At 45.1% G+C, this 72,089-nt stretch overlaps 2 protein-coding genes, 1 long non-coding RNA gene and 1 pseudogene across 3 annotated transcripts; all 4 read right to left on the bottom strand.

The window, feature by feature from the left end:
• Positions 1-32,548: 32,548 nt before the first annotated feature.
• Positions 32,549-33,573, bottom strand: LOC123086769 (uncharacterized). Its single transcript, XR_006441120.1, has 3 exons — positions 33,323-33,573; positions 33,167-33,201; positions 32,549-32,945 (listed from the first exon to the last, which is right to left on the bottom strand). It is a non-coding gene; the product is annotated as an uncharacterized lncRNA (long non-coding RNA).
• A 5,526-nt stretch (positions 33,574-39,099) lies between these two features.
• LOC123077178 (heavy metal-associated isoprenylated plant protein 47) lies at positions 39,100-39,814 on the bottom strand. Its single transcript, XM_044499395.1, has one exon. It carries the CDS (start codon positions 39,529-39,531, stop codon positions 39,100-39,102), a length of 432 nt encoding a protein of 143 aa, XP_044355330.1. The 5' UTR covers positions 39,532-39,814.
• Positions 39,815-58,318: 18,504 nt separating this feature from the next.
• Positions 58,319-58,716, bottom strand: LOC123077166 (disease resistance protein Pik-1-like; annotated as a pseudogene).
• A 3,049-nt stretch (positions 58,717-61,765) lies between these two features.
• On the bottom strand, positions 61,766-62,555 carry LOC123107129 (disease resistance protein Pik-1). The gene has a single exon (XM_044529140.1). The coding sequence runs from the start codon at positions 62,493-62,495 to the stop codon at positions 62,085-62,087; it is 411 nt and encodes a 136-aa protein (XP_044385075.1). The 5' UTR covers positions 62,496-62,555; the 3' UTR covers positions 61,766-62,084.
• Positions 62,556-72,089: the final 9,534 nt, after the last annotated feature.

The raw sequence follows: 72,089 nt of genomic DNA, 5'->3' as shown, positions 1-72,089 counted from the left end.
AGGAGCAAGGGGGAGGAGGCCGACCAAGGGGAGGAGGCGCGCCCAAGGGGGAGAATCCTACTCCAAGTAGGATTCCCCCTCTTTCCTAGTCTCTACTCCTAATGTATCAGTTGGTAGGTCGCGTTCCGGGTTTTATTTTCGTCCCACCTCACCCGGTCTTTTTTGGTACTTCTTTGGTACTTGCTCCCACCTCCCGCTCAGCCGCGACGGTTTATTTTCGTACTCCCTCCCACCTCCCAGGTAGTTCCCTCCATGCAAAAAAAATCGAACCAACCAATCTCTACTCCTAATGGAGCAGTTGGTAGTCTTCGCCGGTCAATTTTCGTCCCACCACTTTCGTCCGGGTCTTTTCGTAGGTTAACTGTCGTAGATTTTTTTCGTCGCCTCCCCCAGTTCATCGGTTTATTTTCACTTCACCCTCTCACACAACGAAAAAAACTGAACGGATCAGAACTTTCCATACTGACGCGAATTATTTAGTAATGTCTTTATGTAAAAGAATCAATCACAATCAATCTCTAAAGATCAAATCTAAATTAATTAATCTTCATAACGTTTGTTTCCTTTCGAATCACGTCCATAACTTTCCTTCCTTTTTTGGGCAGAAACGGTTTGGTAGCAGAGATTAGGAAGCTTCCTATGAGTGTAGTAATAGGAAGTATTCTTTTTCTTGATGATTCCTTTCCATGCATGATGATAGTAAATTATGCCAACATTCACCACTATTTATCAATGTCATCAATCATATCAAATCTAAATTAATTAACCTTACCTTAAATTGCTCAATCACATTAATTAGGAAACAAAATAACCGATTTTAAGAAAATATCTACTCTTAATGGAGGGTATTACATACCAAACATAGGTACGTCATTAGCTCGCTTCCTTCCCTTCTCTTCCCTTCGTCCCTCAGTCCCATGCTCGTGGTGCTGAAGTGGCATCGACAGGCGATGGCGGCGAGGACAGCACGTGGCAGCCCCTGAAGCACGAACACAACTGCACCTCGGGTCTGACGTCTCCCAAGATATGGGTGAGTTCTTGTGATGCCCACCCTAAACCCTCACGTCCTACAAATTCCTCAACCTCTACCATCTCGATTTCGTCCATGCTCTGATCCAAATGACGATGCAGCTCCGGCCGATTGACAATGGAGGTTTGCCATCCTTCCTCTCAGCACCCACTCCTGGAGGAACGACACGCCATGCCGATCGAACCCGGTCGAGATCACTAACCAAGATTGCTATTCGGAAGTTTTTTGTCAAAAAGTGAAGAGTGGGATGGGATCTGCACTTTTGTTAATATCTCTACTCCTAATGTCTCAGTTGGTAGGTCGCGTTCCGGGTTTTATTTTCGTCCCACCTCACCCGGTCTTTTTTGGTACTTCTTTGGTACTTGCTCCCACCTCCCGCTCAACCGAGACGGTTTATTTTCGTACTCCCTCCCACCTCCCAGGTAGTTCCCTCCACGCAAAAAAAAAATCGAACCAACCAATCTCTACTCCTAATGGAGCAGTTGGTAGTCTTCGCCGGTCAATTTTCGTCCCACCACTTTCATCCGGTTTTTTTTCGTAGGTTAACTGTCGTAGAGTTTTTCGTCGCCTCCCCCACTTCATCGATTTATTTTCACTTCACCCTCTAACACAACGAAAAAACCTAAACGGATCAGAACTTTCCATACTGACGCAAATTATTTAGTAATGTCTTTATGTAAAAAAATCAATCACAATCAATCTCTAAAGATCAAATCTAAATTAATTAATCTTCATAACGTTTGTTTCCTTTCGAATCACGTCCATAACTTTCCTTCCTTGTTTGGGCAGAAACTGTTTGGTAGCAGAGATTAGGAAGCTTCCTATGAGTGTAGTAATAGGAAGTATTCTTTTTCTTGATGATTCGTTTCAATGCATGATGATAGTAAATTATGCCAACATTCACCACTATTTATCAATGTCATCAATCGTATCCATTTCTACCAGTTTTAAGGGAATCTGCTCGCTATGTCTTTTTTAAGGGGATTCGCTCGCTAAGTCGTCGTCGCATGTTATTTTCACAAACAATCTCTACTCCTAATGGAGCAGTTGGTAGCCTCGTACGGTTTATTTTTGTCCTCCTCCCACCTCCCCGGGTTTTTTTTCATCCTCTCTCCCACCTCCCAATTTCGTTGGTTTTTTCGTCGGTTTTTACTCGCCCCCTCCCACCTCCCAATTTCGTCCGGTTTTTATTCGTCCCACCTCCCACCACCCCCTCGTACTGATTCTTTTTCTCTCTACTCTTTCCTTGCAAATCAATAATTTCCTAACATACAAAAGATCACGAATCTATCTTTCCTTACCCGAACCAATCGCGCCCTACATCAGTGCATTTCTTTATTAAGAAAACTAACACGTAAATCTTAACGCATTGCAAACAAATCCTGTTATGGACCTAATTAATTTATTATGGAATCTATACGTGGTCGCATTGGTTCTTTTTCTCTCCACTCTTTCTTTGCAAACCACTAATTTCCTAACATACAAAAGATCACAAATCTATCTTTCCTTATCCGAATCAATCGATCCCTACATCAGTGCATTTATTTATTAAGAAAACTAACACGTAAATCTTAACGCATTGTAAAGAAATCCTGTTATAGACCTAATTAATTTATTATGGAATCTGTATGTGGTCGCATCTCTCCCCTCGTGAAAAAATCGCATCCATCTCCCGTTAAAAAGGAAAAGAGAACATGAACGATCAATCCCACACCCTGCATCTCAGTAGCAAAAAATCGCCCCCGCCTCTGCTACTGCGCCTTGCCGTGTGCCCGGCTCGGCCCATGCCTCGCCTGCATGGCTGGACGCCGCCGTCTCCACCGCCACGTACAAGAAAACGGTGGGCAGAACCATCCATTCAAATCGCACACCCCCACCCTCCTCCGCAGTCCCTAGCCCCGCATCACCCTATCGCTTTCTCGCCTCTCTTTCCCCTCGATGTAGATGGTGCCGAGCGGCGGCCTCGAGCACCGGCAGTGCCGCCCTCTCTATCTTCGCTGCGTCGAGAGATGGGCCGAGGCTATCGTCGGTTCGCCGCCCATGATTGGGCCGCCTCCGGTTGTCGCGCACCACCGTCTCCACCTAACGTGCCCGACCCTCTCCGCTTTCGACCTTCCGGTGACCACATCCCTCCGCGCCTCCATCCATCATCCACAAGGCCACTCCCTGCACCCACCCTCCTAAATTCTCCATACCGGCGGACAATCACCGAAGATCCAAGTTGGCCCGATATCAATTTTCTTACATGCTTTCTTTATCAGTTGGTGATGGGAATGGGTTCCAATTTCTCTCTCTGACTGTGGATTCGCAGGCAAGAAGCGCTTCTACATGCATCCTCCTGTCGGTCCCTAAAGTACCAAGGTAAATGGTTGATGTTGCGTTTGTCTAGGATGATATATGTTGGCTCTGTTCCGGTTCATCCGAGCAGTTTGGTGACTAATTTACTGATAATTTAATTATATTAATTAAATGAGTCGGGTGTATCGTCGTGCATTTATCTTGCCAGTAATGTTCTGTGATGCTCTGATGCACTTTGGGAATTGGTTATCTTGTCTTCAGTGCAGAACATTTGTTTATTAATGCATGAGAAGAATCCTTGTTACTACCTTGAACCTGTTTTATAATCCATATTGTTATGCACTAGCGCGTGTCCGTGTGAAATAGATGGATTATGGTCCCGTACCCAATAAGATGGATATGTGTGTGTGTTAGAGAGAGAGAGAGAGAGGGAGAGGGGAAGAGAGAGTGAGGAGGAGGGAGGGAGAGAGTGTGTGTGAGAATTTGATGGTAAAAAGGTCGTCAATGTCACTTGATATGTATGAGAATATTAAATGTAATATTAACATAATTGATATTGAACTCTTAAAGTTAATGTGGCTCCGTTGCAACGCACGGGTGTTCTTCTAGTCCAAGTAGGAGAGGGGAAGGAAGGGAAGGAGAAGGAGAAGGAAGGAGAGGGAGGAAAAGGAGGAAAAGGGGGCTGGCCCCCTAGTCCAATTCGGTTTGGGCTAGGGGGGCCGCGCGCCCTGCCTCCTCTCTTCCACCACTTGGCCCATGAGGCCCATTGCTTCTTCCTCGTATTCCCGTAACTCCCCGGTACCCCCGAAAATACCCGAATCACCCGGAACCTTTACGAACTCCGAATATAGTTGTTCAATATATCAATCTTTACGTCTCGACCATTTCGAGACTCCTCGTCATGTCCCCGATCTCATCCGGGACTCCGAACTCCTTCGGTACATCAAAACTCATAAACTCATAATAAAACTGTCATCGAAACCTTAAGCGTGCGGACCCTACGGGTTCGAGAACTATGTAGACATGACCTAGAACTATTCTCGGTCATTAACCAATAGCGGAACCTGGATGCCCATATCGGCTCCTACATATTCTACGAAGATCTTTATCGGTCAAACCGCATAACAACATACATTGTTCCCTTTGTCATTGGTATGTTACTTGCCCGAGATTCGATCGTCGGTATCTAATACCTAGTTCAATCTCGTTACCGGGAAGTCTCTTTACTCGTTACGTAATGCATCATTCCATAACTAGCTCATTAGCTACATTGCTTGCAAGGCTTATTGTGATGTGCATTACCGAGAGGGCCCAGAGATACCTCCCCGACAATCGGAGTGACAAAACCTAATCTCGAAATACGCCAACCCAACATGTACCTTTGGAGACACCTGTAGTACTCCTTTATAATCACCCAATTATGTTGTGACGTTTGGTAGCACCCAAAGTGTTCCTCCGGTAAACGGGAGTTGCATAATCTCATAGTTACAGGAACATGTATAAGTCATAAAGAAAGCAATAGCAACATACTAAACGATCAAGTGCTAAGCTAACGGAATGGGTCAAGTCAATCACATCATTCTTCTAATGACGTGATCCCATTAATCAAATGACAACACATGTCTATGGTTAGGAAACATAATCATCTTTGATTAATGAGCTAGTCAAGTAGAGGCATACTAGTGACACTATGTTTGTCTATGTATTCACACATGTATTATGTTTCCGGTTAATACAATTCTAGCATGAATAATAAACATTTATCATGAAATAAGGAAATAAATAATAACTTTATTATTGCCTCTAGGGCATATTTCCTTCACACTGATGTTAATTCCCACATATACATGAAGACCTTTATCGACTGAACCTTTTCTTTCCGCATACATTTTCCTTTGCTTCAAGATATGTTACAAAACCCGAGGCAAGACTTATCGGTATCAAATACCAAATTATCCTCGTTACTTATTTTTTTATCTTTTCTTGTTTCCGTATAGTAGTATCCCAATCTTCTTATATTTACTAATTGGATGCACCATCCAAGCCTCCGCGTTAATCCTTAGAATTAAGCAAAATTGTCTATTGGATCTCCTTACTTTTTTTCCATAGCCATCTAATGATTTCTCTTAAGGAGTCCTCACGTTTTATCCCACCTCCTACGCCAAGACTTCTCTATAGGTTGCAAAAGGAAAAAAAACGCGTGATCCCACGTCCCACGTGAAAACTTGCATAAATCTAGAGTGATGGTAACAACAAGTGGATGGATCCAAAAATAATGATAGCAGGCTGATGATAGCTTTAATTTAATAAAAAGATAGATGATGATTGCTTTACTATTTGTTTCCCACCCAAGATGAACAACATAGGCATATCATAGGTGAACCAGATAATAGACAGAGATACTATTCATAGCTGCCTCCATATGTGCCTCACAAGTAATTTTAAAACTCAGGTTTGAACATTAACTTGGACCTAACTTGGAGTCTAAGAGGTGAACACGACGATAAAGTAGCAGGTAATATTAAGCAACACATAACATAAGTAGAAACAAAAGTGTGTGCAACCTCTCTCGTGGACCCGTGTACTCCTCAGGTTCATCTGCTTAGTCGATGATGGTGATACAGTTGCAGTGGGTGCCGGCGGCAGGGAAGGAGATCTGAGGCGGCAAAAGACAGTCAGGAGTCATGATGTCTGGGTTGGTGGATGCTTCTGTCGATGCGCGAGCAGGACAAACCACACAAAGTTTTCTTAGACACCTACCTGTAACTGAAGTAATTCTGTAAGGGCTCCTTTGGCTTGCAGGATTCTAAAAACGCGGCGATAGGAAAAACACCGGAATAGGATAGGAATGCACGTGGGAAACAGAGCATTTGTAAACACAGAATTTCTGTCAACTTGGGTGTTTGGTTCACAGGAATTGGAAGAGCAGAGGAATGGAAAGGAACATGGCCAAATTAAAGTGAAGCCATATGAAAGCGTGTACAGTTAGAATGTTATTCTGCCACTAATGCACTTGGTCTTGTTTTCATGCATAGAATTTTGAAAAGTAGGTCCAAGTGGATGTTTTGCTCCATTCCTTTCAACAAAATGCATGAATAATTGAATAATAGAGTGCCATAGGAAAATTTCCTATTGCTATGTTTTTTCTTTGAACCAAAATAGCCCTAATGGATCAACATGAATGCAGAGTAATAAGTGATGCGACAAGTGTACGACCTCTTTGTTGTCGCCGTGTTGACCTCAACATCATTGGGTTGGTCGCTGAAGAAGTTAAGGCAGAGGTGGCTGTCAGAGGTGTGGAGTAGATCTAAGGAATCTGTAGACGGCGTCCAGGGCACTACTTTGTTGTGATGAATGATTCCGACGTTGGAACAGCTCCGGCGAGCTGTAAGATGTCGAGGCTGAAGTAGTACAAGACATACATCGTTAATCTCAAGTGGGATTCTAATAGCATCTCCAATAGATGATGTAAAATACATTACCAAAAATTCATAGATGTAAAATTTACATCACCAAAAAACACCTGACTACAACAGATGAGGTAAAAACTGTTGACTCTGAAATTAACTATCGAAACTGAAATTTACTGTGGAATCTGAATGTTATTGTCGAAACGGAACGCACTGGTAGCAGAGAGGCACTTCACATGTAGTTTAGGCCGCTCGAGCACTAGTAGTAGAGAAACAGTGGTCTAAATTAGCAGGCGATCGACGGGGAACACAGTAGCAGATAGCAGCCAGAGAAGCAGCGCCTGGAGGAGCAGCAACTCGTGTAGCTGCATCAGTCTGTGTACTAGCATCAGAAGTGCGAGCGAGAGAAAGAGTAGAGCAGCAGCACAAGCGAGGGGGAGTGCAGAGAAGCAACGTGAGCGAGTGAGATCCGGAGCAGCAGCAGCAGCGCGAGCGAGCGAGCGAGAGCCGAAGCAGTAGCAGCACCGCGAGCGAGAGAGCAAGAGCCGGAGTAGTAGCTGCGTGAGCGAGCGAGCAAGAGACGGAGCAGCAGCAGCAGTGCGAGTGAACGAGCGAGAGCCGAAGCAGCAGCAGCAGATCCGGCTGGTATGTATGTCGCCGAAGGGGCCTCACACTGGGTGAGAGCCATCGTGGAGATGTCGCCCGTGGCGCCAACTTTGAGGCTGCGCCATGGGGGTGTGGGATGGAGCACCGTCGGCACCGAGAGGTCGAGTTAAGGAGAAGGTGTGATGCGATGAGTGTACAACCTCTTTGGTGGCACCGAGTAGGCCTCACTTTCGTCCACGGAGTCAGTGAGGATGTTGCGGTTCCGGTGGAGCAGGTTAAGGCGACGCTGTGAGGATGGAGCAGCCGCCATAGACGAGGCGATCATCGGAGCAGCTCCTTTGAGGTGGAGGACGGGGCGGCTGAACTGGCGGTATGACGAGATCGACGATGGATCCTCATCCGGGGAGGTGCATGAGGGATGTTTAGTTGTTGCGGTGGACGACATCGTCGGGGAAGAGGCTCCGGCTGGGCAGTGGTGAGGTGGCGGACGGAGGAGGGTGGGGTTTCGCAACTGGAGCAGAGAGGTTATGGCGGCCTGGGATTTCGAATGGCAAAAAGGAGGTGATGGGAGGGGGAACCATGACTTAGGGACGCGCTTGTCCAAAATGTAGGGTGTGTTACAAAAGTACTCCACCGATTTGAACAAGCGACCCTTTCGGCTAAGGGTTAGAAGGGGGATTTCGCATGTCGGGATTTGGCAACTGGAAGGAGGTTTCGCGTGCGTTGTAATTTCGGGATAGCAAGGCGCGGGTTGTGAAGGCGCGAGTTTTGGGAGCACGACATCTGAATTTAAGGGATATAACAAGGTGCGGGTTGAATTTTAGGGACAAGCCTAACGTGTAATATTGTACTTGTACGTACCAAATCAATTCACACTTCCCTCAATGAAAAAAATCAAAAAAAATAAAAACTATTCACACCACACAAAGAAAGAGTCTTGTCTCGTTTTACACAAATGCTATTCAAAGGTATGAATCCATGTTATGTCCAATTAATTTTTTTCGCTAGCTGTATAATGCATATAACCTACTTATACCAACATTTTAGCGTATTCCAAATGTCTATACTACCACTGCAATTCGAACTAAATTTGAATTCGTTTCTCTATTTGAATAAGAATCTACAATCATGATTGTTGCCAACTTAAACCATCATTCGTGTATTACCTTAACAACACACCACATGATTACAATAGAGATAGATATGAACTATGTGTACAATATGAACTCGAATTCAATTTTTTGAATACACTTGATGTTGATTCCAAATAATAGTACATTTTATGTACTAACTAGATATTCATAATCTAGACTATGTTCCATACGTACACCGTGTTTATCACACAAAGTATACTGCCCCGCGCCTACATTATGACAAATATTTGGCCCTGAGATGCCAAAGCCACACATTATCCCAAATTATAATCAATGTTCTACATTATGATATCTTCTTCAAATATCCTAATCCACTTTTTTATAATGAATTATGATCTCTGTCAATCTTTTACACCTTCATGATCCTCTTCTCTTTGTAGCTAGCTAGCGCTAACTTTCTATCATGCATGCACGCGCCCGCCCCCCTCTCACCCTCCCTCAGTGTCCCCTCCATCGCGCACATTCTTTATTTCTCTTTAGGTTGTTCATCCATGGTGTGTGTAGGCCCTCCGGCTCCTTCTTTCCGGCACACACCGGTCGATATACCTCTCTAGCCAAGTGTGCCTACCACAAACACACACTTCCCCTCTTCTCTTCTCATCGTCCATGCCCCCCATGTCCAATACGGTTCCATGCAGGTGCACACTCCCGCCCCTCTTTTCATCGATCTCATACTCGCACACTCCATCCCCCTTGACAAATTAGGTCTCTCGCACCACCTCCTAGCCGCACCCCTCTCCCCCTGTCCGTCTCTCTGGACCTTATTTGCTTCTAACACATGCATGCATGTATACGTACCGATCTCCCTACATATACCTAGGTCGACTATAATTCTTTTTCCCCACACATCGATAGACTTACCTCACTAATTATGTCTCTCCCTTTCTCAAACACATGACGGTTGATCTTCCTAAGAAGTTACATCTGCTTACCACAACCATATCGTCCCCCCTCATCATCCTTGCATACCTCCCAATTTGTGCTACCTCTTGAGCTTGCGTTGGTTTTTCCCTTGAAAAGGAAAGGGTGATGCAACAAAGTAGAGTAAGTATTTCCCTCAGTTTGAGAACCAAATGTATCAATCCAGTAGGAGACAACGAACAAGTCACCGAGTACCTGCACAAACAATCAACAATTTGCATCCAACACGATAAAGGGGTTGTCAATCCCTTCACGGTTATTTGCAAAAGTGAGATCTGATAGAGATAGATAAACGGTGAAGTATTTTTTTTGGTATTTTTGGTTTATAGATCAAAAAGTAAAAGATTGCAAAGAAAGTAAATCGGAAACTTATATGATGGAAAATAGAAGATTATATGATGGAAAATAGACCCGGGGGCCATAGGTTTCACTAGAGGCTTCTCTCAAGATAGAAAATATTACGGTGGGTGAACAAATTACTACCGAGCAATTGATAGAAAAGCATAAAGTTATGATGATATCTAAGGCAATGATCATGAATATAGGCATCACGTCCGTGTCAAGTAGACCGACTCCTGCCTGCATCTACTACTATTACTCCACACATCGATCGACTCCTGCCTGCATCTAGAGTATTAAGTTCATAGAACAGAGTAACACATTAAGTAAGATGTCATGATGTAGCGGGATAAACTCAAGCAATATGATGAAAACCCCATCTTGTTATCCTCGATGGCAACAATTCAATACGTGTCGGTTCCCCTTCTGTCACTGGGATCAAGCACCGCAAGATTGAACCCAAAGCTAAGCACTTCTCTCATTGCAAGAAAAACCAATCTAGTTGGCCAAACCAAATTGATAGTTCGAAGAGACTTGCAGAGATATCAAATCATGCATATAAGAATCTAGAGAAAGTCAAATAATATTCATAGATAAGCTAATCATAAATCCACAATTCATCGGATCTCGGCAAACACACCACAAAAAGGTATTACATCGAGTAGATCTCCAAGAACATCAAGGAGAACATGGTATCGAGAATCAAAGAGAGAGAAGAAGCAATCTAGCTACTAGCTATGGACCCGTAGGTCTGAGGTAAACTACTCACACTTCATCAGAGAGGTAATGATGTTGATGTAGAATCCCTCCATGATCGAATCCCCCTTCGGCAGGACGCCGGAAAAGGCCCCTAGATGGGATCTCATGGGTACAGAAGGTTGCGGCGGTGGAAAAGTGTTTTCGTGGCTCTCCTCGTTGGTTTTCGAATATTTGAGAATATGTAGGCAAAAGAAATAGGTCGGTGCAGTCACGAGGGGCCCACAAGGGTGGGGGGTGCGCCCTCCGTCCTTGTGGCTGCCTCGTGGCTTCCCTGACTTGCACTCCAAGTCCTCTGGATGTCTTCTGGTCCAAGAAAAATCATCATGAAAGTTTCATTCCGTTTGGACTCAAATTGGTAATTCCTTTTCTGCAAAACTCTAAAACAAGGAAAAAATAGAAACTGGCACTGGGTTCTAGGTTAATAGGTTAGTCCCAAAAATAATATAAAATAGCGTATTAATGCATATAAAACATCCAAACCCGATAATATAATAGCATGGAACAATCAAAATTATAGGTACGTTGGAGACGTATCAACCCATCTCTCACATGCACGTGCATAGACATGCAGACAACCTCGGCCCTCTCTTATTGATATTGACTCGTGCCCTCCGTTTGTCTAGCAGGCCTCTCCCACCATTTGTGAGAAGCAACTCCACCACCAACCCTCCGACACTCTACCTTTGTCTTTCTCCCAACCTTATTCCTCTGCTACACATATGCATGGATGTCGATCGATCTCCCTCAATACATAGCTAGGTCTCTCTCCTTCTCCACACATATACTAGTCAATCTACCTCTCTATAGTTAGGTCTCTACCCCCTCCCTCCCCCCACAGACACCGATAGTCGAACATTGTAGGTAGGTCTCCATGCCACAGAGAAAAACTGCACCTCTGCCCTCTCAAATTCCAGTAGGCCAGCCGCCCTGTATCTTTGACATGGGCAAACACAAATTCGATGGCACTCCTTATCGAGCGCACCCACACACTTCATCCCTGTTTTCGATTCTATCGATATCTCACGCCGATGGTCCTTCCACTCTCTTCTCGTGGATTGCTCCCTCTATATAGGATATATCCATGACTCTGTTTCACACACATTGCATATGTTACGTTTTTTTGTTTGAGATATCACCAACACATTGCCTCTGTTTCACACAAACCATCTCTCTCACACCCACCCACGTATGTACCAGCACCTAAAGAAGAGGTGCACACACGACGCACGTACTCACGTCTCGTTCCCGGCCACACCTGCGCCGGTACACGGTGGAGTTCATTTCTATATGAAAAGGTAGCCCATGTGATAATTTGATGCGTGTAGCGGTTGTTTACTCGAAGGAGGCTCGTGTACCATGCGTAGATGGAAAAAAGTTTGACTTGACACATTAGTATTAAATAAAGTTATATTCCTCAATGGCACGTACATAATATAAAATGGTTGTCGTCAGGAAAAAAGAAAGAGCCGCTGCACTATATACAATGGAGCCTGCCTGCCAGGGTTTGTCTCTCACCACACAATCTCACACAAGGCGGCGGTGGCCTCTCTCTCTCACCCTTGGTCACTGATCCGGCTGCATCCCGTCCACCGGCGGAAAGGGAGGATGTGCATCGTCTCTCCGTTCAACGGCGTTGAGGCAACACGTCCCGATTTGCGGTACCCGTCATTCCCTCTGACCAAGCTCCGGCGTGGCAGGGCCTTCTCCACTTTCTCGCTGCCACAGTATGGGCAGATCCCGGCCACCGGCGCCCTCCTAGTTACATCCCGACGACCCTCAGGTAGAACTTCCTCCGTCCTTGCTCCACTGCCCATCCTCCCACGTTGTTGCATGCGGAAAATCCTGCATGTGGATCTTCTTTAGTTGTTTCGTTAAAATGTATGTCGGCCAGCGTACTTTCCATCTTGCAATCTCGTCCTCAAACCATTTTTGATAAACCAACATGCTGCTACATTTCCCTTATTACATGGAATATGCTTCTTTTTTATCGGCGTATGTGTCTTCAACTCGTGTTATTGGGCAGTAATTGTTTACTTTCTACCTCCTTTTACAAACAGGGATATCCATTTCACCTCGTCGCTATTTCGACCTTTTGGTGAACTGCACAAATCACTTTTTTTTCTTAAGAGTGTTTTGTGCAGTTCCGCCAAAATGTCACACGGGCAACGTTTTTACATTTATGTGGGACTTCAGAAAGGGAGATTGGTTTTTCTATCCACTTGATCCAACTTCTGAAGGAAATATGCCCTAGAGGCAATAATAAAGTTATTATTTATTTCCTTATATCATGATAAATGTTTATTATTCATGCTAGAATTGTACTAACTGGAAACATAATACATGTGTGAATACATAGACAAACAGATTGTCACTAGTATGCCTCTACTTGACTAGCTTGTTGATCAAAGATGGTTATGTTTTCTAGCCATAGACATGAGTTGCCATTTGATTAACGGGATCACATCATTAGGAGAATGATGTGATTGACATGACCCATTCCCTTAGCTTAGCACATGATCGTTTAGTATTCTGCTATTGCTTTGTTCATGACTTATACATGTTCCTATGACTATGAGATTATGCAACTCCCGTTTACCGGAGGAACACTTTGTGTGCTACCAAACGTCACAACGTAACTGGGTGATTATAAAGGTGCTCTATAGGTGTCTCCGAAGGTACTTGTTGGGTTGGCGTATTTCAAGATTAGGATTTGTCACTCCGATTGTCGGAGAGGTATCTCTGGGCCCTCTCGGTAATACACATCACTAAAGCCTTGCAAGCATTACAACTAATGAGTTAGTTGTGAGATGATGTATTATGTAATGAGTAAAGAGACTTGCCGGTAACGAGATTGAACTAGCTATTGAGATACCGATGATCTAATCTCGGGCAAGTAACATACCGATGACAAAGGGAACAACGTATGTTGTTATGCAGTTTGACCGATAAAGATCTTCGTAGAATACGTAGGAGCCAATATGAGCATCCAGGTTCCGCTATTGGTTATTGACTGGAAATAGTTCTAGGTCATGTCTACGTAGTTCTCGAACCCGTAGGGTCCGCACGCTTAACGTTTCATTGACGATATAGTATTATATGAGCTATGTATGTTGGTAACCGAATGTTGTTCGGAGTCCCGGATGAGATCATGGACATGACAAGGAACTCCGGAATGGTTCGGAGATAAAGTTTGATATATGGGATAATAGTGTTTGATCTCCGGAAGGGTTCCGGAATTCACCGGAAGGGGTTCCGGATGTTTCCCGAAATGTTTGGGTACGAGAACACGTTATTTGGGCCAAAGAGGAAAGCCCACAAGGTTTTTGGAAAGCGCAAAAGGAAGTTTTGCGGATTCCAGGGGCCAGACGCCAGGGTCCCTGGCTTCTGGGTCCAGTCGCTGGGAACCCTGGCGTCTGGCCCTGGAGTCCGAGAAGGACTCTTGCCTTTCGGGTGAAACCGACTTTGTGGAGGCTTTTACTCCAAGTTTCGACCCCAAGGCTCAACATATAAATAGAGGGGCAGGGCTAGCACCAAAGACACATCAAGAAACACCAAGCCGTGTGCCGGCAACCCCGTCCCCTCTAGTTTATCCTCCGGCATAGTTTCCGTAGTGCTTAGGTGAAGCCCTGCGGAGATTGTTCTTCACCAACACTGTCACCACGCCGTTGTGCTGCCGGAACTCATCTACTACTTCGCCCGTCTTGCTAGATCGAGAAGGCGAGGACGTCATCGAGCTGAACGTGTGCAGAACTCAGAGGTGCCGTGCGTTCGGTACTTGGATCGGTCGAATCGTGAAGACGTACGACTACATCAACCGCGTTGATAAATGCTTCCACTTAGTGATCTTCAAGGGTATGAAGATACACTCCCCCTCTCGTTGCTATGCATCACCATGATCTTGCATGTGCGTAGGAATTTTTTTGAAATTACTACGTTCCCCAACAGTGCATCCGAGCCTGGTTTTATGCGTTGATGTTATATGCACGAGTAGAACACAAGTGAGTTGTGGGCGATACAAGTCATACTGCTTACCAGCATGTCATACTTTGGTTCAGTGGTATTGTTGTATGAAGCGGCCCGGACCGACATTACGCATACGCTTACGCGAGACTGGTTTTACCGTCGTGCTTTGCACACAGGTGACTAGCAGGTGTCTGTTTCTCCAACTTTAGTTGAACCGAGTGTGGCTACGCCCAGTCCTTGCGAAGGTTAAAACAACACTAACTTGACGAACTATCATTGTGGTTTTGATGCGTAGGTAAGAACGGTTCTTGCTCAGCCCGTAGCAGCCACGTAAAACTTGCAACAACAAAGTAGAGGACGTCTAACTTGTTTTTGGAGGGCATGTTGTGATGTGATATGGTCAAGACGTGATGCTATATTTTATTGTATGAGATGATCATGTTTTGTAACCGAGTTATCGGCAACTCGCAGGAGTCATATGGTTGTCACTTTATTGTATGAAATGCAAACGCCCTGTAATTGCTTTACTTTATCACTAAGCGGTAGCGATAGTCGTAGAAGCAATAGATGGCTTAACGACAACGATGCTACGATGGAGATCAAGGTGTCGCGCCGGTGACGATGGTGATCACGACGGTGCTTCGGAGATGGAGATCACAAGCACAAGATGATGATGGCCATATCATATCACTTATATTGATTGCATGTGATGTTTATCCTTTATGCATCTTATCTTGCTTTGATTGACGGTAGCATTTTAAGATGATCTCTCACTAAAATTATCAAGAAGTGTTCTCCCTGAGTATGCACTGTTGCGAAAGTTCTTCGTGCTGAGACACCACGTGACGATCGGTTGTGATAGGCTCTACGTTCAAATACAACAGGTGCAAAACAGTTGCACACGTGGAATACTCAGGTTAAACTTGACGAGCCTAGCATATATAGATATGGCCTCGGAACACGGAGACCGAAAGGTCCAACGTGAATCATATAGTAGATATGATCAACATAGTGATGTTCACCATTGAAACTACTCCATCTCACGTGATGATCGGACATGGTTTAGTTGATTTGGATCACGTGATCACTTAGATGACTAGAGAGATGTCTGTCTAAGTGGGAGTTCTTAAGTAATATGATTAATTGAACTTAAATTTATCATGAACTTAGTCCTGGTACTATTTTGCAAATTATGTTGTAGATCAATAGCTTGAGTTGTTGCTCTCATATGTTTATTTTGATATGTTCCTAGAGAAAATTGTGTTGAAAGATGTTAGTAGCAATGATGCGGATTGGATCCGTGATCTGAGGTTTATCCTCATTGCTACACAGAAGAATTATGTCCTTAATGCACCGCTAGGTGACAGACCTATTGCAGGAGCAGATGCAGACGTTATGAACGTTTGGCTAGCTCAATATGATGACTACTTGATAGTTTTGTGCACCATGCTTTATGGCTTAGAATCGGGACTTCAAAGATGTTTTGAACGTCATGGACCATATGAGATGTTCCAGGAGTTGAAGTTAATATTCCAAGAAAATACCCGAGTTGAGAGATATGAAGTCTCCAACAAGTTCTATAGCTAAAAGATGGAGGAGAATCGCTCACTAGTGAGCATGTGCTCAGATTGTCTGGGTACTACAATCGCTTGAATCAAGTGGGAGTTAATCTTCCAGATAAGATAGTGATTGACAGAGTTCTCTAGTCACCATCACCAAGTTAGTAGAACTTTGTGATGAACTATAGTATGCAAGGGATGACGAAAACGATTCCCGAGCTCTTCGTGATGTTGAAATCGACGAAGGTAGAAATCAAGAAAGAGCGTCAAGTGTTGATGGTTGACAAGATCACTAGTTTCAAGAAAAGGGAAAAGGAAAAGAAAGGGAACTTCAAGTAGAATGGCAAGCAAGTTGTCACTCCCGCGAAGAAGCCCAAAGCTAGACCAAAGCCTGAAACTGAGTGCTTCTACTGCAAAGGAAATAGTCACTGGAAGCGGAAATACCTTGGATATTTGGTGAATAAGAAGGATGGCAAAGTGAACAAGGGTATATTTGATATACATGTTATTAATGTGTACCTTACTAGTGTTTATAGTAGCCCCTGAGTATTTGATACTTGTTCGGTTGCTAAAAATTAGTAACTCGAAGCAGGAGATACAGAATAAACAGAGACTAGTTGAGAGTGAAGTAACGATGTGTGTTGGAAGTGGTTCCAAGATTGATATGATCATCATCGTACACTCCATATATTTTTGAGATTAGTGTTGAACCTAAATAAATGTTATTTGGTGTTTGCGTTGAGCATAAATATGATTAGATCATGTTTATTGCAATACGATTATTCATCTAAGACAGAGAATAAATTGTTATTCTGTTTACATGAATAAAACCTTCTATGGTCATACACCCAATGTTGATGGTTTATTGAATCTTGATCATGATGATACACATATTCATAATATTGATGCCAAAAGATGCAAAGTTGATAATGATAGTGCAACATATTTGTGGCACTGCCGTTTGGGTCATATCGGTATAAAGCGCATGAAGAAACTCCATAAAGATGGATTTTTTGAATCATTTGATTATAAATCATTTGATGCTTGCGAACCGTGCCTTATGGGCAAGATGACTAAAACTCCGTTCTCCAGAACAATGGAACGAGCCAGTGACTTATTGGAAATAATACATACTGATGTATGCGGTCCAATGAGTGTTGATGCTCGTGGCGGGTATCGTTATTTTCTGACCTTCACAAGATGATATGAGCAGATATGAGTATATCTACTTGATGAAACATAAGTCTGAAACATTTGAAAAGTTCAAAGAATTTCAGAGTGAAGTGGAGAATCATCGTAACAAGAAAATAAAGTTTCTACGATCTGATCATGGAGAAGAATATTTGAGTTACGAGTTTGGCCTTCATATAAAACAATGTGGAATAGTTTCATAGCTCACGCCACATGGAATACCATAGCGTTATGGTATGTCCGAACGTCATAACCGTACTTTATTGGATATAGTGCAATCTATGATGTCTCTTGCCGATTTACCACTATCGTTTTGGGGTTATGCATTAGAGACAGCTGCATTCACTTTAAATAGGGCATCATCAAAATCCATTGAGACGATGCCTTATGAACTGTGGTTTGGCGAGAAACCAAAGTTGTCATTTCTCAAAGTTTGGGGCTGTGATGCTTATGTGAAAAAGTTTTCACCTGATAAGCTCGAACCCAAATTGGAGAAGTGCGTATTTATAGAATACCCAAAGGTAACTATTAGGTACACTTTCTATCACAGATCTGAAGGCAAGTTATTCGTTGCTAGGATGGATCCTTTCTAGAGAAGGAGTTTCTCTCGAAAGAAGTGAGTGGGAGGAAAGTAGAACTTGATGAGGTAATTGTACCTTCTCCCTTATTGGAAAGTAGTTCATCACAGAAATCAGTTCTAGTGATTCCTACACCAATTAGTGAGGAAGTTAATGATAATGATCATGAAACTTCAGATCAAGTTGCTACCAAACCTCGTAGATCTTCCAGAGTAAGATCCGCACCAGAGTGGTATGGTAATCGTGTTCTAGAAGTCATGTTACTAGACCATGATGAACCTACGAACTATGAGGAAGCGATGATGAGCCCAGATTCCACGAAATGGCTTGAGGCCATAAAATCTGAGATTTGATCCATGTACTTTGGTGGACTTGCCGGATGATCGGCAAGCCATAGAAAATAAATGGATCTTCAAGAGGAAGACAGATGCTGATAGTAGTGTTACTATCTACAAAGCTCGACTTGTCGCAAAAAGGTTTTCGATAAGTTCAAGGTGTTGAATACAATGAGATTTTCTCACTCGTATCGATGCTTAAGTCTGTCCGAATCATGTTAGCAATTGCCACATTTTATGAAATCTGGCAAAAGGATGTTGACGGTGTCCTGGACTAGGGGGTACTCAATGCGTCGTCTCCCGATCAGTTGGATTGGGCCGAGACCCCCATGGCCGTATACTCATGGGCCAGTCCGGACAGCTGCCGCATACAAGGAAGATTTCGCAAGACTTGGCGATCAAGACAAGGACTCCTCCCCCACCGGCGTATTCGGCTAGGACTCTTGTTATCCTAGGCCTCTGGTGCATTATATAAACCAAGGCCAGGCTAGTCGATAGATATACAACAACAATCATACCATAGGCTAGCTTTTAGGGTTTAGCCTCTACGATCTCGTGGTAGATCTACTCTTGTACTACCCATATCATCAATATTAATCAAGCAGGACGTAGGGTTTTACCTCCATCGAGAGGGCCCGAACCTGGGTAAAACATTGTGTCCCTTGCCTCCTGTTACCATTGATCCTAAGACGCACTGCTTGGGACCCCCTACCCGAGATCCGCCGGTTTTGACACCGACAGATGTCAAAACTGCATTCCTTAATGGATTTATTAAAAGAAGAGTTGTATATGATACAACCATAAGGTTTTGTTAATCCTAAAGGTGCTAACAAAATGTGCAAGCTCCAGCGATCCATCAATGGACTGGCGCAAGCATCTCGGAGTTGGAATATACGCTTTGATGAGTTGATCAAAGCATATGGTTTTATACAGACTTTTGGAAAGGCATGTATTTACAAGAAAGTGAGTGGGAGCACTACAGCCTTTCTGATAAGTATATGTGAATGACATATTGTTGATCGGAAATAATGTAGAATTATTCTGCAAAGCATAAAGGAGTGTTTGAAAGGAGTTTTTCAAAGAAAGACCTCGGTGAAGCTGCTTACATATTGAGCATCAAGATCTATAGAGATAGATCAAGACGCTTGATAAGTTTTTCAATGAATACATACCTTGACAAGATTTTGAAATAGTTTTAAATGGAACAGTCAAAGAAAGAGTTCTTGCCTGTGTTACAAGGTGTGAGATTGAGTAAGACTCAAAACCCGACCACGGCAGAAGATAGAAAGAGAATGAAATTCATTCCCTATGCATCAGCCATAGGTTCTATAAAGTATGCCATGCTGTGTACCAGATCTATTGCATACCCTACCACTAAGCTTGGCAAGGGAGTGCAATAGTGATGTAGGAGTAGATCAATGGACAGCGGTCAAAATTATCCTTAGTGAAATAAGGAGATGTTTCTCGATTATGAGGTGATAAAAAGAGCCCGTCATAAAGAGTTACATTGGTGCAAGCTTTTACACCAATCCAGATGACTCTAAGTCTCAATCTGGATACATATTGAAAGTGGGAGCAATTAGCTAGAGTAGCTTCGTGTAGAGTATTGTAGACATAGAATATTTGCAAAATACATACGGCTCTGAATGTGACAGACCCGTTGACTAAGCTTCTCTCACGAGCAAAACATGATCACACCTTAGTACTCTTTGGGTGTTAATCACATAGCGATGTGAACTAGATTATTGACTCTAGTAAACCCTTTGGGTGTTTGTCGGGGATATACCCCGCGGTATGACCCGGCATGAATCGTAAACCGGCCGGGACTTGGTAAACCAGCGGATGGTAAACCGGCAGACAGTTAAGACAGATGGCTGAGTTAGATGGTAAACCGGCGGGTGTTAAACCGGCAGATGGCCAAGACAGACGGTAAACCGGCAAGTGTTAAACCGGCAGATGGCTAAGACAGATGGTAAACCGGCAAGTGTTAAACCGGTAGACATTGTTAAACCGGCAGACGTTGTTAAACCGGCAGACAATGTTAAACCGGCAGACGTTGTTAAACCGACAGACAATGTTAAACCGGCAGACGTTAAGAAGCCCAGGAAAGGAAGTTAAAATAGTTTAAGTTAGAGTCCGAGCTGGACTCCACATGTAACCCGACCCTTCAACATATATAAGGAGGTGCGGGGCTCCCCAAAGAGGGACAAGAAAGGAACAGGGGCTGTTTGGTTTGCGCCCATGCCGGCCTTGCCAATCCTGGGCTGGCCAAATAATTGGTGCTGGATTTGGCCGCCCACGCCCTGCCAAAAAGTTGGCTACGAATTGAACTACGGCTGATGTGGAGCTGCGGGCGCACCAATTTTTTGGCCACCAACCAAATGAGAACCAAAGCTGGGTCAACGACCAATTTTTTGGCATGGCGTCTCGGGGCAATGATCCAAACAGCCCCACAATCTCTAGGGCTAGACACAATTAGAGGAGAGCCGGTTTACGGCGACTCCCTCGTGATGATAATGAGATCTAGCCTCGAACAACATGTAGGGTTTTTACCGGATGATGTTTCCCGGGGTCCGAAGCTGTCTAAACCCTTGTTTGTGTTGCGTCTCTCGATTCTGCTCAACCCCTCTCAAGTTACCACATAGATGCGTTGGCCTCGCGACTAAGTCCTCACACTAAGGACATCTGACGTGTTAATTCCACGACAGTTGGCGCCCACCGTGGGGCTCACCGTGGGGCCAGACGCATGGTGGTGTTGAGTTCTTGGAGGGATCTCTTCCAGGGATTGGAGAAGCTCGCAAATTTCCGGATAAAGAAAAGTCGGTGTTGAAAGGATCTATATCAATTTTGATCAAAATCAGAAATTATTTATTAGTGGAGTTCATCCGGTTGGTTGGCAAGATTATCAGAAAAAATCCTGAAGGGTTGGTTCGGTTCAGTGTTGGTTCACCGAAATCCGTGCAAATCATCAACATGAACAAGGCCAATTTGTTTCAAGACCGCCGCCGACACCCGCCTCGCGGGCGTACTCATCGCGTTTCACCTTAAACCGCCACACCTCGAGCAAAGTTGCCTCTTCTTCGCCGGGTCAATTCCATGGACTCCAGGCTTTGTTGTTTGCCGCCTCGACCGAGCACTCGAGCGCTGCCTCCGTGACTAACTTTGCCTTCACCCTAGAATCCGTGTTGGAGCCGCGAGTCGCTGCGTCTATTCTGAGTTGCCCAGGGAATCAGTTTCCGTCATGGACTCTAGGCTGCTGTCGCTATCATCCACCTGGTGCGGTCTTGTTACATCCTGCAACCGTACGGCCACCGCCCTGAAAATCGCCAAGACCGACAAGATTTTCCACGGCCGCTAATTGAAGGAGTCGGCCCAGCCCGACACGTATTTTTCTTGGTTTCATGCAATACACACATCCAATTCATTGAGCTGTCAGGTTGTGCTTGAGAAGACCGATTTCACTGAAGCCTTGCTACTCTCCACGTGAAGTAAAGTCCAATTTTTTTTTCACTACCGAGAACCACTACTAGTACTAGCACTAGCATGGAGCAGTTTTTGGAAGGACATAATTCGATTGACAAAAACGGGGTTGAAAAACACACAAGGAAGCCAGCATTAAGAAACGCTCGTTCACATGGGCTGCTACTCCCGCTTCAAGTCTCAACCGTTACACGTCAAGCAGGCGGCACCCCTGGCTGCTGTTGTTAACCTGCCTTGCTGATTCTTCCGCGAACCCGCTGGCACGCCAAGCTGCCACTTTGGACCGCCCGAGCTATCGCACCTCTTCTGGCCGGGGATGATCCGCTACACCTGGGCCGCTACAAGCGCACGCGTTCACATTGTCGCCAAACTCCAGCGCTTCAAGCCCCGTCCCCGTTACTTCCGGGCCGCCCTGGCTGCAGCGTCACTTCACCTCGGGTCGCCGCTCCCGCCGGAGTCCGTCTCTAAACTGCCGACCTCGGTTTTTCCGCCAAGAGCCGCCGTGGCCCCTACTAGAGCAGGCCTCGGGCCGTCTTCGCAGCTGCGTCAAGCCATTGCAGTGACCCGGAGGAGTGGCCTTAGCCTACTGCCGCGCCTTGAGTCGCCGCTGTACCTCGCTGGCATCTTTCTGCTGCAGCTCACACACGCCAAGCCGCTCCACTCCGCCGCCCTGATGGGTCAACACCGAGCCACGCCCGGCCTCGTCTCAAGTCACCGCCACCGCGGTCTCTCCCATCACGTCGAGCCACCATGGCCAGCATCAAGTCACCCAGCCTCAACAGCCGTCTCCGCATGGCCGATCGCCTCCGCCTTGAGTGCGGTCCTACCACCCCGCCGTGGCCAGCAAGCCGCCGGGGCCATGGTTTGCCATGCTGCCGACAAGCTGCCTCCGCCATCATGCGTCGAGTTACCATGCCATCTCAGCCTCCGCTTGACCCGTCGTGCTCCTATTGTCTGGTCCCGGTACCTGGTACTCCGTTCCCTGGTCGCTTTGCCTTAAACCGCCAAGCTGTCGCCCTGAGAGCCGACCATGAGTCGCCGCCGCTTGATTACCGTGTTGCCAAGTCATCGTCGCCATCGGGCTTAAACCGCCGCCTGTTTAAACTACTGGGAGAGGTTGCCTGCTTAAACCTCCGCCGCCGGTTTACCTCGTTTCGGTGAGTCACCCGCGGCAGAGCCGTCGTCGTCCGAATCGCCGCCGCCGGCTCCTTCGGTGAGAAGATGACCGCGTGTCTGGTTCCGAGTCGTGGACGGTCCTGCTCCATTGACAAAGTCACCCGCGGCGTTCAAACCGCTGTCGAGTCGCCTCCTCTACGACGGGTCAACACCGAGCCACGCCCGGCCTCGTCTCGAGCCGCCCTCCCACCACGTGACTCCGCTTCCGAACCGGCAGTTCTTGCCGGGCCACGTCCGCTGGCGTCATAAACCGCCTCCGCGCACCTTGTTCTGCGCATCAGCCACAGTCTGGCCTAGCCTCCGCCTTGACCCGCCGCTGCCGCCGCCTCGCCGGTCCTCGTCCTGGCACTCGTCTCCCCTCACCTCCTCCGTCGGGTCACCGCTTTTTCTTCAAGCTGTTGCAGGCTGGCCCTGATCGCCTTCAAACCATCGACACGGCCGCGTTGAGCTGCCGATTCACCGCCGTCTCTGCCGCAGCTGCCGCTTGTGAACCGCCATGGGCCTACTCAAGTCGCCCCGGGACCCAGTCCCGAGTCACCACTCCTAAACCGGCCTACTGCCCCTGCCTTGGAGCCTCTCCGAGTTAAGGCGTCAAGATGCCGAGCTTTCTGTCCCTTCCGCCACATGCCCGTTTTACAAAGAAGGGAGAAAGACAGAGGAAGTTCATCGTGAGTGTTGTGCTACATCACATCAGCAGGGTTCCATGTATATATATTATCCAACGCCAGTATCCGCGTTCATCCGACAAAAAACATCAAATGATATCTATTTAAATATATTTTATAAAAGCACAATATTATTTTTGTCAAAGAACAATTATTTTGTCCGGTAATATTTTTTACGCAGGACGACTATTAAATAAAAAGGGGAGTGGTGTTATGCCACGGATGCACGTTCGGCTGTGTCGCGTGGCTCCACGGGCACGCGTGTCGCGGTCTAGTTTACATCAAACGGGCCAGCTGACTCACCCGTCCGCACCGCCTTACAACGCCACGGACGACTAGCCCGTCCGTCCTCGCGGCCGGTTCACGTGTCCGCGCCAGCTTACCACGTGGAGGACAACTTGCTCGTCCGCGACGGTTTACAACACTATGGGCGATTTACCCGTCTAACCCCGTGGCCGACTCTCCCATCCATGCCGCTTTACAATGCCACGGCCGACTCATCTCTTGTCCGGACGAATCAGGTGATATCTTTCTAAAGTATAAATTTTCTACAATAATATGATTCAGCAAGTCTTGCTAGTTTCAGCAAATTCAAGTGCCCCAGGAGGTTGAAGGGAAAGATAACTCGGTCCCGGAGGCTACTGCTATATTGATGAAAATTTAAAGGCCGTCAGAGAATTTCCGGCTCAGATAGTATATGACAAAATCCCGGCTCAATAAAGAAGTTCCGGATCATCAGAAAGGATTTCGGTTTAAAATCCGGTTCAAGACACATCTCTCTCTCATAAATATCCGGTTGAAAAATCTGGCTCAAGGGAAGTTAGTCTCACTGAAGCTCTCCAAATATCCGGTTTACAATCCGGTTCAAAAGGAAATTTATCTATCATGAAGCTTTGAAGCTCTCAAATCCGGTTCAAAATCCGGTTCAAGGGGAAATTTATCTCCCACAAATCTCTGAAGTTGTCAATATCCGGTTCAAAATCACGGTTCAAGAAGAATTTATCTCTTGCAAAAAGTTAAAGGTTGCCGAAGAGGACCTATTGCCATGATGCACGGTTCAAACATGGGTATCCCGCCTTATTGGCTTATCATATTATTGGTTACATGGGGGCTTCAGCTGACAAAGCGGAGTACTACCTGTTAAACCGGCTATCACGCCACAACATAGCTTGGGAGCTTCACACCCAAGGGGCCAAAGAGAGTCTGGATGCTATGCACAAGTCAAACATAGGCACCCAATGAGCACAACTCATCACGTTACTTGGGGGCTCCTTGTGTCAAATACCAAGGAGTTTGAATGGACCCTTGTAGCTGGGTATCGACCCACGGCTTGGAAGCCTGGTATATTTACCTAAAACCCCGGGTTAACCTGCCTTCATCAAGTAAGACACTCCTATCCAGGTCATCCTGGCACGACCCTCCGAACGTTTGACAGTTACTCTCATTGAGACCCTGCACTTGTCAAAGTTAAAACGGTGATTGGTTAGTTGGAGGTCCATCTTAAAAGGCTTTGTTAAATGGTTCAACTTAGCGGCCTGGCAGCCCACAAAAAGCCTCGAATTTGGGCCTGACAGCCCTCAAAAAGCCTCGACTACACGGTTTTATTTGCCTTTGTCAAGATTTTTTCTCTTTTCATAAATTTTATGTTGAACCGGTGTCTATTGACCCGGCATGACTATCAGTCATCAAATTAACCCGGTGTTCATTAACCCGGCTTGACTTTCAACTACAAGTTGTCAGTACATAATCACTTATAATCCGATGTTTATTGACCTGGCCTGGCTTTGGACTATAAGTCGCCAGCATATATTTGGATTGCGCCATTGGAATTATGCGCTTATAAATCATTGGGTATATTATTCAAATAGCCAACATGGCTGGATTTCTATTATGGTTATCAATAACCAGTATTATGATTAAGGTTTTCAAAGTCGCTTTAGCGCAATGGCTATCATATTATCAGTGGATATGATTTTTATTCTACAATTGAAAGAATAGTTCCGAGTTGCTGCAGGCTTACAACCCGGCACTTGGGGGCTACATTATTTAAGTTGAGATTACATCAAATATGCAAGTCTCATGTCGCTGCAAGCATACACCATGACACTTGGGGGCTAATGCAAAGTCATTCTTTGTTCATCTTATTGAAGACCTGACTCATCATATTATAATGAGCCGGCCCTTGGGGGCTACCAATTGCTCCTGTCAAACAATTCAAGGTACAAAGCTTTTTATTCATTATATTGAAGGGTCCACTGCTCAGTTGGTAAAGCACAAGGCTCTTAACCTTGTGGACGTGAATTCAAGCCCCATGATGGGGGTTACATCATATGATGTTATTTTCATTGAAATATACATCAAAGTCCCAGCTCAATATTATCTTACTGAGCCGGCCCTTGGGGGCTACACGTTGCTGTTTAAAGTTTTACAAGATTATATTTACAAAGTCCCAGGTTGCTGCAAGCATGACAACCCGGCACTTGGGGGCTACATATGTGGAATACTCAATTCTGACTAGTGATTGAGATGAACAACCTGGATTTCTTCAAGATTGTGAAATTTATATTGAAGCAAGTCTTAAGCTGTTGTTATGCTACCTTCTTAAGACTTGAGGGCTACAAGTGATAGTCATATAGGAGGTATATTTTCAAATTGGATGTTAACTACAAGTATCACCCGGTGTTATCAATATTTATAAACCGGCAAGTGTTAAATTCTTAAACCGGCTGAAGATCAGATGAATATTTCAAGGACCAATATTGTTTTTAAGCATTGGGAGCTGAATCAAAGGAGTTATTCTTCACAATATATTTTCTATGAGAAACCAGTGTCAGCAAGTTGATTATGAAGCTGGCCTATTAAACCGGATTTTCTATAAGAAGGAAGTGACAAGGACTTAAGGATGATCAGGATCAATTTAACATGGATAAATTCAAATTAAACTGGGGGCTAATGTCGGGGATATACCCCGCGGTATGACCTGGCCGGAATCGTAAATCGGCCGGGACTTGGTAAACCGGCGGATGGTAAACCGGCAGACAGTTAAGACAGATGGCTGAGTCAGACGGTAAACCGACGGGTGTTAAACCGGCAGATGGCCAAGACAGACGGTAAACCGGCAAGTGTTAAACCGGCAAATGGCTAAGACAGATGGTAAACCGGCAAGTGTTAAACCGGTAGACATTTTTAAACCGGCAGACGTTGTTAAACTGGCAGACAATGTTAAACCGGCAGACGTTGTTAAACCGGCAGACAATGTTAAACCGGCAGACGTTAAGAAGCCCAGGAAAGGAAGTCAAAATAGTTTAAGTTAGAGTCCGAGCTGGACTCCACATGTAACCCGCCCCTTCAACATATATAAGGAGGGGCAGGGCTCCCCAAAGAGGGACAAGGAAGGAACAATCTCTAGGGCTAGACACAATTAGAGGAGAGCCGGTTTACGGCGACTCCCTCGTGATGATAATGAGATCTAGCGTCAAACAACATGTAGGATTTTTACCGGATGATGTTTCCCGGGGCCCGAAGCTGTCTAAACCCATGTTTGGGTTGCGTCTCTCGATTCCGCTCAACCCCTCTCAAGCTACCACATAGATGCGTTGGCCTCGCGACTAAGTCCTCACACTAAGGACATCTGACGTGTTAATTCCACGACAGTGTTGATCACATGACAATGTGAACTGTGAGTATTAATCACACACAGATGTGAATATTGGTGTTGAATCACATGATGATTTGAACTAGATTATTGACTCTAGTGCAAGTGGGAGACTGAAGGAAATATGCCCTAGAGGAAATAATAAAGTTATTATTTATTTTCTTATATCATGATAAATGTTTATTATTCATGATAGAATTGTATTAACCGGAAACATAATACATGTGTGAATACATAGACAAACAGATTGTCACTAGTATGCCTCTACTTGACTAGCTCGTTGATCAAAGATGGTTATGTTTCCTAGCCATAGACATGAGTTGTCATTTGATTAACAGGATCACATCATTAGGAGAATGATGTGATTGACATGACCCATTCTGTTAGCTTAGCACACGATCGTTTAGTATTCTGCTATTGCTTTCTTCATGACTTATACATATTCCTATGACTATGAGATTATGCAACTCCCATTTATCGGAGGAACACTTTGTGTGCTACCAAACGTCACAACGTAACTGGGTGATTATAAAGGTGCTCTACAGGTGTCTCCGAAGGTACTTGTTGGGTTGGCGTATTTTGATATTAGGATTTGTCACTCCGATTGTCGGAGAGGTATCTCTGGGCCCTCTCGGTAATACACATCACTTAAGCCTTGCAAGCATTACAACTAATGAGTTAGTTGTGAGATGATGTATTACGTAACGAGTAAAGAGACTTGCCGATAATGAGATTGAACTAGGTATTGAGATACCGACGATCGAATCTTGGGCAAGTAACATACCGATGACAAAGGGAACAACGTATGTTGTTATGCGGTTTGACCGATAAAGATCTTCGTAGAATATGTAGGAGCCAATATGAGCATCCAGGTTCCGCTATTGGTTATTGACCGGAAACAGTTCTAGGTCATGTCTACATAGTTCTCGAACCCGTAGGGTCCACACGCTTAACGTTTCGTTGACGATATAGTATTATATGAGTTATGTATGTTGGTAACCGAATGTTGTTCGGAGTCCCGGATGAGATCATGGACATGACAAGGAACTCCGGAATGGTTCGGAGATAAAGTTTGATATATGGGATAATAGTGTTTGATCTCCGGAAGGGTTCCGGAATTCACCGGAAGGGGTTCCGGATGTTTCCCGAAATGTTTGCGTACGAGAACACGTTATTTGGGCCAAAGGGGAAAGCCCACAAGGTTTTTGGAAAGCGCAAAAGGAAGTTTTGCGGAGTCCAGGGGCCAGACACCAGGGTCCCTGGCGTCTGGGTCTAGATGCCGGGAACCCTGGCGTCTGGCCCTGGAGTCCGAGAAGGACTCTTGCCTTTCGGGTGAAACCGGCTTTGTGGAGGCTTTTACTCCAAGTTTCGACCCAAGGCTCAACATATAAATAGAGGGGCAGGGCTAGCACCAAAGACACATCAAGAAACACCAAGCCGTGTGCCGGCAACCCCGTCCCCTCTAGTTTATCCTCCGGCATAGTTTCCGTAGTACTTAGGCGAAGCCCTGCGGAGATTGTTCTTCACCAACACCGTCACCACACCGTCGTGCTGCCGGAACTCATCTACTACTTCGCCCATCTTGCTGGATCGAGAAGGCGAGGACGTCATCGAGCTGAACGTGTGCAGAACTTGGAGGTGCCGTGCGTTCAGTACTTGGATCAGTCGGATCATGAAGACGTACGACTACATCAACCGCATTGATAAACACTTCCGCTTAGCGATCTTCAAGGATATGAAGATACACTCCCCCTCTCGTTGCTATGCATGACCATGATCTTGCGTGTGCGTAGGATTTTTTTTTGAAATTACTACGTTCCCCAACAACTTCGTGCCTAATCTTCTCCAGCAAGTAGTTAGTCCTAAAGAAAGATCGCAGAGGTGATGGGCTTCTATTTGTATGTGTTATGTTTCATCATCTAGTTCCACTATTATTGCAATCACACTGACTGAAAATCTTTGCAAACAGGGATGATCAGCTCGATTTTAGTGGAGCTGCACAAAATGATCGGATTGTGATGTTCTCCATACACCTCTTTTTGGCTACAGAGCTGGATGAAACTAGCTGCCAACCAATGAACATTGTGCCCAGGAAATGGAGCCATGGCTACGAACAGCATCGATCAATTATATATTTTCTTTATGTGTACACATTCTCACTGTTGGGAAACGTAGCATGCAATTTCAAAAAAATTCCTACGCTCACGCAAGATCTATCTAGGAGATGTATAGCAACGAGAGGGGAAGAGTGTGTCCATGTACCCTCGTAGACCGAAAGCGAAAGCGTTTGACAATGCGGTTGATGTAGTCGAACTTCTTCATGTTCTGACCAATCAATTACCGAACATACGGCACCTCCTAGTTCTGCACACGTTCAGCTCGATGACGTCCCTCGAACTCTTGATCCAGCAAAGTGTTCAGGGAGAGTTCCGTCAGCATGATGGCATGATGACGGTGATGGTGAAGTGATCCGTGCAGGGCTTCGTCTAAGTACTCTAAGTACTACGTGAATATGACCGGAGGCATAAATTTGGAGGGGGCGCCGCACACGACTAACAATGTTTGTTGTGTGTTCTAGCGGTGTCCCCCCCCCCCACATATATATATAGGTTGGAGGGGAGGAGAGGCAGCCAAGGGGGCACCCCAAGTAGGAGGAATCCTACTTGGGGTCCTCCCAATTCGTCCTCCCCCTTTCCTATTCCTATTCGGAGTAGGAAGGGAAGAGGGGGAAAGGGAAATCCTATTCCCTTTTTCCTTTCCTTCTCCAATTTGGCCAGACCATATGGGGAGGGGGCGCACCAACCCCTTAGTGGCTGGTGTGTTTCCCCTCTTGGCGCATTAGACCCATATAGCTTGCCGGGGGTTGCCCGAACCCCTTCCGGTGACCCGATACGTACCCGGTACCCCCAGAACACTTCCGGTGTCCGAATACTATTGTCCTATATACGAATATTTACCTCTCAATCATTTCGAGACTCCTCATCATGTCCGTGATCGCATCCGGCAATCCGAACAATATTCGGTCACCAAATCAGATAGCTCATATAATACAAAACCGTCATCGAACGTTAAGCGTGCGAACCCTACGGGTTCGAGAACTTTGTAGACATGACCGAGACACCTCTCCGGTCAATAACCAATAGTGGAACCTGGATGCTCATATTGGTTCCTACATATTCTACGAAGATCTTTAACGGTCAAATCGTAATGACAACATACGTTATTCCCTTTGTCGATATATTACTTGCCCAAGATTCGATCATCGGTATCTTCATACCTAGTTCAATATCGTTACCGGCAAGACTCTTCACTCGTTATGCAATGCATCATGCTGCAACTAACTCATTAGTCACATTGCTTGCAAGGCTTATTATGATGTGCATTACCGGGAGGGCCCAGAGATACCTCTCCGATACTCGGAGTGAAAAATTCAAATCTCAATCTATTCCAAGCCAACAAACACCTTCCGAGATACCTGTAGAGCATCTTTACAATCACCCAGTTACGTTGTGATGTTTGATAGTACACAAGGTATTCCTCCGGTATCCGGGAGTTGCATAATCTCATAGTCAAAGGAATATGTATATGACATTAAGAAAGCAATAGCAATAAAACATAACGATCATTATGCTAAGCTAACGGATGGGTCTTGTCCATCACATCATTCTCCTAATGATGTGATCCCGTTCATCAAATGACAACTCATGTCTATGGTTAGGAAACTTAACCATCTTTGATTAACGAGCTAGTCTAGTAGAGGCTTTACTAGGGACACTGTATATTGTCTATGTATCCACACATGTATCAAGTTTACGATTAATACAATTCTAGCATGAATAATAAACATTTATCATGATATAAGGAAATATAAAATAACAACTTTATTATTGCCTTTAGGGCATATTTCCTTCACTCACAACTTTGTCTTCAGTTGTGATGTGAATATTGGCACTGGTATGTGAATCATTGAGATGCATTAGCAGCCATGGTAGTTTCTTTTGTATTTGATGGAATGTTGTAAAGAGACAATCTTGGGGCAAGAGGACACATGAATCCTAAGTTGAAACCTTTTTTTTCCTGCGGGAATCAAAGTTGAAACCTTCATAGCATCAAAGTACAATTTCATTAAAATTATGCTTGCATATAAACAAATCCTGAAGGATTGATTGCAATGCCGGAAACAATTCAACTTCGTTTCGCCGATATGTGGGACATCCTTCATCTGGATCCACCTGCCATGCAGCAATATTGGGTGCACAACTGCAGGGAAAGATTCATCCCGGTCGTTGCGGCATAGTAATAATGACTAGTGAGCAGTCAAATCATAGAGCCCCATTTTCGCCACTGTAAGTTGCTCGGACGAAGCAACCATCATTTTTCTGTTCGTTGAATCCGCTGGTACTCCAATATTCCCATAGTAATAAGTTGCTCGGGCGAAGCAACCGTCACTTCACCTTTCCTACAGTAAGTACTACCTCCTTTTTTTATTCTAGAGACAACCACACGCGAATATTGGACGGTAGCAGCAGAGCAACTGAATCAAAAATCAAAACCAACCAATGAACTACTACTAATGGCGAGTGTTTGCTAGTATCATGTACTTTGTTTGTCCATGCATATAGGGCTTAATGTGTTTTCCGAGACTAACTTTGGCCCTATTTGGATCCATGGGTTAGAGTTAGTTTGAGCTAGTTGGGGCTCAAATAGCCCTAAAGTATCCAAACATGGGGATTAAATTGAAGCAAGTTACACCAAACCCACCAAAAAAATATCCCACCCAAGAGGTTCTAATTGGAGGTAGTTCTCGTTGGGCCCACTAAACTTTTCTCTCTCTATCCCGCCAGCCAAGTGGTGCTAATTGGAGCTAGTTAAAATCACTTTTCTCTCTCCATCAAGTACATTTATTGTCAATCTAACCCTGTCATCCAAACACCTCTTTGGCTACAGTTAGTTCATGGTTAGTCATGAGTTAGTCTAACATCTAGCTAAGTTAGAGTATCCAAACAGGAGCAGTATAGGATATGCAAGTTGCTCAAAGCAATACCGTCAAATTCGTACCATCAAATTCGTATGAATCAAACAATCAACATAGGAAAAATTCTAAGGATTCCAATCCTCCAAAATTTCTATGCAAATCGTTTGAATAAAAGGAGCCCTTATTTGCCGAGTACAAAAGCCCCTAGAAAGAACTTGATGTTTGCTCTGTTCCATCTACACCATTTATTTGCTGGATACAAAAGCCTCTGAAAGCATTTGATATTTGCTCCGTTCCGTCTACAACATTTATTTGCCGAGTACAAAAGCCTCTGGAACTCGGCAAAGGCGGCGATTCCAGTAGTGGCACATGTATTTAGGTCGTCAATTTTACCAGTGAAACATGTGTTATATGCGACTAAAAGTATACAATTGTAATTCATCGCTGAATGGAGTATCTAAACATATTGTTTTTGTGGCATATTGCATAACTATAAATATAACATTGGACATACAGTACAACCCTTACTCTTATATCAGTTACAAACTTAGGAAAACAGTGCCCGAACCAGTGGTTCGCATACCTTACAGAAATGACAACCATAGTACTATACTCATCAATTCTGATTTAGTTATATACGTATATATGTTGTTAATTAGTTTAACCATATTTATGACTGTACAGGAGCAGAGCAACGGTCATGTCCATCAGTGAGGTATAGGCTTGAAGCGAGGCCTGGAGAACGCTGGAGTCGGGTCGTAGCGGCCGTAGTCATTCGTCTTCACCATGAGGTTCCTTGGATGACTGCCTAGAGCTGTCGTTCCCTCCTTGTGTGCAGCGTTGCGATGGTCCTGAATTTGCGAGATGAGAACAATATAAGACTTTATTTCCTGATAAAGATAGCTCCAAATATATAGAAATTTAAACTTGTCCACATGGAACTTGGAAACATACTCAGTTTGTATTATCAACTTTGTAATTCAAACAGACCATTTAGTTCTCAAAGAAGTCTACACTTGTGCGGTGCCTGAATGGATGGACAATCAAGTAGATGGGCATATATAGTATATACCTTCTGAATCTTTTCTTCGGCCAGACCCCTGCCTCCTACAAAGATCACAGCAGAAGATCCAAGTTAAAAGTTTAGCTCCAACAAGCAGAAGACAAAATACGTTTTCTTTTCTAGCACAACAAAATCAAACGGGTGAGAACAGGGGAAACAACCGACCTGCGGCGCAAACCAAAACGACGATGAGCAGTAGAAGAACAACTGAAACTCTACCAACTCTGCTGGAGCCCATCTTCCTCTTCTTTCTCTCAGCTCTCTCTAGCTCTAGTCCTCAGTTCCCTCGAGCGCTGACTGAAGCATTCGAGCAGTACATAACATGGTTTATATAGATAGCTGGCCTGGATATTGGCCTGATCGGCTCGTCCAAAATTCTCCTTAGAATAACGGAAAGCGATCGAGAGGTGGATGGTATAACGGGCGCTTAATTTTGTCTCCATGCCTTTTGAGCGTGCATGCGCAAGTGCGTGCTAGTGCGCTGCTAATATCTCTCAAGGCAATCAAAAGGAAGGAACAGATTAGGCGTTAGTGGAACCATATATTGGTTGTCTACCGCGCTAGAGCGGATGACAAGGAGAACCACTTGGGACTTGGTTGGGAGCACCATGGAAAGTAGAGGCCGGGGCTGCATAAACAAACTGCACTGTGGCTTCCGAGTCAGTGTGCAGAACTGGCAATATATGTCGACTGCACTGTGTTAAGCAGATGATACCCCGCACGTTGATGCGGTAATTTTGTTAAATGCGTAATTGGATGCTAGATAAACAACTAAAATTAATAAAATGAAATGAAAGAGTTTTTCTTGATATACAATTTAAAACATTAAAAAATATAAGCATATAACAAAAGCATGTGTAAAAGAGAAAAGAAATTAGATTACATTTAAAAGTGTCATTCTAAAGAAAACAACTGATGACTTGCATGCAGGAACTGATGATGTGGCAGTGCTGCACGGATATGCTAATACAAAAAATGTAATTTATAACTTATATGCATGATATGTTGACGTGACATGGTTGCACGTCTAGAAAAAAAAGCAGTGGGTTGTATCATAATTAAATCTAGTGTGATTTAAGACCCGCTTAAAATCCACTAGTGCATGGTGCACCATAGGGAATTCTCGTGTGTAGATCAGATGGATGCTAGTTAATCTTGATAGTAAATTTAACGGCCATAACAATTTTGATGATGTGGAAGTATGCATGTCAAGATAATTAGAAGTAGTGGAGATCACTCTCTTAGGTATATAGAATTTGCACGTCATTATGTTTTCATCAAGAAGCAAGCAGAAAAAGGCATCCCGCTACTAATAGAGTACGCGCGGAGGAGAGAGGGGGGGGGGGGGAGGGGTCTATGTCTCGCTTATAGCCGGACAAATGTCCGCCTTGCCTGCGAGCATGCTACAATGAGCAGGTGGTGGGCTGGTCCAGTAGGCGATGAGGGTTGTCATACTGACGTCATCCTGATGTCACTCAAATTTTAGTTTTTTAAATGCATATATTTCAAAAACATAAACTTACTTTAAAAATCAAAACCATGAATTTGAAAAAATGTTAACAAGTATAAAATTTTTGTTAGGGAAGTTAAAAAAAAAGAAGTCCATATTACAACATTGAATACCATGAAAGTCTAAAATACAATCTTGAACTACGAAACTGTCTAGTTTACAACCTTGTGCTGGGAAACCATCTAGTCAAAACCAGTCAAAAACGATCAAAACCACAGTCCATAGTTATTATTTGTCTGGTTTGAAAGTTGATGGTTGTAAACAAGACAGTTTCATAGTTTAGGGTTGTGTTTTAGACTTTGGTGGTAGTCCAAGGTTGTAGTATGGACTTCTCACTTTAAAACAAATTGATAACTTTTCAAAGAAATGTTCGTGGCAATAAAAATTTATTCCCACACTTAACAAAGTATGTAAATTGTTTCTAGAAAATGTGTATACAATGTAAAAATTGTTTGTGTAATGCCAAATATGTTTCTTAGCACTAAAAGATGTCCGTGACATTTTTAGAAATGTCCCACGTTCAAAAAAATATATGCGTGTATTTCAAAATGTGTTCCTAATTATTTTTTTGTGTAATGTCAAAAACAAAATCGTACAATTAAAAAATGCCAAGTTTAAAAAAAATGTTTGGGACATTAAAAAAATATTTATGCAATATCAAAAATTGTTCGTGTAGGTAAATAAATGATTACTTCCATTTAAAAAGTGTACATGATATTTGTTCATGTGTTTCCAAAAAATGTCTGTGAAATTTTGATAATTATACACAGGAAAATATTTACTTAGTTTAGAGAAATGTTTATCGCCATTATGAAAATCTGTAATGTGTATTTTGAAATATTACCTTCTATTCAAAAAATTGTTCAAGCCATGCATTTTTATTAAATATACATTAAGAATTTGAAAAATGTCCAATGTGTATCGAAAAAATGTTTCATGTATGCGCTAACAAATGTACATTGAGTACTGAGAAAAAGTAAATGTGTGTTAAAAAATAAACCCGACAAAATAGCATAAATGAAAACCAAGAAAGAAACAAAGGAAACCAAAGTATAACGGAGAAAAAAAGGAAAAAGAATACCAGTGAAAAGAAATGAAGAAACCAAATTAGAATGAAGGAAAAAACAAAAAAATGATGAGAACAGGTGAAAAAAATAGAAAAAACAATTAAAAAAATAAAGAAAACCAAAAAGGAAAACAACTGGAGCTGGGCGAACCTAAAGTGACACGGGTGGCAGGGAGCGACCTGCGCTAATGGGGCGGCCCGATAGTCACCCGCCCGTAGGCAATTCCTAATAGGAATCGATACGGTATCAGGAATTCCTATTGGCGAGACATAGCACCCGCACGCTTGACGTATTATTCACATAAAGGACAAATTCGGCATTGAATAGTACATAATGTAAGTTGGGTTTTAGAGTTGGCCCATTATCACATTAATGTCAATTTTATCATTTTTATATCTCAAGCAATGTTTAGAATTTTAGTATTAAATTTTGTGATAACTTAGATTGATATTGTGTCAATATGCTAGATTTTTTTCAAACATTTTAAAATGTGTTATGGCATCTGCCCAGCTGGAAGGCGTAGCAACTACCGACATTCTCCTTCATGCCGCTCGTCCTATACCATCGGATCTTGGACCCGCTTGGTTCTAGTTGTATTCCAACCAACTACTATCTTTTGAAACAGGGGTTCAAAATTCTACTAAATTCTAGAACATCCAAACACCCTTGGTTATGGGGTACACACGTACAACAACAAGATTCTCATACGAACCAAAATAGTCAACACTTTTTGCGACCATTTGCTTTTGCTATGAACATCCTTCCCTTTGAATAAGGTCGTAATACCAATTCCATACCACATCAAAAGGGGGAACATCTCTCAAAAGGAAAAGGGCATCAACATAATAAGTGTTGAGTCACGTGTAGTATGTGTTGCGTTGGATGTCGAATGATTTACCATCGACCAAGTGGTGCCAACTTATTAGACCATTGCTAAAATTCTTGCAAATAGGTTCAAGCCTCACTTTTCGGATTACGTTGACCCGTCTCAACAAGCTTTCATAGAGGGCTAACGTGTTAGTGATAACATTATTATCACTCGGGAAGTTACCCATTCTGTTGCAATTAGATCCTGGAAGTATCAAGGTTTTAATAACAATAGTTATTAGCCCCCCCCCCCCAAAAAAACAATCATATTTTCTGTTCTGCCCCCCCCCCCCTCCCCCCCCCCCCCCCCCCCCCCCGTCGTTTTCTGCTAGCTCCACCACTGGGTATCGTGCTTGGACTAAATTGTACTCCTGTCCACTCTTTGCTTTTTGCAGATGACCTTCTGGTTTGTGGGCAAGCAACTCATGAGGAAGCATCCAAGATGGCACACATTCTCCAACACATTTGTGCTAAGTCAGGTCAAACCCAAAAATGGAACAAATCTGCTATCCTTTTCAGTGCCAATGTCCATTTTCCCGGTTCCAGCTATGAACAGTGATTTCACTCATCTAGGTCACCCACTCATTCTTCTGGCAAAAAATAGAACCACTCCTTACAATTTTGTGCTTGATAAATTTATGGCTAAGTTGCCCTCTTACAAAGCCAACATGCGCTCGCATGCTGCTAGGCTGGAACTAGTTAGATAGCAAAGAAATTTATTGCATGTCAACCATTTTATTAACAAAGAAATTTATCACTAAACTAACCGCTATGATCAGGATTTTTTTGGTGGACGGGAATTAAAAAGGATAGCTCATCTAGGAGCCTTTATTTTAGAGTGTGGAAAGACATTTGCCCTTCCAAGCAAGAGGGTGAGGGGTTGGGTATTAGAAATCTCAAGGCCATGAATCAGGGTCTCATTCTTTCTACTGCCTAGAGAATTGCTGCCTCTCCCACCTCCCACCTCTACCTCATCCTCAAGTCTAATTATTTTGCTGACTCCTCTCTCTGGACTGCTAGTTCTAAATTCCCAAAATCTGCTCTCTGGACCTCCATACTTAAGTTACTCCCTATGCTCAAAGGACACTCTTTCTTCCAACTCACCGAGGTAAAACATTTCTCTTTGGAGAGCTCCTTGGTGCCCACCTTGGCAAGATGTCTAAAATCACCTCATCATCCAACTGGCAGACTTTTGTTTATCCTGCCATAATTAGTGATATTTGAAATTCAGGTAGTAAATCTCGAAACAACAACTTAATCACCACTCTTATTCAGGAACCTACGGATTTGTGATCTTCCCTGCTAACAATATATCTGTGGTTTCTTCCCCCATGACCTTAAGTGATCTTTCCGTGCTAACAATATATCCGTGGTTTCTTCCACCATGACCTTAACTATGATCTTCTCATAAAGACCCCTAAGAAAGTTATTTTAGTTTATCCAGTTTCCCTCTACTTATTTGACTTATTTCCATGATGACCTTAACCAATACCAACATATTTCCATTAATTGGTTATTAAAGTTAAAACAACGACATGTATCTTTTAATTTAGAATGATGGGATTTCTCTCGCACAGACCAGCACCTCTGCAACTACCCCAGTGTCAGTCATAGCACCTCTGCAACTAACTGCAGCGTTAGTCGATTGCAGCACGGCTGTTGGTTTTCCACTACTAAGCAGAGCACTCGTGCTTGGCCATTCTTTTTTTTTTGTGCGTGTGAAACTCTTGCCCATTCTGGTATATAGTGCCCCTGAAGATCATGCTACAAGGCAAGAAATGTAGTGTGGTGTGATCATAACAGGAGCACGAGACATGCAAACATATTCTTGCATAGCAGGTTCGAAGCATCCTGAAGAAACAGCGGCACATTCATCCTGCAGTGTGATGTCGCATAGCTGCATGATAACACACCTGTGCACCATCTTCCTTCTCCATGACGTGATAGCTTGGCAGCTGAAACATCTGAAATCTCTGCCAATCTCAAACATCTAGCTATATCCATTATTTTGTTTCCTCGGTTGCTTTATCAGAACTGGATTTCTGTTGGGGGACTTTCATCATACCACAGGAAAGGAGAACGCACTGGACGTGGACGATCTCTGCTGTCTGAGTGTTAACCCCTGCAGGATCAGATTTGTTGGAACCATCAGAACAGACCGCTCGAGATCTCGGTTCCGGAAGCCGATTGCGGATTTGAGCAGAATATTTGTGGGAACACCGCCATGTTGTCCATTTTTTGGGCGCGTGACAGATTTTGCTGGACTGCAAAGTGGAGACCGGACTTGTCATGCCGACGGTCTGCTTGTTAGAAACTCTGCCCTTTGAGGCTTTGAGCTGCAGGTCACAGGCGATTACATAGGAATAGGATCTAAGCAAACACAAGACCTGAAATTGATGCCAGCTTAACTAACTGAAATTCGACCCTATAGCTTAGGCTGAACACTACTGTAGTAGATACACGCGACAGGATTAACCAACAAATTCCTCCTTCCATATCTACATTACCGAACAGGTGCCCGGCTCGGGCCGCGAGCACGGGTACCCGTACGCCTCGACGGCGGCAACAGCAGGGTAGTGCTGCAGCTCGTAGAAGACGTTCACCGCCGCCGGTTGCGATGGGTAGTAGTAGCCGTACGGGTAGGAGTACCCGGAGTGCGCGTAGCATTCGACCACGGCGGCAGGCGGCTTCTTCCCGTCCTCCTTCTTGACATCGACGACCTGCACCAGCTGCGCGTGGCCGACCTTCCTACGCAGCGCGCTGGTGAGCTTGACGGAGTCGACGCCGTGGCCGACGACCACCAGCTGGTCCTTCCTGTCTCCCGCCAGCGCCGCCGAATCCACTCCGGGCGTGGCCGCCACCAGCGCCAGCGCCTTGGACCGGCACCTGCTGCTCGCCATCTGCACCGCGATCACGATCTTCTGCGTCATATTTAGCTGGCTGCTGCGTCTGGTTGTGTGTGGAGGTGGAGCTTGCAGTTGCAGTGGATGAGAAGCAGAGTGCCCTTCGATGCAAGGCAAGGCTGCAGTTACTAAGCTCCCAAGAAATCGAGCCCTCCCAGCGCTTCTACGTTTTTTCCCCGATGTGGACCACGCTGGTCAACGTGATATCGCACCATGGGGCCGTAGGTCAGCCCCTAGCTTGCGACTTCCTCCGTGTCGGTTCAGCTCTGCGTACACCATGTTGGTCGGTAACAATTTCACCGCCCGTCTTGCGCCTGCGCATCTTCGGGAAAGAGAAGAGGCGATTTGGGGAAGGTGGAGAAGCCACCGGCGGTCGTGTTTTCCCGACTGCTGCTTTCGGTTGAGGGTTGGGGTGAGAAGGGAGGGGCTCCAAGATTTGATGGATCTGTGGTGTTTGGGGATGGGGTTAGGGAAGGGGTGGATTCGTGAGGCTTGGTTCGTCGCCATTAGCTGGTTTGTCAGCCGAGTCTAATGGTTGGTTGCAGTGTGTCTTCGTTTCGGCGGCGTTGACTGATTGGTTTGGTCGGCCACGTCTCCGCTCTTCTCCGATGTTGCTTGCCACACATGCGAATCATCCTCTGTCGCTAGCGTTGTTGAGCACCAGGTTGCAGCAATACGCTGGGGGTACATAGTGGCCTAATCCTGGATGTTTGTGGCTACCTTATATATCCATGGCTTGTTGAGATCCCCTTCCTCCTTCCTTTCTCACTGGAAAAAGCAGTAGTTGTCAATCGACGACCAGTTATCAATCAATCTGATGAAGGTAACAATATCCTCCTTGAAATCCATATAATCATTCCCTGGAAAATCAACCAGATTCTCCCTCCTCTTATGGGCCTTTGAGCTCAATCGATCAGAAGAAAGGGAATATAACCTGCCCCTCATTGTCCTTCAATCATGGTGCAATGAATATCGTAGATAGAGTGATTTCGATCTCATATAGCTAGCTTTCCTTTCAAAGTGAAACGATTTTCCTTTTACGTTGAGATATTTGAATTGGATTTTGACAAATTCCACAACAAATCTCTTGATTCGGAATTAGGGACTCATGTATCATCTGATGAATCCACTTTCTTTTACACTTATGTATCTTACTCTATCTTGTTTTTTAGTATTATCTAAAATAACTGATGAATTATGAATTTTCCATAACTTAGGTAAATGCTTTACCAACATATGTAGTGGTGTCACTTTGCCTCAATTTGCTTTGGAGAATTTGGCAGCTTGCCGTAAATCTATTCTATACTGCAAGCAGACGAGGGTTTCACGAAGAGGTTTTTTATGGTACCCTATACTGTTAAAGATGGGAGGTAACAGTATACAATCATCTACCGCTGATTCCGTGGGGGTAGTTCTAGTCATTTTCCCGTTTTCTAAGATAACGCTAACCCATCAGCAATCGGCCGTTCTGTTCGCCCTGGTTGAGGCATCGGCCGTTGCACTACCCGCCGCAGCCGCCAACTCGACGTAGCCAACCAGCCCGCTCCACCGTCGTCGAACTCGCCACCGCGTCCCTCTTTCCCAGCGCGCTCCCGCCACCACCCTCCGCGAGCGGATGACCTGGACCGTACCTCTGAGCGCTTGGTCCACCAGCATGCCAAGGAAGGGGACGCGGAGGAAGACGAGATGCCACGGTGGTCGCCGGCACAGAGGAAGGGAGGAAGAAGAATCCTCGTCAAGACGAGTTAGGCCGTGAGCGCGTGCCGCGGTCGACGAGCATGGTCGGTGGCGTAGCAGCTTCGTTCCACAAGCACGGCCGAGAGTGTGAAGGCGACGAGGCGGCCGCCGGAATCCTAGCCTGCGGGCGCATGCATGGGGCAGCATGAAAAGGGAAGCGAACGAACAGGTTCGCTTGGTCGAGCCGGCTAGTTTTTCTCTCCCTAAATTACCCTCACAAAAAGTATACTGCTGCACGCGGAGCGTCCGGTGTCATCGGTACTGCTGGCGATGGCAGTCGCCTAGTTGAGCAGTATAGATCGACCACCACCCTTTGATTTCGAGAATAGACGGCTCATATTCATTGCAGGGTACTGTAAAAGAGCTCTTCACGAAACACTTTTTCTTCGGTACAACCCCCCTAAACACATCAACGCATGAGATTTCTTCGTACCGGGTAGGATGGTCTTTTTTAAAATACTATATGGCGTTGGAGACACCCCTCGACTGGGCCGGCCCATTGATAAAAGGCTGCAAGGAGCGTGACCCGAGATGTATAAATTCATTGATAAAAGGCTGCAAGGAGCGTGACCCGAGATGTATAAATTCACAAAATACATGCCGCTGCTAAGAATTGAACCACAGACCTCTTACACATGAAGTTTAGTCACTCACCAATTGAGCCGACTAATGTTTGTGAATAATTATGAGAGTGCAAACTTAAGAACCTCTCCGGACGGATTTATCGGGCCTATGAGCCGATATGGGAAGGCCACGAAAAACGCACAGAAGAAATTGGAAATAAATCTCAACTAATCACCGTTATTAATTAGGCCTATTAACTAACATGTGCATGCAATGGCTACTGCCTGATCCAATCAAGAAGACCCATGCGCTAGCTTTCATAGGGAGACGAGGGAATGAAGGGACGTGCTTAAATGCAGCAGCCTATTTTTTTTTTTTTGATAAACTATGCAGCAGCCTAGTAAACATGGTACAAGTTTTGGTGCCTCTCAGACCCGATAAACCTTAGTGGAGGGAGTAACACAAAGGAAATTATGAATGAATTTTTAAAAATTGAATAATGTTTCATAATCCAACTTTTTGTAAACCACTTGAACTCATTTTGAAAATGTCATTTTTCATAAAAGCATGAACATTTAAAAAAATGAATAATGTTTTTTACAAGCATGAACATTTCAAAAAAAATTAAGGAGATATGTTAGTTCAAAATGTTTAGAACATTTTTTCCAAGCAACATTTGAACACTTTTAAAGAAATATGGGGAGTGTGCAAACTTCAGGACTAACATTTTGAAAAAAATTGTTGAACACTTAATTTTTTTGGCTTCTTATATGTGGCTAATGTAACTTTGTGAATTTTCGGGAAAAAATTCATGTGTTTTAACACCGGATTTTGTTTTGTTTTATTCTGGATTTTTTCTTTTCCATTTTTTTCATTTGTGGGAATTTAAAAAACAAATTCTTGAACTTTCTCATTTTCTCGAACTTTTTGGGTGATTTTTTTTAATGCTGCAAAAAAAATCAAATTCGTCAACATTTTTTCAGCATCGATGAACTTTATTCAAATCTGCGAACTCTTGGGCCGGCCCAACAGGCGCCCGGTCGGAGCGATGCCATCGCTTATCCAGGTGGTAGAAACCAAAAATTTGGTTTTGTACCATTCATTCATTTTACAATATTGGTTAGCAAACCTAAAAACTAAAATGTCAACCCCATACAACAACTGAAGATGTCGACAAACAACGTGCTCCTAGACAGAGCCTTTTGGCCTACACGGGGACCTTCCGTTGAACATGGTCTAGTTTTGGACATTCTTGAGACCACTCTAATTTTTGCTAGCAGATGGGCATGCGCATGGTAGGCATCTATGCCAGATTTGAACGATTCCGACACCTTATGCAAGTTGCATGACTTATTGGTCATTTTCACCAAGAAAACTCCAAAAAATGCAAGAATTGTCGAAAACTCAAACAATTTGAGATGGTGCCTTGAATTGGTCATAAAAGCTCATGAAAAAAATTGGGGTCATTTGAAGATGCCAAAGAATGTACTCTCAAACGGATCCCATGTGACCTACCCGAACAACCTCCATTGAACATGGTATACTTTTAGACATGCATGAAATGACCCCAACTTTTGCCAGTAGGTAGGCATGCCCATGGCATGCAATCATGCCAGGTTTGAACGATTTCCGACACCATACGCAAGTTGCGTCACGTTCGGCCATTTGTCGTCCATTTTTCATCGAGAAAACTCCATAAATTGCAAAAAAAATCAAAAACTCAAACAACTTGGCATTGTGCCTTGAATTGGTTATATAAACTCATGGAATTTTTTGGGTCATTTCACGATGCCGAAAAAAACGAGCTCTCATACAGACCCATCTCGCGTACCCGAACAACCCCCGTTGAACATGGTCTATTTTTTGGACATGCGTGAAATGATCCAACTATTGCCAGTAGGTGGGCATGCCATGGTTTGAACAAATTTTGACACTATATGCAAGTAACAAGTTGCATCACGTCCAAGCACGTATCAGCCATTTTTCATCGAGAAAACTCCAGAAAATGCAAGAATTGTTAAAACCTCAAACAACTTGGCATGGTGCCTTGAATTGGCCATTTAAGATTATGGGAAAGAATTGGAGTCATTTGAAGATGTCAAAAAAACATGCTCTCATTACGGCCCCTTCTGGGCTCCCCGAGCACCTCCGTTGAACATGGTCTATTTTTCGGACATGGATGAAATGACCCCAACTTTTACAAGCAGGTGGGCATTCTCATGGTAGGCATCCATGCCAGGTTCGAATTATTTCCGACACCATATGCAAGTTGCGTCACATCCGGCCATTTATCGCCCTCTTTTTACTAAGGAAAATCCAGAAATTGCAAAATTTGTAGAAATCCAAAACAACTTGGCATGGTGCCTTGAATTGATCATACAAGTCAATAAAAAATGAAGTCATTTAACGGATGTTGAGAAACAACGTGCTCTCAACGGAGCCTTCTCGCCTATCTGGACACCTTAGGTTGAACATGCTATTTTTTTGGACATTCAAAAAAGGACATCAACTTTGGTCAACTGGTGGGCATGCACATGGTGAAGATGTGAACACTTTTTTTTAAATTTGCCAGCATTTTTTCATATTTGCGAATATTTTTTGGAACTTCTTTTATTTTCTAGGGCCTAAGCATTTTTTTCTTCTCTTAATTTTATGTTATTCTTCTCTTTTTCGTTAATTGATTTTCTCCTTCTTGAACTTTATTATTCTTTTTGAAACCTGTTCAAAAATTTGAAAATTTCTTTAGAATACCAGATTCTTTTCTCAATACAAATTTAAAAAAATCTGGAATTTCACAAAATGTTTGTGTACTCTCATACGAACCCTTCTCTCCTGCGTGAACACTATCTGTTGAATATGGTTTATTTTTGGACATCCATGAAATGACCTATCTTTTGCCAGCAGATGAGCATGCTCATAGTAGTCACACATCATATGCAAGTTTTGTCACGTCTGGCCATTTATCAAGTATTGCTCACTCACAAAACTCTAGAAAATGCAAAAAAGTCGAAAACTCAAATAAATTGGCATGGTTCATTGAATTGGTCATATAAGCTCACGAGAAAAATGAGGTTATTTGATGATGCCGAAAAAATGTGCCCTCATACGGACCCTTCTGACCTTTTCAAATTCTTTCATGTTCCCTTTTTCATTTTTTATTTTCTTTTCAAATTTATTTACCTTTATAAAAACTATTTGTGATTTCAATGTTTTTTTTGGAAAATTCAAAATTGGTTCGTGATTTTAAAAAGTTGTTCAGCATTTTAAAAAGTCTTTGTTTTCAATTGTATTCACAAATTCAAAAAATGTACAGGATTTTCGAAAAATGTTATTTTTGTCTAGAAATTGTTCTGAATGTTAAATTCTTTCTGTTCACAATTTTTCTCAAAACTCTAATAATGTTCATGTTTTCTCATAATGTTTGAAACTTTAAAAAAATGTTCGGTTTTTTAAAAATTGCTTGCGGTTTCCCAAAAAAATTGAGTTTTTAGAAAATTCATAAAAATGCTCGTGTTTTAATATTTTTTTCGTAAATTCCAAAAATATACAAGAATTTCAGAAAAGGTTATTGTTTTCTAGAAACTTTTCAGAATGTTAAAATTATTCCTGTTTTCAATTTTTTCTCAAAACTCAAAAAATGTTTGGGAATTACTTATACTTTTAGCGCTTTTGAAAAATTGTTCAGAATTTCCAAAATGTTCCCCTTAACAAGTTTTGTTCTCTAAGTTCCAAAATTTTCCTCGTTTTTTCATAAATATTTAGGATTTTAAAAAATGGTTCCTGTCAAAAAAGTCAAGGTTTTATTTTTTTTTTGATTTTTCAAAGTTTGTTAGAGTTCTTGAAACAATCGCTGGATTTCAAACATTACTCGCTTTTTTTAAAAAAAATTCACAATTTCCAAGAGAAGATGAAAAATCCGAAAACTGCCCGGATTCTGCGTTGGAGTTAATTCTTAAAGCGGTACGCTCTTTACTTCATATAAAAGTCTGTTGGGTTGACTGGTAAGTAGGTGCTTTTTGTAAGGTTGAGGTGCAGAGTTCGAATCCATGCGAGGTCGCTCTTAATTATTAGTTTTAGCGATCATAGCGTTGTAGTAGGTGCGAGCGCTACTGCGGGCACCTTCTTGGGCCGGCCCAGTCTGGGGGTATGCAGAGCGTATACAAGTACAAAGTGGGTATACCATGTCAAAAGTCTATATTACCCTTTATACGTTTTATGTGGGGGGTTGTACCTAGCCAAGGTGTGGTGCCGGACTACAAATGGTTAGGGGTGGCTGTAGCCGGATGAGATATGGATTTCAAGGTAAGTATTCCAGTTTACTTTTCCTGTCCTTCCATTATCGTCCTATGGTATCAACATGGTGCTGGGCTGCTGGCTATTTCATTTCCTCAAGGTCTTCTCTTCTGTCTTGCAAGAAGATGGAGCTGACTTTTGGTTCATGTGTGTGTGTGTGCTAATTGTCCACAGAAGAAATATGTCTTATTTCGCCAAGAATGTGTTGGTTTTAAACCAGTCAATACTATTCTCACAACGGGATGTTCTGATGCTACTTGAAGAAAGCAATTACTGACAGGGGATGCTAAATTAGCGATAACACAACAAGAGGTATTCCAAACAAACTAATCTCTTGCCAAGTTGCATATATGATTAAATATTTTATGATTTCTGAATGATTAAGTTTTGAACTGTTACTGTCTATTCTTTCTCCATGTATGTTCTGAATTTGTTAATTAGGCTAGGTCATGATTGAATATTTGTTGCATTTTGTTGGTGGGAATTGAGAGGGCTTAGGATGCTATTTTCATTTTTTTTATGGATATAGACCAGAGAAGTTCATATTGCTGAATGTGTTCTCACTGTAAATTTGTTGTCTATCCATGCGAATGATTGATTGCACCAAAAGGCATACTTTACAGATTTAACAAGATACATGTATGATTCAAGGCTTCGGACTACTCTGTCTTGTGGTATGAGTAGAATGGTACAATGACAAGAAGCAAGAATTTGATCTCCTTTCCTTGTCATGGTTGTCAAGGACTGGTGGAAGACCAGACCTTCATATTAAAAACTTTGTATAATATATGCTGGACAAATATAGGTTTATTTAGTGTTCAAAATATTGGATAATTTATTTCAACTTTATTTTTTGGATCACATGCATAATGTAGACTTATGGGTTTTTATATCATTGTGTGCTCTATATAACATTGTTCATGCTCCACAAATAGATAGTGCTTGCAGGTACACAATTGTATGGTGAGCAGATTCCAGCCTCTCCGCTTTCCTAACAATCGCCTTAGTGATAAAGGGATCTACCCTAGAGAAATGAACTGTGGTCCCTATGAAGCAACCGAATCACTATCACTACTACGCTCGTGGCAATTTTGAACAATTTGAAATAAAGTAGAAAAATGATCAGGATAAGCCAAATATTTCAATCCAAAGGAACAATAAAATTGGTAAGAAGGCTTAGGGTAAGCATGAGTTAAAAACGATATGTTTTTGTGTCTGTCTACAACATATACAAAATGATTTGACTAAGGAAAACATGGATATACCAAAAAGAGAGTATCCAGCTAGGCTTAAACATGATAATTTGATCCCCTTTTGAAGATTTTCTGTTTTACATGAGAAGCTCTGAGAATAGGAAACCGTTTGAACGCTGAGATATTCACTATTAATGATCATAATTAAGGTACTTCTTCAATGTTTCTGGATTATACTGTTTTTTTATTTTAGCATCAATATATATAATGGGTTATGCACTGTGTATGTTATAATTATGTTTGCGATATGTACATAAGTGTCCCGCTGTTGCATTTCCCTAAAAAATGTTCTATCCTTGGACATGCCTTTATGTGTGCGTGCAACTCTGTATTTTTGAAATATATTTAAGTAATGAATGAAAGGATAATGGTTGTAGTCCATTGGTCACCCGTCATGCAAAATATCATCTAATGTTCTGCAGGACTATGTGCAGGACATCATATTACTAGATTATAAGATTAGCTTAGGCAGAGAAGGAATATATACCATTTTATATCGAAACAAATGATTTTCCATGCGAACCAATGTGGTATTGTCCGGATGATACAAGACCAATGTTTCTTGTTTCTCCTGTATCCTATTCAGAATAACTGAATCAGTTTGCACTCTTTATTGACAGGATATAAAAATGTGATAAGCATTAATGTTCTGCATTATCACCTCACTTGTTTTGCTAGGCATCTTCATAGATTTTAAAATATTTTTTGCATGTCCACTGCATTAGCTTTTATTATAAAGTGGTAAATGTCTAATGATTACAAACTATGGATCAATTTTCCTGCAGTTCACTTGGTTAATATGCAGTTCTTAGTAAAGATGACAGATATTGGTAAAGCCAAGTCAGGCTCGGAAGAGCCTATACAATCAATCTAGAGAACTTCAGTAAGCGACTTAAGGTGTTCTATGACCACTTGAATGGAAACAAGTCTGATATTTGGGGTTCTTGTGATGCCATTGCAATTGCTACTCCACGTCCTTCTGAAGATTTTTGTTATTTGAAATCCTCTAAATGTTAGGTTAATCGGATATGAATCCCACAAAACCATAATTGTCATTATGCACGAGCACATACATTTCTTATGCAGCTAGAAGAAAGCAAATCTCATTGGAAGCCTCAAGAATATTGCAAATGATGTTGTTGGTGTTGATGTTGTCTTTCTGAGTTTTTTGCTGTAAAGGACGCCATGAAAATCATATGACTCCATCTGTAATGAGGAACTTCATGGTTCCAAATAAGGAGAAGTTTATAGATGAGGTAATGAAATCCCCCAGTCACTGAAGGATGACACGGAGAAGATTAGCCTTGGTAAATTGTATGCTGAGAATATAATATCGAACCGTCGTTGCACAACGGCACCTAGAAAACTAAAACCTCACACACGGTACTGCAACCAATGAGGCTGCCAATGACTAATGTTGAACATGTGTACATGTACGTAGGTATGGGTCCTGTATGCAGTATCTGTAGTATCTGTCTCCCTCTGTATTTACGTGTATCTTAGGAGACAAGATACCGGTCGCACCCCTTGTACACATATATATGTGCCTAGTGCACGATCAATCAATCATCGATGCACCAAATCATTCTCTACATGGTATCTATCGCAAGTCGATCTCCCTGCTTTCGCTAACCCTAGCCGCCGCCTCAGGCCGCCGCCGCCGCCGCCGCCTCCGCCTCTCCTCCCCGCGTGCCCTCCCTCCTCCGCGCGCCTCCTCCCGACGCTGCGCCGCCTCACCCGGCCGCGCCGCCTGCCTCCTGCCACCGCGCCGCTTCTCTGCAGCCGCGCCGCCGCCGCCTCCCCACCACCCCGCCGCCATGTCGTCCAACGCCTCCACCTACTCCAACCCCTTCGCCGTCGACCCCGCCGAAATCCACGACATCAACGTCCACGCATGCGTCCCCGTCATCCTCGACGCCTCCAACTCCACGTACTTCGCGTGGAAGACGTACTTCACGCTGCTCTTCCGCGAGAACAATCTCGTGGACCACGTGGATGGCAATGTGGACTCCCGCGCCATGGTGAATGACGCCGAGTGAACCGCGATCGACGCCACGATCATCCGGTGGTTCTTCACCACCATCTTGAAGGACTTGTTCCACACGGTCGTGAGCGTCGGCGACGCCGCCTGCGCCCTGTGGGTCAAGCTGAACGGCCTCTTCACCGACAACAAGCTTCAGCGCCGTGTTTTTTTGCAGCAGGAATTTTTTGACTGTCACCAGGATGAACAGTCCATTTATGACTACTGCCGTCGCCTGAAGACGTTGGCGGATGAGCTCCGTGACATTGGAGCCAAGGTGGACGACGACCTCCTCCTCAGCACGCTCACCGCCGGCCTCAACGAGGACTTCGGCAATGCCGCCTCCAACCTCACCCTGATGCCGGAGCCCTCCTTCCCCAAGTTTGTGGCGTACTTGAGGTTGGAGGAGCGCCGGATGAAGGGAGTCAAGAAGCGCGTGCAGCACCACGCCCTCGCCGTCGACACCTCAGGTGGCGCCCCTCCATCGGCCGCCCCACCCGCGCCGCGCCAGCAGCCGCCGCCCCCCGCACCTCCGGGGAACTTCCCCCTACCGCCCGCGCCTCCGGCCCCTCCCGCTGCCCCCAGCAGCAGGGTGGCGGGCGCCGCGGCAACCGCCGCGTGGGCAGCCGCAAGCAGCAACAGGCGCCGGGGGGGAGGGGGGCTCGTCAGCAGCAGCAGCAGGTGACTCCCGCAGCAGCAGGTGACTCCCCCATGGATGTACGGCACCAACCCGTGGACAGGCGTCATCCACGCGTACTCCATGCCGGTCCCTCGGGCTCCGGCTCCGAGCATCCTTGGACCCCGCCCGGCGGGTCACCAGGCCCTCTTCGCCGCGCAGAACGCCACTCCTTACAGCGGCTATGGTGCCGCCCTCCCGCCAGCGCCCGCCTACGGGTCCGCGCCGGCCTATGGCGCCGCCGTCGCGCCGGCTTATGGGGCCGCGCCCACCTACGGCGCCGCCGCCGCTCCGGCCTTCAGGGCTGCTCCCGCGCTGGCCTACGGGGGGTCCTACTCTCCTCAGGTGCCACCGCCGTGGGACCCGGCCTTGCTCGCCGCACTGCACTCCGCACCGTCACCGAGCTCCTATGGTGGCAGTGGTGACTCGTACATGGACTCGGGCGCCATTGCTCACATGACTGCTCATCCCGGTAACCTTACGTCTGCCACTCTCGTTCATACTCCCACTCGTATCACCGTTGGTAACGGTTCCTCTCTACCCATTTCTCACGTTGGTCATATGTCTTTTCCTTCTACTTCCACTCATGTGCATATGTCTAATGTTCTTGTGTCTCCTAACTTAGTCACTAATCTCATTTCCGTTTGTCGCCTTGCTCGTGAGAATCCTATAACTGTCGAATTTGACGATATCGGTTTTTCTGTGAAGGACGCCCGTACACGGATGGTGCTCCACCGATGTGATAGCCCGGACGAGCTTTACCCAGTGCATCCCTCCGGCGCCACCACCACCCGTCACCCCGCCGCCTTCGCCACCAGTGTTGATCTTTGGCATGCCCGTCTTGGTCATCCCAACTCCACCATTATGCGTCAGATTTTTCAGAGTTTTTCCTTTTCATGTAATAAGGTCGACGACCACACTTGTGAGGCTTGCCGTCTTGGCAAGCACGTTTGTCTTCCCTTTAGCGAGTCTACAAACATTTCCACCTTTCCGTTTCAGTTATTGCATAGTGATGTTTGGACGTCCCCGGTTGCCAGCAACACGGGCTATTTATATTATCTGGTGATATTGGATGACTTTACTCATTATATGTGGACCTTCCCTCTTCGTCGCAAGTCCAACGCTCTTGCCACACTCACCGCTTTTTATTCATATGTCACCACACAGTTCGGTCGTCCTATTCTCGCCTTGCAAACTGACAATGGCAAGGAGTTTGATAACGTCTCCGTCCGCAATTTACTTGAGTTCCACGACACCATCTTTCGCCTCACCTGCCCCTACACGTCTCAACAGAATGGTCGCGCCGAGCGCGTCCTTCGCACGCTGAATGACTGTGTCCGCACGCTGCTCTTCCACTCCTACGTGCCTCCTCGGTTCTGGCCGGATGCACTCGCGACCGCTAGCCTACTCATTAACATTCGCCCCTGTTGTTCCCGCTGGAACTACACCCCTCACCAGCTCCTCTTCGGTGCGGTTCCATCTTATGATGGTCTTCGCATTTTTGGGTGTCTCTGTTACCCTAGCACCGCGTCCACTGCTCCTCATAAACTCGCGCCCCGGTCCCTCCCTTGCATCTTTCTTGGCTATCCTCCCAACACCAAAGGTTACCGGTGCTATGATCCAGTCTCCCACCGCGTTTTCACTTTGCGGCATGTGTACTTTGATGAGCTCGTGTTCCCGTTTCAGCAGGTACCGTCACCTTCGAAGTCTTCTGCGGCGCGGTTCGTCCCTGCCACCACCTCTAGCGGACCGCCCAGCCGCGCCCCGGGTCCGGCCCTACCCGCGCTCCCCGCGTCGGCGGCCCCTGGCGCTGTGGCTCCTGCCGTGGCCCCCGACGCAACGGCCTCCTCAGCCGCCCCCATCGCGGCCCCCACCGCGGCCCCTGTCGCTGCGGCCCCCGTGCGGCCCCTCGGCCGGCACCGCTGCAGCTCTCGCGGCCGCTCCTGACGCGGCTCCCGCCTCGGCCCCTGCCATGGCCCCGGTCGCCGCGACACCCGCCATGGCCCCCGCCACCGTGGCTGCCCCCCTCACCTGTGTGGTTACTCGGGCTCGGACTGGGACGCTGTGTCCCAGCACGCGCTACCCATCGAACGAGTATGCGTGCGCGACTTCTACCTCAACACCATCCCCGCTCCCCACCTCCGCTCGCGCAGCCCTTCGGGATCCGAACTGGCTAGCTGCGATGCATGAGGAGTTTGACGCCCTGCAGCGCAACTGTACGTGGCAACTTGTCCCACGGCCACCACGTGCCAATGTCATCACTGGCAAGTGGGTTTTTCGCCACAAGACTCGCCCCGACGGTTCTCTCGAGCGCTACAAGGCACGTTGGGTGGTGTGCGGCTTTCGCCAGCGCGCCGGTGTGGACTTCACCGACACCTTCGCCCTGGTCGTTAAACCGGGCACGATTCGCGTTGTTCTCCAGCTTGCTGTTTCTCGCGCTTGGCCTGTTCACCAGCTCGATGTGTCTAATGCTTTCTTGCATGGCCATCTCGACGAGCAGGTGTTCTGTCAGCAGTCGACTGGTTTCGTCGACGCCGCCTATCCGGACCATGTGTGCTTGCTCTCCCGTTCCGTATACAGGTTGAAGCAGGTGGCTCGGGCCTGGTACCAGCGGATCGCGGCCTTCCTCCAGCAGTAGGGGTTCCGGTCCACACGGTCCGATGCCTCCCTGTTTGTCTACCACCAGGGCCCCGCCACCGCGTACCTCCTACTGTACGTCGACGACATCATCCTCACTGCGTCCTCACCAGCGCTTCTTCAGCAGATCACAGCTCGCCTCGGCACTGAGTTCGCCCTCAAGGACTTGGGGGCTCTCCACTACTTCCTCGGCATTGAGGTCATGCGCCGGGCTACTGACTTCTTTCTGCACCAACAGAAGTATGCCTATGAGCTTCTGGAGCGAGCGGGCATGCTTAACTGCAAGCCTGCTTCCACGCCTGTCGATACAAAGGCTAAGGTGTCCGTCGTCGAGGGCTCTCCGGCGTCCGACGCTCCCTTCTACCGCTCCATCGTCGATGCGCTTCAGTATCTCACACTGACGCGTCCGGACATTCAGTATGCTGTCCAGCAGGTGTGCCTTCACATGCACGCTCCGCATGACACTCATTGGGCTCTCGTGAAACGTATACTTCGGTACATACGTGGCACCACAGCCATGGGGCTCACCCTGACGGCCTCGCCGGACACCAGCCTTGTCGCCTACTCCGACGCCGACTGGGTTGGTTGTCCCAACACTCGATGCTCCACTTCCGGCTACTGTGTCTACCTCGGGCCCTCTCTGATGTCGTGGTCGTCTAAACGACAACCCACGGTATCACGATCGAGCGCTGAGGCCAAGTATCAGGCTGTGGCCAACGCCGTCGCGGAGTGTTCCTGGCTACGTCAGCTACTTCAGGAGTTGCTCTGTGAGGTCACCAAGGCGACGCTCGTCTTCTGTGATAACGTCTCCGCGGTGTACCTTGCTACCAACCCTGTCCATCACCGACGGACGAAGCACATCGAGCTCGACATCCACTTCGTCCGGGAGCAGGTCGCACTTGGTCGTGTTCGTGTTCTACATGTGCCCACCGGTCAGCAGTTCGCCGATGTGATGACGAAGGGACTACCTACCTCGACTTTCGAGGGCTTTCGGTCCAGTCTTTGCGTCTCCGGCGACGCTTCGACTGCAGGGAGGGGGGGGGGGGGGGGTGAACATGTGTACATGTACGTAGGTATGGGTCATGTTTGTAGTACCTGTAGTATATGTCTCCCTCTGTATATACGTATATATTAGGAGACAAGATACCGATCGCACCCCTTGTACCTATATATATGTGCCTAGTGCACGATCAATCAATCATCGATGCACCAAATCATTCTCTACAACTAACATCAGTTCCGCTACATGTAAATTTCTCAGCCATGAAAAACCCGGCGCGGCAAAGCACGTGTATGCTTCTAGTATATAGGAGTACTATATAGCGAGAAAGCAGAGTAGCAGCTTCGTCAGAGGTGGCTAAATTCGGAAAAGAATCCTGTACGACCAGGTCGTATAGTCGCGATGGTGAGACCGCCTCCCGCAGCTGACACGTAGCGGAACGGATCTCAAAGCAATTGGGGGTACTTATCCTCTGATTCCCAGCAATAAGTACTGAAATCTCCTGTCTCCGGTGCCGTCTACTCTCCCCCGCCGTCCACGACCATCCTCCTCTGCGGCCCGACAGCTCTCCCGTGGCGGCACAACTCTGCTTGTTGCGTTTCATGGCCTCCCTCATCGATGTCCCCGCTTGCACCGGCGCATTCTTAACGGGCACACTACACAGGTTCAGATCCTAGGCGTGACTTTTTCTCCCAGAATCTTTGATTGCTTAATTTCACAACCACAAAATTGGTAGAAAATCGATGTAATTGACCCTCCAAAGAGTTGCAGCAGATAGCAAAACCACAAATTACGGCCGCATCTTCTAGCACTCAAATCCGAAAGTATCATCATCCATCGGAACAGGATCCCCTCTGTCATACTCCCTCCGTAAATTAATATAAGAGCGTTTAGAATACTAAACTAGTGATCTAAATGCTCTTATATTAGTTTACAGAGGGAGTACTTCCTATGTACTGTACTTCAGAGATCCTAAATTAAGATTACAATAGTTTTCATCACCAGGCTCCATGGCACTCGCTGCTACGACTTAGTCGCCTTGACGAAGACAGTGTACTCGGCGACAGTACGGAACTTGAAGCCGGAGTCGATGGTGCATGCAGTGGAGGCATCGGTGAGCGTGGACGGAAAGCCGGGGCGAGCTTCCGACCTGCCGAGAAGCACAGCCATGGGCGGAAAATAGAGCAGGGGCGGAGCAGCTGCCCTTCTACGACAAAGGGGGAAGAGAGTTGCGGCGGATCTAGCAGCGAGCACCGGAGGGTAGGGCGGAGCGTCGGCACTGAAGAAGAAAACGGGATTTGGGACTGGCCTTGTTGCTTTGAGATCCGCTCCGCTACGTGTCAGCTGCGGGAGGCGGTCGCGATGCTCAAAGCACCAACAACAGACATGTCACAACACTGCTCTCTCGTCGAAGAGATTAGCAGCTTAGCACGCCGTCATGCTAGAGAGCTTGTATTCGTGCAGTGTAGCCGTTGGCAGAATACCGCGAGTCATGAGTTGGCCGCATATGGCCGTAGCACCCCACATACGGCAGTCTGGTTCGCAGGAGGACCGGACTTTCTTGTAAACTTGGTTAAAGCCGAGAGGCCTCCTTGAGTAATTAAAGTTTTTTCCCCTCGCAAAAAATGCTCTTGGTAGCTTTAGAAGTGTCGTTTGCATTGAGTGGTCAATTCAGTTATTGGAATTTTGTTATAATGTTTTTTACGCAATATCAAAATTATGGTCCTGATTAAAAAAATTCAAAAGTATCACTTCATCGGTCCCATGTCGAACGAAGAGCGACTGTTCATCTGCTTATGGGCCAAAGATGCCCTTTTCGTGTATGGTCATGACGCAATCTTCCTTTGCTTCGGACCCGAAACAAAAGGACTACACCTACAGTAAGCTAAGGCAAACTCGTGTCCCTGCCATGCCATCAGGACCGTATCAATGACGAGAAATTTTATTTAGACCAAACTTGAATTGTGCATCGTGGAAAATAAGGGAGTGTTCGGTTCATCTCCGCTCCTCTAACTCCGCTCCCGGAGCGGACGAGACTGTAGCTCACTTTGACGGAGCTGCCAAAACCGAGCTGCACAACTCCGCGGAGCGGATCGATTCTGAATAGGGCCTAAATTTTGCCTTTCAATGTACATCGCCCGTCACAACTCACAAGCCTACATCGTGCTCGGTGAGAAATTTTTCAATTACTCTCATCCATCTATTCATCTAGATATTCCTAACCTTGTAAACATTGTGCCTCACCCTATTGTTGTCATTGGTCGCGCGCATCATAATCCGTGTCATCCGTGGGCTTGGAGTGAAGAGTGCCTCTTGAGCTTGTGTGCAAATAAAGAGTCACTATTCAGCCTATACGTGGACGAAAAGGGCCTCTTCAACCAGGCCGCGGGATGAAGAGTTACTGTTAGTTCAACATGGAACGACGGTGTGATACTTCTAAAATTATTGAACCCATGATATTACATTAGAATCAGTTGATCAGTAAAAATGAATAAAACACGTGTCAATTATTAAGTAGAAAGCTTCTTCTAAACATCTTGTGTACTCCAGACTTTTCTATTTAGATATATCTAATTATAAACATGCCTATCAAATACATTTTTACACCACAATATTTATAATTGTTTATTAGGATAGTAAACCACACATACATATACCTATATTACTGCAAGATTCATAAATTAATTCAAAAAGGCATGTAATTTTCCTGTTCTGATATTAGCACATTTAAGTGGATTGATTTAAATATTTTTAAGCCATATTATATTGAAAATTGTAAAGAAAAATGTAATTTAACTTACCATAGCAATTAGCTACGACTGTAAGTCTGTAATTAAGAAAAGACTTTTAAACAAGTATCAAAGTTTATTATAAATAGTGATGCTGCACGTGAGTTTTGTGGTATAAATTTTTATGTAGTTCTGTTGTATATGAGTAAAGAAGTGGGCGATCCCTCAAAGCCAGTTCGTTTTGAACTACTACCCCTATTTGACAACCAATTTACATCGAAATTATTACTCGGTCTAGACTAACAGAGGCCGAAAACACACCCTAACATCTCTCCCGATCCGCTCCCCCTCACGTTCGTCTCACCGTACCAACCGCGTGAGCCCTCGAGCTACAGTTCCCGCCTCTAACCGGCGACCCTGACCTACCGCTGTCAAATTCGTTTGCAGCAATCACCCTACTTCGCCGCATCATCCCGTACGCCAGGTTAGCGTACCTGCCCGCCCGTCTCCTTTCCGCCCGGCCCAGTCTTCACCAAGCCGGCAAACGATTTTGTGGGCAGATTCACAAAATCAGGTTCTGGAAAATTAAGAGATAAAACGAACTGGCCTTGAGGCAGGGCTCTTTTAGGTGCTAATTAAAAAAATGTAAACTTATTTCCCTATGTACAACAATGAATATGATTCTCCCACACCTTCAACAAATGTTCCAAGAGTTGGATTGTTGGAGTCAATGATTGATATCCAGGATTTGTGGTCTTTCCCTGCTAACAATATATCTGTGGTTTCTTTCACCATGACCTTAAGTATGATCTTCTCATATCCTAAGAAAAAGTCATCCCAGGTAGATTTTATTTTATCCAGCTTGCATCTAGTTATTTTCATGATAACCTTGAATAACAACATCTTTCCAATTAATTGGTTATAATAGTTCAAACAGCAACATGTTTTTTTTAATTTAGAATGATGAAATTGCTCTCGCACGGAGCTTAGCACCTCTGCAACTACCTGTAGTGTTAGTCGTTTGCAGCACGGCTGTTTTCCACTATTAAGCAAAGCACTCGTTCCTGGCCATCATTTTTAATTTTTGCAAAGTGCTTGGCCATTCTGGTATATATTGCCCCTGACGATCATGCTACAAGACAAGAAATGTGGTGTGGTGTGATCATACTACGAGCACGAGACAGGCCAGCATATTCTTGCAGATCCGGTTCGAAGCATCTTGAAGAAATAGCGACACATTCATCCTGCAGTGTGATGTTGCATACCTCCATGACAAGACACCTGTGAACCATCCTTCTTTCTCCATAACGTGTGAGCTTCTTCTTTTTTTACGGGAGAAACTTTCAAACTATTCATCTTCAATCTTGGTAGTATAGAGAATACTAGAAGTAATAGCGTGTGAGCTTGGCAACTGAAATATTTAGAATTGGTAAAATTCTTTGCCAATCTCAAACTTCTAGCAAACGCGATTACTTTGTTTCCCCGTCTCCAGATAACCGTTACCATTATACAGATTTGTTGTAACCATCTGAATTGAGGGCTGCCGCCTGCCGATTACGGAGTTGAGCAGAAGATTTTGTCACGCCCCATGTCGTATAAATCATATTCATTTTCCGGGCGCGTGACAGATTTTTGTTGGACTCGAAACCGGACTTGTCATGCTGACGGTCCGCTTGTTTTTTTGTCAGAAACTCTGCTCTTTGAGAACACAAGACCCGAAATCGAAGGAAGCTTAACTAACTGAAACTCGACACAGCAGCTAGCTGAACCTTAGTAGATACTCCTTCCTCAAAGTCCGATACCACCATGAAAACTTGAGAGGTGCCGAGCTCTCGATCGTCAAGTACGACCGGCAAAAGTCCATACAAGTAATCAACGCGCTACCCTATCAGCATGTGATGTGCTCTACATTACCGAACATGTGCCCGGCTCCGGCCGCGAGCATGGGTACCCGTACGCCTCGACGGCGGAGTGCTGCTGCTCGTAGAAGAAGTTGACCGGCGCCGGTTGCGATGGGTAGTAGCAGCCGTACGGGTAGTATTCGACCACGGCCGCGCCGGCTTCTTCCCGTCCTCCTTCTTGACGTCGCCGACCTGCACCAGCTCCGCGTGGCCGACCTTCCTGCGCAGAGCGCTGGTGAGCTTGACGGAGTCGACCCCGTGGCCGACGACCACCACCTGGTCCTTGCCGTCCCCGGCCAGCGCCACCAAGTCCACCCCCGGCGTGGCCGCCACCAGCGCCAGCGCTTTGGACCGGCACCTGCTGCTCGCCATCTGCACTGCGATCACGATCCTCTGCGTCATATTAAGCTGGCTGCCGCGTCTGGTTGTGTGTGGAGGTGGAGCTTGCAGTGGGTTGGAAGCAGAGTGCCCTTCGATGCAAGGCTGCAATCTGTTTTGAATATGCCAGGGAAAGATCTGTTTTGAATATGGATTGATTGATTTTTTTCCTCTCCTCACCCAAACAATGAAGGAAAGCGTGCAAGGGAAAGATCTGTTTTGAATATAAATTGATAGATTGATTAGATTAGATAGATACATTAGGAAAGCATGGTGAGGGGTAGATTAGGAAAGCGTGTTTTTTTTGTGTTGTTTTTCTCCTTGGTTTTATGTCCATCGGTTTTGCAGGGGAGAGGAAAAAATTGGTGAGGTGGGATTAACTGGTGGAGGTATCGTTCGATGGGGTGGGGGATGACGGAAAAAAACCAGCGAAAATAAACCTTGGATACTATTCACCAACTCAGACATTAGGAATAGAGATAAACGGGGGGAAAACCCCTGTGCATCACCTGTTGATTCTAGGAATTGAACTCGGGTTGTTGGGATGCACAACCGCAAACCCAACTACTGAGCCAAGGCTCTCTTTGCAAAAACTCAGGTCTGCTGTGTGTTCTGTTCTTCGACGATGGAAGGAGCTCTCTCCGATCCTTTTCCTCGAGAGCCACCTTCATGCTCCGGCCGCTGCTCGCTCAGCTCCCTCTAGATACAATCTACCATGATCTAAATTGTACATATATCATGAACTTCTGACTATACTTTGCTTTTGCACATGTTTCAGCTACTGTAATTTTATTGGTCTGCTGAATGCTGAATCTGTGTAAGATTGGTATGTTCTTACAGGCATCTGCAGCAATGCAGAAACTTAGCCAATGGGCAATTGCTGCATAAAGACAGATGTGGTTCATTGAGCCAATTCAACATGGAGGCCTTTGTGCAGCCTGGTCTCAACATATGCAGTCAAAGCATCATCTCCAGGTAAGAAAAGATATTTATGACAAGGACTTGCAAAGAATATCATCCCCTTTTGAGAATATCTAGGAACCATGTTCCAGAATGATGCAAGGAAACAGAGCGGTAGCAGAAAAAATGGAGTTCTTTCATAGATACATTTACATGTTAAGATGAACTATTCACATAGATACTTTTACGATGGCACCAATATCAACATCAGTAGTTGTTTCAACCGTTAAATATACTGCATACAAATGAAAAAAGAACATATGCTTAAGTTGCAGCACAATGTGTAGAAAAGTTCATGCCAGATTCTTACCTTCCTTTGTCTGCAAAATTTGTTATCTTCGTCTGTGCATACATGCAGCTTGACTTATGGTCTAATTGAGTTTATTTATGTATCAAATATGCATGGGAAAAACTGCAATTTTCAGTTACATGCTTATCTACTTCACATCTAATGTGTCAATCCCAATGTGCCATAAATTTATCTTTCCAGGAAAAAGAATAGAAAAAGGAAGAGAAGGAGACAATGCTGAAGCACAAGAGCGAGAGGCTAGCGGAAGTTAAAGCAGTAAACAATTAGCATTTTTGGGTAGAGAGGTGGGTGAGTGAGGAGGATTAGCATGTAATAAGAACCCTGTAACTATGGTGGAGGCACTCTTTGCCTTTCTTCTTTAATATATGATATGCACACTCGTGCATATTCGAGAAAAAAAAACTATTAGCATTTTGAATGATTAGGGCCTCGTGGTGTTGGGAACATTACAACCATGGGGAAAGCTAATTTTGGTTGCTTGTTTAGCATAGAAGCCACCATATGCTCATTTTGGTCGCGTGTCACATCCAAAAACATATATAATTTTCCTTTTGTTGCACAACATACTTATATATGGTCGTTTCTAGAAACATATGTATTTGGTCGTTATGTTTATCGATGAAGTTTAAGTTTTAGGATGAGCCCCATTTGTAAATTATGTATAAATAGTGTCATTTGTCTTGATTGCCTGAACAAAGTGAATGCATATTGAATTAGCGATTTGTTGCCCACATCAATTTGCTTTTGCTAGCGAAATCAACGTGATGGCATAACTGCCGATAACTGCAGTTTTTGTGCCATGGCCAATCTGCCGGGAGAAAACTAACTGCCGGGAAATACATGTGTGGGGGCAGTGAAACTGTCGGGAAAAGTTTATCTGCCGGGGAAAGTAATCCCCGGCAGCCGTTCTTGTGGCAGTTCTATCTGTCGGGAGAATTGCTCTCCCGGCAGTTTATCTGCCCTCTTAAGGGGTTTCTCCCGGCAAATTACATGCCAGTGCATTGGTGTTGTGGTGGAGTGTCTTCACCGCGCCCGCTCGCCCGTCTCCTCTCCGCCTGGCCCAGTCTTCACCAAGCCGGCAGATGATTTTGTGGACAGATTCGCATAATCAGATTCTGGAGAATTGAGAGGTGAAATGAACTGGCCTTGAGGCAGGGCTCTTTTCGGTGTTGATAAAAGAAAAGCAAACTCATTTCCCTATGTACAACAATGAATATGATTTTCGCACACCTTCACCAAATGTTCAAGAGTTGGACTGTTGGAGTCAAGGATTGATATCCAAGATTTGTGGTCTTTCCCTGCTAACAATATATCTGTAGTTTCTTTCACCATGACCTTAAGTATGATTTTCTCATAAAGACCCCTAAGAAACAGTCATCCGAGGTAGATTTTATTTTATCCAGCTTCCTTCTAATTATTTTCATGATAACCTTAACGAATAACAACATCTTTCAATTAATTGGTTATAAAAGTTCAGACAGTTATTTTGAGACGGCGGAAGTACAAGACAAGAAATGTGGTGTGGTGTGATCATACTACGAGCACGAGACATGCCAGCATATTCTTGCAGGTCCAGTTAGAAGCATCTTGAAGCAATAGCGACACATTCATCCTGCAGTGTGATGTTGCATACCTGCATGACAAGACACCTGTGAACCATCCTTCTATCTCCATAACGTGTGAGTTTTTTTTTTTGCGGAAAAAACTTCCAATCTATTCATCTTCAATCTTAGTATTACAAAGAACATTTGAGGTAATAACGTGTGAGCTTGGCAGCTGAAACATCTAAAATTGGTAGAATTCTTTGCCAATCTCAAACTTTTAGCAAACTTGATTACTTTGTTTCCCCGTCTACACACATCTGAATAGACCAGCGGTGAGGTTGAGAGGTGACGCCTGCCGATTACGGAGTTAGCAGAAGATTTGTCACGCGCCATGTTGTATAACTCATATTCATTTTTCGGGCGCGTGACAGATTTTGTTGGACTCGAAACCGGATTTGTCATGCTGACGGTCCGCTTGTTTTTTGTCAGAAACTCTGCTGTTTCAGCTGCGGGTCGCAGGTAAAAGTCTATACAAGTAATCAAGCTACTACCCTATCACTATCAGCATGTGATGTGCTCTACATTACTGAGCAGGTGCCCGGCTCCGGCCGCGAGCATGGGTACCCGTACGCCTCCACGGCAGCAACAGCAGGGTAGTGCTGCTGCTCGTAGAAGAAGTTGACCGGCGCCGGTTGCGACGGGTAGTAGTAGCCGTACGGGTAGTATTCGACCACGGCGGCCGGCGGCTTCGTCCCGTCCTCCTTCTTGGCGTCGCCAACCTGCAGCAGCTGCGCGTGGCCGACCTTCCTGCGCAGCGCGCTGGCGAGTTTGACGGAGTCGACGCCGTGGCCGACGACCACCACCTGGTCCTTGCCGTCCCCGGCGAGCGCCACCGAGTCCACTCCCGGCGTGGCCGCCACCAGCGCCAGCGCCTTGGACCGGCACCTGCTGCTCGCCATCTGCACCGCGATCACGATCTTCTGCGTCATATTAAGCTGGCTGCTGCGTCTCTTTGTGTGTGGAGGTGGAGGCGTGGAGCTTGCAGTGGATGAGAAGCAGAGTGCTCTTCGCCGCAAGGCTGCAATCCGTATATATATGGCCAGAATCAAAGAGGTTGGACGACCGAGAAAGCAGAGCAGCAGCTTCGTTGGAGGTTTCGACACTGATGAAGACGCGGTGTGCAGGAAGACTTGTTTTGTTAGGACTTGGGTGGGTCTTTTGGGCTTCTACACTGACTGCGCTCTGTCTCGTTGCCTCGGACGGACGCGCAAGGATACGCGTTGTCAGTTTTGTCCCGTTGCCAGGGCTACTCCACTTGTAGCACCCACACTAGAAACAAGTTGTAGTCAGCGGCGACTATGCATACATGTGCAGTAGTAGGTTTGGACTCGGTGACCAAGCAAGTCTTCCCCTTCAGCTTGCAGATTTTGTCGATTTCGTGCTAAGATTGTTGGTGGCTACAAAATCCTCACAGCATGTACATCCAAACGCTCATATAGAGGTAGGTACTCATTTTGTTAGCGGTGCCGATGCTAGCTTCACAAGTCTTGTTTTCACTCAGGGGTCCATCCAGTTTTTTTTCCTTCAAAAGGAGGTCCAAACCATAGGCCTGTACATCATAGTGATGCACACAATCCTTTATTAAAGTTGATGCAAAGTGTTAAGCTTTATGCACTCGTCAACGCAATCAAAAGTCTGACAGGTGGAAAGAGCTTCATGCGCTTGTTTTGATGACCACGTCGTCCACGTATGCTTTGACTGTTTTTCCTATTTGCTTTTTCAGGCATGTTTGAATCATGCGCTGGTAGGTAGCTGTTGGAAATATGCCCTAGAGTCAATAATAAAATGGTTATTATTATATTTCCTTGTTCATGATAATTGTCTATTGTTCATGCTATAATTGTGTTATCCGGAAATCGTAATACATGTGTGAATATATATACCACAACACGTCCCTAGTGAGCCTCTAGTTGACTAGCTCGTTGATCAACAGATAGTCATGATTTCCTGACTATGAACATTGAATGTCATTGATAACGGGATCACATCATTAGGAGAATGATGTGATGGACAAGACCCAATTCTAAGCATAGCACAAGATCGTGTAGTTCATTTTGCTAGAGCTTTTCCAAATGTCAAGTATCATTTCCTTAGACCATGAGATTGTGCAACTCCCGGATATCGTAGGAGTGCTTTGGGTGTGCCAAACGTCACAACGTAACTGGGTGACTATAAAGGTGCACTATGGGTATCTCCGAAAGTGTCTGTTGGGTTGGCACGAATCGAGACTGGAATTTGTCACTCCGTATGACGGAGAGGTATCTCTGGGCCCACTCGGTAATGCATCATCATAATGAGCTCAATGTGACCAAGTGTCTGGTCACGGGATCATGCATTACGGTACGAGTAAAGTGACTTGCCGGTAACGAGATTAAACGAGGTATTGGGATACCGACAATCGTATCTCGGGCAAGTAACGTACCGATTGACAAATGGAATTGTATACGGGATTGATTGAATCCTCGACATCGTGGTTCATCCGATGAGATCATCGAGGAGCATGTGGGAGCCAACATGGGTATCCAGATCCCGCTATTAGTTATTGACCGGAGAGGCGTCTCGGTCATGTCTGCATGTCTCCCGAACCCGTAGGGTCTATACACTTAAGGTTCGGTGACGCTAGGGTTGTTGAGATATTAGTATGCGGTAACCCGAAAGTTGTTCGGAGTCCCGGATGAGATCCCGGACATCACGAGGAGTTCCGGAATGGTCCGGAGGTGAAGATTTATATATAGGAAGTCCAGTTTCGACCATCGGGAAAGTTTCGGGGGTCACCAGTATTGTACCGGGACCACCGGAAGGGTCCCAGGGGTCCACCGGGTGGGGCCACCTATCCCGGAGGGCCCCGTGGGCTAAAGTGGGAGGGGAACCATTCCCTGGTGGGCTGGTGCGCCCCCCTTGGGCCCCCCTGCGCCTAGGGTTGGAAACCCTAGGGGTGGGGGCACACCCACTTGGCTTGGGGGGCAAGCCACCCCCCTTGGCCGCCGCCCCCCCCATCTAGATGGGATCTAGAGGGGCCGGCGCCCCTCCTGGACCCCTATATAAAGAGGGGGGAGGGAGGGCTGCGCACGCTAGCCCCTGGCGCATCCCTCTCCCTCCCGTGACACCTCTCCCTCTCTCTGTGCTTGGCGAAGCCCTGCCGAGATCGCTGCTGCATCCACCACCACGCCATCGTGCTGCTGGATCTCCATCAACCTCTCCTCCCCCCTTGCTGGATCAAGAAGAAGGAGACGTCTTCCCAACCGTATGTGTGTTGAACGCGGAGGTGCCGTCCGTTTGGCGCTAGGATCTCCGGTGATTTGGATCATGACGAGTACGACTCCCTCAACCCCGTTCTCTTGAACGCTGCCGCACGCGATCTACAAGGGTATGTAGATGCACTCCCCTCTCTCGTTGCTAGATGACTCCATAGATTGATCTTGGTGAAGCGTAGAAATTTTTTATTTTCTGCTACGTTCTCCAACAGTGGCATCATGAGCTAGGTCTATGCGTAGTTTCTATGCACGAGTAGAACACAAACTTGTTGTGGGCGTAGATGTTGTCAATTTTCTTGCCACTACTAGTCTTATCTTGCTTCGCCGCTATCGTGGGATGAAGCAGCCCGGACCGACCTTACACGTACGCTTACGTGAGACAGGTTCCACAGACTGACATGCACTAGTTGCATAAGGTGGCTAGTGGGTGTCTGTCTCTCCCACTTTAGTTGGAGCGGATTCGATGAAAAGGGTCCTTATGAAGGGTAAATAGAAATTGGCATATCACGTTGTGGTTTTACGTAGGTAAGAAACGTTCTTGCTAGAAACCTATAGAAGCCACGTAAAAACTTGCAACAACAATTAGAGAACGTCTAACTTGTTTTTGCAGCATATGCCTTGTGATGTGATTTGGCCAAAAGGATGTGATGAATGATATATGTGATGTATGGGATTGATCATGTTCTTGTAATAGGAATCACGACTGGCATGTCGATGAGTATGACAACCGACAGGAGCCATAGGAGTTGTTTTTATTTTTTGTATGACCTGCGTGTCATTGAATAACGCCATGTAAATTACTTTACTTTATTGCTAAACGTGTTAGCCAAGAAGTAGAAGTAATCGTTGGCGTGACAACTTCATGAAGACACGATGATGGAGATCATGGTGTCATGCCGGTGACGAAGATGATCATGGCGCCCCGAAGATGGAGATCAAAGGAGCAATATGATATTGGCCATATCATGTCACTATTTGATTGCATGTGATGTTTATCATGTTTTACATCTTATTTGCTTAGAACGACGGTAGCTTAAATAAGATGATCCCTCGCAATAATTTCAAGAAAGTGTTCCCCCTAACTGTGCACCGTTATGAAGGTTCGTTGTTTCGAAGCACCACGTGATGATCGGGTGTGATAGATCCTAACGTTCGAATACAATGGGTGTAAGCCAGATTTACACACGCAATACACTTAGGTTGACTTGACGAGCACTACTAAGGAAAACCCTAGCAGTAGCGCTGGTTTTGTGCTCACTAGTAGAGCGGGTAGGCGCGCTACTAATAAGGCGCTACAGCTATTGCTTAGCAGTAATGCGTGCCCGCACGCGCTACTGCTAGGACAAATAGCTGCAGCATTTGTTCAGTACCACGCTACTGCTAAGGTAACTACTTGCAGCGTGATTTCTATCCATCGCTACTAGTATTTTTTTTAGTGTATTTATGCACCATCATACAAATATTGGTACAATACCAGTTATGAGGTTTACATCATTATGTCCATAACAGTGTGTCAAATGAAGGTGGATTAGGTTCAAGTGGAGGCAATATGTGGTGCATGTCAAAAGTATACTACTAATCCAAACTTGGTCTAGTTTGGACTAGTAGTACTTTCGATGTGCACCACATATTGCCTCCACTTGAATCTAATCCCCCAGCACAAGCTATTTAATCATCATCATAATCATTACCACCAACAATATTTATTTAATCACCACTAACACTAGCTAATAATAATCATCATAGTCAGTACCACCAACACTAGCTATTTTATCATCATAGTAATAGTGTAGCACATCATCATTCTCAAACTCATTTCTAGCTAGCTAATCACTCCTGCTGCTCTCTCTTAGGTAAAATAACATAAAACATGTATAGCTCTCCTCCTTGATCAAGCTGGAGCATGCAGATGAACCTGTCTCCTAATCGTGGGTAGCGCATTTGTTTGCTGCCCCCTAGTACTTCTCTGCGCTCCCCAATCACATATTTGGTCCAGTCTTGCACTATTAAGCATCCGTCGCTAATCTTGAATGCACTACAGTAATCTGTAGGATATCTTGGCCGTAAGCTGATAATACTCATGGTATCTTTAGTCTCGATCCCATAAGGCACAACATTCATCAGGAGTCCCTGTTGAAGAACATCGTATGGTAACATACTTAGCAATGAAGTTTAGCTTCAAAAATAATGTATGGAAAAGATGCACTGATGACAAATTGTAAAAATCTTACCATCCTTCCTAAATAGATGTGACCGTAGTTCATTACAAACACTATTGGTCGCATATTTTCAGTACTAACATTTCTAAATGCAGGAAGAAAATTTGTCTTGACAATATCAAGATCCTCAAGCCATGAAACATAATGACTGAGCTCCTCGCAGTTGAGTTCAGCCCCAGGACAGTATACGGTCCTGTCTACCAAGCGCTGGACATGTTTGCTTGCACCGAAATAAGCTGACAATACAAATTAGTTGTCAACTATTTTTGAATAAACAATATCAAAGACATAAATATGGTTGAGAAACTTACATAATGGTATAACTGGAGGCGTCTGCACATCGACCCAGATGTCGGTATTACCTTCAATATCATCTTCCGGACAAATATCAAAGGTGATAACCATATCAGGCTCAAATGCATAAGTCTTGCATAGTGCTCGCCATGTTTTGCATCCAAAATAGGTGTAGTCGTCTGAATTGTATAATTTTGCATGGAAAATATAACCATGCTCGGTCTTCAAGTAAACTTTCTTTTCCTCCGTACTATGACTGAAACCTATCTTATCCAATACAAAAACTCTTGCATGGCAGGGGATACGCTAGTAGAATAGTAAAAAATTATAAGTTGAAGCAAATGAAGCAGATGTCATGCTTAATTATGAAAAAAGACTTGTCGTTGTGACTTACTATATCCACTTCGAAGTTTTCGTCCAGCTTGATGCTGAAGCGCCTATCATCATCTAGGAAGATTCCATCGCACAGGCCGTGCTCGTCTTCGCAGTATTTGCAAATACCGAAATCCTTTTCGTCGTCAGACATTTTCTATGTTCATAGTTAAAACATTAATTGAAAATCAATCGAAGACAACTACCAAGATACTCAACACACAAATCTGGGGCACTCGATATTTCCTACATATTCTGGCACAAGTCATGCCAAAATTCACGGAAAAATCCGGCATGACCTTTGCTAAAATAGGACATATCGAGCGCCTGAAATTTGCCGGAACAGAAATGAATCAACACTCCGGCAAAACATAGGCCACTCGGAGGTGTAACATGCAAACATGACCGGTCATTTGGATATTGAGCAACACAAGATATACATTTCTTATAGGACTCAAATTGGCATGCATTCAATAAGCAAAAGTAAATCATCTCATGCGTCCGTACATCGTCGAATATTATCACTAATACATCACAAATAGTGTCATACATATAACATCACTAATACAACTAAAACCCTAGCACACGACAGGTATCGGCGCGGGCGGTGGACACCCACAGAGAAGGAACCATCACGGGATCATAGATCCAGTGAGATCCCCGGAGAACCTGCCAGGTATTGGAGAACGACCTGTGCTCCAACGCAAACAAGTAGCGACGGACGTGCGCGTCCTCCTCACTGACACGGTGACGCACCACCTCCGCGGAGTCCTCGAGCCTCTGGATCATCACTGGCCCACGCGACCGCCACCAAAGAAGGTTTGGGTCAACGACAGGATGGCTCCTCACCAACTTGCGCCCCCCGGTAGGTAGCGCCTCCCAGTACCACCCCGACGGAGCCCAATCCCGAACATGGCCGATCTGGTCAAGCAGGTGTCGTCCTCCACTGACTCGACGACGAGGATGCAGGATAGGCATCGTCCACGTCGAGGCAGGAAAAATTGCTTTAACTAAAAAATAGAAACAAGTTCTTACTAACTAGTTCTATTAATTCCACTAGTTCTTACTAAAAATAAACTTACTATAAATAAAAATATTCTAGTACCTAATTAGTACCTAGTTCTTACTAACTAATTAGTACCTAGGAACTACTGCCCTAATTACCATCTAATTTGATGAACCTATAGGGGTGGAAAGTGGTAGTGGATATTTCAATTATCCAACTATAAAGTGAAATAAGTGGTCAAATTTTACTCGTTTTATGATTCATCTTAGAAATTTGATTCGTTTTCACCCTTACATGAACCCTAACTCATTTGAGCCGCATCCGCATCCGATTTGTTTCCACTCTTACATGAACCCTAACTAATTTGATGCAACTAAAATATAAAGAAACCCTAGGCAGAGGTAGGAGAGAGGGAGGAGCGGGCGTGCTCACCTCGGGTGCCTGCGACGAGGCAAGGGCAGGGCGGCGTCGAGGTCGGGGTCGGGGCTCGGGCGCGCGGCGGATGGCGGCCGGCGTCGAGGTCGGGGTCGGGGCGGCGTCCGGGGCGACGTTGAGGTCGGGGGCATGGGCGGCGTTGAATCTGGGGTCGGGACAGCGTAGAGGGTGCGGAAAGCGGGCGGCGGCTGACGGGCGACGGCGGCGGCCGACGGGCAACGGCGGCGGCGAGAGTGGAGAGAGTTGGATTTGGGGGAAGTGGCCGCGTGGGAAGGATGAACCCCGTGGTTAAGTCAGAAGTAGCAGTAGCGCGTTCCAGGAAAAGCGTTGCTGCTATCTTATGTTGGGGAACGTAGTAATTTCAAAAAATTTCCTACGCACACGCAAGATCATGGTGATGATATAGCAACGAGAGGGGAGAGTGTTGTCTACGTACCTTCGTAGACCGAAGCGGAAGCGTTGACACAACGTAGAGGAAGCAGTCGTACGTCTTCCCGGTCCAACCGATCCAAGCACCGTTACTCCGGCACCTCCGAGTTCTTAACACACGTACAGCTCGATGACGCACCCCGGGCTTCGATCCAGCAAAGCCTTGGGGAGGAGTTCCGTCAGCACGACGGCATGGTGACGATCTTGATGTTCAACTGTCGCAGGGCTTCGCCTAAGCACCGCTACAATATGACCGAGGTGTAATATCGTGGAGGGGGGCACCGCACACGGCTAAGGAACAATCATGAAGATCAATTTGTGTGTCCATGGGGTGCCCCCTGCCCCCGTATATAAAGGAGTGGAGGAGGGGAGGGCCGGTCCTCTCTATGGCGCGCCCTAGGGGAGTCCTACTCCCGCCGGGAGTAGGATTCCCCTTTTCCTAGTCCAACTAAGAACCCTTCCATGTATTAGGAGTAGGAGAGAAGGAAAGGGAAGAGAGAAGGAGAAGGAAGGAAGGGGCCGCCCCCCTCCCTAGTCCAATTCGGACTAGTCTAAGGGGAGGGGTGCGGCCACCCTTTTGGCCCTTTCTCTCCTTTCCCGTATGGCCCAAAGAGGCCCAATACGAATTCCCGTAACTCTCCGGTACTCCGAAAAATACCCGAATCACTCGGAACCTTTCCGAACTCCGAATATAGTCGTCCAATATATCGATCTTTACGTCTCGACCATTTCGAGACTCCTCGTCATGTCCCCGATCTCATCCGGGACTCTGAACTCCTTCGGTACATCAAAACTCATAAACTCATAATATAACTGTCATCGAAACCTTAAGCGTGCGGACCCTACGGTTCGAGAACAATGTAGACATGACCGAGACACGTCTCCGGTCAATAACCAATAGCGGGACCTGGATGCCCATATTGGTTCCTACATATTCTACGAAGATCTTTATCGGTCAGACCGCATAACAACATACGTTGTTCCCTTTGTCATCGGTATGTTACTTGCCCGAGATTCGATCGTCGGTATCCAATACCTAGTTCAATCTCGTTATCGGAAAGTCTCTTTACTCGTTCCATAATACATCATCTCGCAACTAACTCATTAGTTGCAATGCTTGCAAGGCTTAAGTGATGTGCATTACCGAGAGGGCCCAGAGATACCTCTCCGACATTCGGAGTGACAAATCCTAATCTCGAAATACGCCAACCCAACAAGTACCTTTGGAGACACCTGTAGAGCACCTTTATAATCACCCAGTTACGTTGTGACGTTTGGTAGCACACAAAGTGTTCCTCCGGTAAACGGGAGTTGCATAATCTCATAGTTACAGGAACATGTATAAGTCATGAAGAAAGCAATAACAACATACTAAATGATCGGGTGCTAAGCTAACGGAATGGGTCATGTCAATCAGATCATTCAACTAATGATGTGATCCCGTTAATCAAATAACAACTCTTTGTCCATGGTTAGGAAACATAACCATCTTTGATTAACAAGCTAGTCAAGTAGAGGCATACTAGTGACACTCTGTTTGTCTATATATTCACACATGTATTATGTTTCCGGTTAATACAATTCTAGCATGAATAATAATCATTTATCATGAAATAAGGAAATAAATAATAACTTTATTATTGCCTCTAGGGCATATTTCCTTCAGTCTCCCACTTGCACTAGAGTCAATAATCTAGATCACATCACCATGTGATTAACATCGATAGTTCACATCATCATGTGATTAACACCCACAGTTCACATCGCCATGTGACCAACACCCAAAGGGTTTACTAGATTCAGCAATCTAGTTCACATCGCTATGTGATTAACACCCAAAAGAGTACTAAGGTGTGATTATGTTTTGCTTGTGAGAGAATCTTAGTCAACGGGTCTTTCACATTCAGATCCGTTATGTATTTTGCAATTTTCTATGTCTACAATGCTCTGCACGGAGCTACTCTAGCTAATTGCTCCCACTTTCAATATGTATGTAGATCGATACTTAGAGTCATCCAGATCGGTGTCAAAACTTGCATCGACGTAACCCTTTACGACGAACCTTTTGTCACTTCCATAATCGAGAAACATATCCTTATTCCACTAAGGATAATTTTGACCGCTGTCCAGTGATATACTCCTAGATCACTATTGTACTCCCTTGCCAAACTCAGTGTAGGGTATACAATAGATCTGGTACACAGCATGGCATACTTTATAGAACCTATGGCCAAGGCATAGGGAATGACTTTCATTCTCTTTCTATCTTCTGCCGTGGTCGGGTTTTGAGTCTTACTCAATTTCACACCTTGTAACACAGGCAAGAACTCTTTCTTTGACTGTTCCATTTTGAACTACTTCAAAATCTTGTCAAGATATGTACTCATTGAAAAAACTTATCAAGCGTCTTGATCTATCTCTATAGATCTTGATGCTCAATATGTAAGCAGCTTCACCGAGGTCTTTCTTTGAAAAACTCCTTTCTACACTCCTTTATGCTTTGCAGAATAATTC

This window comes from Triticum aestivum, chromosome 1B (assembly GCF_018294505.1).
Source record: "Triticum aestivum cultivar Chinese Spring chromosome 1B, IWGSC CS RefSeq v2.1, whole genome shotgun sequence".
Taxonomy (NCBI): Eukaryota; Viridiplantae; Streptophyta; class Magnoliopsida; order Poales; family Poaceae; genus Triticum; species Triticum aestivum.
The sequence above is the reverse complement of the archived record's forward strand: the minus strand, read 5'-3'. Positions and strand labels throughout refer to the sequence as shown.

Coding starts and splice junctions, on each gene's coding strand:
- LOC123077178 (XM_044499395.1), bottom strand. CDS start 39,531: ATGACGCAGAAGATCGTGATCGCGGTGCAGATGGCGAGCAGCAGGTGC.
- LOC123107129 (XM_044529140.1), bottom strand. CDS start 62,495: ATGACGCAGAAGATCGTGATCGCGGTGCAGATGGCGAGCAGCAGGTGC.